Source organism: Rosa rugosa, chromosome 3 (genome assembly GCF_958449725.1).
Source record: "Rosa rugosa chromosome 3, drRosRugo1.1, whole genome shotgun sequence".
Classification (NCBI taxonomy): domain Eukaryota; kingdom Viridiplantae; phylum Streptophyta; class Magnoliopsida; order Rosales; family Rosaceae; genus Rosa; species Rosa rugosa.
In genome coordinates this window covers 57,713,163-57,766,596 of record NC_084822.1, presented here as the reverse complement: position 1 = coordinate 57,766,596, position 53,434 = coordinate 57,713,163, and the positions used below count along the sequence as shown (strand labels likewise).

Below are 53,434 nucleotides of genomic sequence, written 5' to 3'. Positions count from 1 at the left end.
AAGTAATGTATGCAACCCATTAAACGTCATGATTCAGTAAAGTTAAACAAGATTCGATCGTAAGCTTCTTATAAAATCAAAGAACAAGATCTTTAAAACCACGCCGATCGAGTCGCCGACCACATGGCTTGTTGTTATAGTATATCATATAACAGAGTCACTATATATTGTTGACATGCACTAGCTAAGCTATATGTATCATTGTGATCATTCTGATGTCAAGTCAAGCGAAGATGCATAGATATCTGGCTAGCTAGTCGGCAAGTAATGAGTACCAACCAAATGAACAATGACGATAAGTGGTGGGGGTAGGAAGGAAAATATACCCATTATGGAAGTGGGCATGTACTTTTGTGTGGTCTAGGACTTTCCCTTTTTGGAGTGGGAAATGAGGGAGGTGCTTACATACATGTTGCTTGGAAGTTTTAGAAAATAGTATTGATTTTCTTCTTTTTGTCTACCATATTATAGCGCTCAATTTATCAATGACCAATTATAATTTACAACCTTTAATTATAGACTAATTAATTATCACAATTCAAACTCAATACAACACCAATTGGACAAAACGATATTTGAAAAATACGGTCGATTAGAATGGGTTTATATCTCCATTCATATTTTGTTCAAAATTAGCACATAATGCGCTTATAAGGCACCATTTGACCAATTCTTAACACACATATTTTTCTTCTTCTTGTACAATTTTTTAGATGTGTCGCTAAATGTTAAAATAAGGTATATTAATTAGTTGCTTTTTTTCTTTTCTTTCTAATAAGAAAAAACTACAACAATAAAATGGATTCAATTCCTTGTAAGGCGACCTGACATCCCGTGCCAAACAAGTAAAAATTAAAAACTGAGAGAGCAAATGGAGGAAGACCATGTTGCCAAATTTAATTGTCTCCAAGGGAGTGACCCCATCCGACGTAAGTTTGCTTATTGAAAGATATGATGAAAAGAACATGAAGAAAATGAATCTTTGAGCTTCAGACTATTTTGTATATATAACTATTTTAATCCATCAAAGGATATCAAAAAAGTTGTAGATGCAATCAATTATAAGTTTGGAATCTCCTTCAATTTGAATATGCTAAATACCAATATTATTAGCTTGAATATGACTTTCTCTTAGAGCCGATGCTTGGACAAGAGGAACCATTATTCTTCCCATCTTTCTAGACCCGGCAAGGACATGACAGCCTTCTTCATCTCTAATAACAAAATCCAAGGCTACTTTTCTTTGATTGTAGAAGATAATAACAAATCAATCCTTTACTCTCTTTTTTATCAAAAAATGAAATGTTAATCTTTTAGAAATTGTATATCTGTTCATAAAAAAAAATAAAAAAAAAAACCACATCACTACCAGGCATGGGGAGGCAGCACTTTGAATAATTTGCATTGGCAATCATGATTGATATGCATCTGCTCTGCTGCAATGGTCCAGGGGGACGACCATGGATTATACTTTTCCGCGTAAGTGGGTGACCTTAATCCTAATCCCTAATGGCAGGCGAAGAGCTACCACAACTAGCCAAGCCTTGGAAACTTGCAAGTCGGAAAGCATTTGGATCTTCTCGATCTTCACCTGCACTGCACGCCCACTTTCGGCAAAACCCTAGCTACCTATTATCGTCCTGGTCCTGGTCCTGGTCCTGCTCTCTCTCTCTCTCTCTCTCTCTCTGAAACGTGGCATTCTAGGGTTGGCTCCTTGTTTGGCTCCAGGGGCCACGAAACCCTAATTAAGTTTCTTCTGGGCAACTAATTAAGCTAGGGTTTTCTGGATTAACTAATGGCTTTATTAAAGTAAAGAGGTCCCAAATTTGAATTGTATATATCGATTTTGATTGTAGGGTTAGGGTTTCAAGAGAATATGTATGGTCCAATGCTACGTGTCAACATTGTGTGGCTGGGGTGGTTTTTCAACCAACAGATGCCAACCTTTTGGCATGGTGTTCCAAGATTGTATACATCAATTCTCTTTTTCTTTGTGGTTTTTTTCGATGATTTCTTTTTCTCTGTGGTTGTAAACTTTGAACCGACGGTCCTTTATTCTCACCCGACCATTTCTCATCCATTATGAGACACTACGCATCTGACAAATAGTGATAATACCGGAGTGATGAATTCCTTGAGGCATTTTCAAAGGTAGATACGTACGTATTGCAGGGATTCAAAATTCAATTTTTTTTTTTTCACCGCTCAAGTCTTGAATACCTTCAATTCTTCAACGAATCAGAGCCGGCCTGAGGGTTGCCAATTGAGACAGCAGCCTCAGGCCACTGGCTGCCGTTAGGCTTCGGGAGATTGGAATTTCAATATATATATATATATATATATATATATATATATATATATATATATATATATATATATATAAATGCAAATAGCGTAGTGGTAGTCTGATTGTTATTGAACCAATTCAAATTCTAGTGAGGCCATCTTTAGACTTGTGTCTTACTTTTTTTTTTTTTTTTTTTTTTTTTTTTTTTTTTTACTTTTTGCATGTTTTAAGGTCTAGAATTTTTTTTTCTTTTATAAATCTACAAATAGTAACATAAACTATATATATTTTTTGTTGTTTTTATTTTTATAATCATTAAATTTAACAAAGAACCACTGCAAGTGGCCTAGTGGTTCTTGCCTAGCTGGGTGTGCTTCCCAACCTAGGTTCGAACCCCGAAGCTGTCAAAGTGGCCAGACACTGTACTGCAATGCACAGTTGGAGCATTTCACATGCGTTGAAGGGGTTTATCTTGGTCCTAGGAAGCATTTGGGTTCCCCTTGACAAAGTCAAAAAAAAAAAAAAAAAACAAAGAAAAAGTTTGGGTAGTTTTACTTGAACCTCCAAATTTAATATTTGGGCCTCCATATTTTTAATAGGGTAAAAACCTCAAATAGTACCTAAACTATTGTGAAATGTACTTTTTGGTACCTATAATTTTTTTTTACCCCAAATGGTACATGAACTATTGCACATTACCAAATATGGTACCTCCGTTAACTTAAACGTTAAATCACTGATATGGCATGTATTTGGAGGGGCAAAATGGTCTGTGTAGCCACATAAACTCTTCCCTCCAAAAAAAAAAAAAAATCCTTCCCCTCCAAAAGGGAAAATTTCAAGAACAGTACATGAAGTATCGCCTGTTCTAATCTTTCGTGAATCAAGTTTTGTTAAAATCAAAACGGTACATGACTTTTAAATCTCGGCCCAATTTTAGTGTATGCCGTCAACAATATCGTTAACTTTTTGTAATTATTCTTTTATTGAAGGGTAATATGGTATTTTTACAGTTTCCTCTCTTTCTCTCTCGATCTCGATCTCGACACTCTGACTCTGGCTCTCTCTCTCCCTCTCTCTCCCACAAACTCAACCCCTCTCTCCCCTTTGCTGGCTCCCAAGAGACATTATCTCTCCTCTTCTCTTACAATTTCAACCCCAAAGTCAGAGTTGGATCACCTCACAATCTGAATTTTGGGGGCCTTGTTCTGATCTGAAAAGAGTTTTTTTTTTCTTTCCCTTTGTATGAAATCTGAGAGTTGACAATGGAAGTGGGGAGGAGGATATCGGCGAGTCATCAGCCGTGCTCCAGCCAGCGAGTGGTGGCGAGGAAGAAGGGCCGCCGGAGATGGATTCGTCAATAGGGTTAAGAAGCTTTAGGTACCGGCGAACGAAGGGGTGAGGGCGGGTTTGGAGTCAGAGAAGGATCAGGTCTGTGCGACGACGATGCTGAGCATGGGCAGCGATGATAGGGTTGATTAGACGGGGGATGAGGTGGAGGCGGCAGCTGGGAGACTTTATCCAGGCACTATTGGGTGAGTTTGGTTAAAATTTCTATGGTTTTAGAGTTCATTGAGTTTTGGTGTTGATTGAATTGGATTGTATGAGCATGATTTTAGGGGTTTGATTCAGCTTCTAGTTGCTAATTGTGTGGAAATTGGGGTTTGATTATGGATTGTAGATGATCAGGGGAGCGAATTGTAGTGTTAATTGAGTTTGACTGTTGTTGTTGGAGAGTTGATTGATCGGAATTTGCTCGATGCTACCATAGACCCAACCCTTTCTCTTCCTCCATACCGCAACCAGAGACTTGGAAAGTGTGGTGGTCGACTGTGGTGGTCAACTGCGGTTAGTACGAGAAAGGCTGGGTTTTGGATCGAAGGAGAGATTGAGGGAGAGAGGCAGATCAGATTTCGGTGAGAGAGAGAGAGAGAGAGCTGGGTGTCCAGCTTTGTTTTTTTTTTTTTTTCAATCATCTTTGATTACCAGTTTAGGTCTTGCTTTTTCCCAGTTGGTTACTTTGGTTTTTGGTTTGATTACAAGTTTGGGTCTTGCTTTTGTCCCATTTGGTTACAATATGGCAGTTTTCCCACTATTCATAGTCCTGCTATTGAAGTTTAGGTCAATAGTTGTTGTTGAACATTGGTTTTTTAGAGGGAAAACTCTTCACTTTTTACTGTTTAGGAGGTTAGTGAATTAGAAGGAAATGTGATGATGTGGCGCCCTCAAATGGAGGGAAAGTAGGGTGTGACTGATTTGCCCCTGTAAATATGACGGAAAGCACACTAATTAACGGAACCCGTAACGGCATGTACCTAAATTGGGTAGAAATTTGAACTTGATGTACCGTTTTGATTTTAACAAAACTTGATTCACGAAAGGTTAGAACGGGTGATACTTCATGTACTATTCTTGAAATTTCCCCCCTCCAAAATGACAAATTTTCCCTCCCAATTCTCACTTCTTAATTTCCCTTCTCACAACTTCCCACCAAAATGCACAAGGCCATCAATTGGGGTTAAATAGAACAAATTTCTATTTTTTTTGAAACATCATTGTTAGAAATTTACTATTTTGCCCATAACTTATTTGCAAAAAAAAAAAATCTAAATACATGCCACGTCAGCGATTTAATGACAAATTTAACAGAGGTACCGTATTTGATAACGGTGTAATAGTCCAAGTACCATTTGTGGTAAAAAAAAATTCGTAGGTACAAAAAAATACCTTTCGCAATAGTCCAGGTACCATATGAGGTTTTTACCCTTTTTAATATACTTTGTCAACTCATATGAAAAGACAAATAAGGACAAAGAGAGAAAAAGAAAAAAGAAAAAAAAAGAACAAATACACTTCTTACCTCCCCATTAATATAAAATTCAAAATTTTGTATGGACAATTTTTTTTTTGATACTAAAGGACTATAATTAAAGATGGAAGCCTCTAGGGCATCCGTAATTTACACTGTCAAATAGTAAGGCTCTTGAGGCCCCCGGAGGAACCCAATTGGTCCAAGTGGAGTGCATTACATCATGATGCCCTAAATTCGCAATAGCATCTGCTACAAAGTTTGCTTCCCTAAAAATGTGTTTGAAGCTCACCAAACTAAAGCAAGCAGTGATATCATGGATATCCTGGATAATTTTTAGCAGCCTCCAGGGGGGTTGAATGCGTTTGTTGACTACGTCAATGATCAATTTGGAGTCTCCTTCAACTTCAATTGTTGTGTACCCTTGGTCATGCGCGCAGAGGAGTGCATCTCTTAGAGCAACGACCTCAACTACAAGTACAGTAGTGGATCTAGCATTTTTAGTGGCAGCAACCAGGGGATTGCCTTGGTTGTCCCGGATTACGAAACCCCCAGCCGCAGAGGTTCTGGTCACATATCCATCAAAATTTAGCTTAACACAAGAAGCAGGGGCGGACCTGTTATCAGGCCCGACGGGGTCCGGAACCCCCCCTTGCCTTTTTCACTTAGCTCTTAATTATGCTTGAGCTTTATAATGAAAACAACAAAAATTTGAGTTTGCTGAGGAAAATTTGCTACTGGACCCCCCCCCCCAGCTCTTTAACAACTCAGGTGAGTACTGATATACTACATAATTTATTATTGGTTTAGTTTTAATTATTGGCTTATGAATTATATACTACATAATTTATTAAATTATTGTTATAGTTGTATTTATTTACAAACAAAATTTTTATAATAAATTATTTCCGATAATTTATACTTCTATCTGGACCCCCCCCCCCCCCCCCAAGGTTTAAATCCTGGTTCCGCCCCTGACACTTAATAGTGGTGGGTTGGGTTTGAGTTAAGTCTCTCCCTGCTTGCCTGTTAGGATTAGTTATGCTATGGAGAACAGCAGCAGAAGCCGCCACCACAGATCGTGGGTTTGTTTGGACATTTTTGAAGATTGTGTCATTCCTTGCTTTCCACATTTGCCAGCAAATTGTAATTAATTTCTCAAAGAGTTTACTATCAAAGGAATCAGATAACAAAAGTTCATGAAAGACTTTCAAATATCCATCATTCCAATTTAGGGAGGGAGACAAACCTGCTAGTCTCCAAACTTCAGTAGCAAAGCTGCAATAACCAAATAGATGATCTGCAGTTTCATTGTCAGTATTACACAAAGGACAAGAGTTATCCTATATTGCACCAAACTTGATCAGTCTGTCTCTTGTTTTTAGTCTGCCTCTAAGGAGAAGCCATGCAAACATTTTTATTTTAGGTGGAACATTAAGCTTCCACATATTTGTTAAAAGGGTTATTTGGCTGTGCTTTTCCTTGTTATTGAGCTGAAGCCAAGTAGTTGATTTAATGGTGAAGAGCCCGTTTGAGGAAGGTCCCCAAACGAATTCATCATCTTGTTCAGAAGCAGGGATAGGAACTCCTATTATTGGTTTCACAATATGCTAATCCAGTAGTTGAGAGAGATTACCTCTGTTCCAAGCTTTATTGCTCATGTAGTCCTCCGGACGATTAACTATCATTCAAGTAGTCACTTCTGCCATTCCTACATATGTTATGCAAATAGAAAAGTTACCTGCGAGTGTGTGTAACCAATTGGACAAAATTAATAGAAATTTTCTTTGGGGGGACACCACTGCTCATGCGAAAGTCCATTTGGTTAATTGGAATCATGTGTGTCGGCCAAAGAGATGTGGTGGTCTTGGAATTAAAAAATCTGCCCACATGAATCAAGCTTTGCTAGCGAAGGTCAGTTGGAGAATCACTAATAGAGATGAAGGTTTATGGGCTGAGATGATGAGGAAAAAATATCTTGGGGGAAGTTCTAATTTCTCCAGTTACAATGAAGCCCCTAGCTATGCATCTAGTACCTGGAAATGTATTATTTGTGGAGCTGAAACTCTTCAAAAGGGTCTGAAATGCCGTTTAGGGGATGGTAGGAATGTGAAGTTTTGGACGGACAAATGGATTGGAACAAATCCTTACTGGAATTGGGGCTTGTGAATGTTGATAATATTGATCCTTCAGAGTTTGTGGCAAATTACTTAATTGAGGGTCAGTGGAACATGGATAAATTTTATGGTAGTCTTCCTAATGAAGCAAAAAATCATCAATATTCCTCTAGGGGTTGAGAGTGGTATGCATGATGCTTGTATTTGGGGTTTGTCTTCTAATGGAAACTTCTCTGTTAAGTCTGCTTACAGCCTTTGTTGTCGCCCAGATGATCACACTGAGTACGTCAAAATGGAATTTCATTTGGAAGATTAACATTTCTCCAAGGATTAAAAATTTCCTTTGGCTCCTCACTCAAGGTAAGATCCTTACCAATGAGCAAAGAAAAAGAAGGAAGTTATGTGACAATGCCACTTGCTCGCTATGCTCTCATTCTTTAGAGTCTCTGCATCATGTCTTCCTTGGTTATCTTAAAGCTAAACTGATCTGGAACATCATCTCTATTCCTCAGTGCATAAGAGGTTAATTTGATTATAACTTTGATGATTGGCTGTTGTCAAATTTGCGTTCGAAGTATGAGTTTTGCAATTCCATGCAGTGGCAAGGTATTTTTGCTTGTACTTGTTGGTTCATATGGAAGTGGCGGTGTAATGCAATCCTTGATCCTCACTTCAGATCTGCCTTCAATCCAAGGTTAGTAATTCAACGGTTTCTTGAAGACTGGTGTAGCACTAATAAAGTCCCCAGTTCTCGACATTTACATGATCAAGTTATCTTAAAATGGTCTCCTCCTCCTTGTGATGTCCTAAAGCTAAATATTGATGGATCTAGATTATCTCAAAATGGTTGTATTGCAGCTGGGGGGCTAATTAGAAATAGTGATGGAGACTGGGTGTGTGGTTTTTCTGCCAATCTTGGTGTAGGAGAAATTTTTGTAGCTGAACTATGGGCTTTGTGTATTGGTTTGAAAATGGCTTTAGGACGCAATGCTACCCATATTATGGTTGAGTCTGATTCTGCCATTGTGGTTAATCTGGTTAAATGGGAGTGGGATGATACCCATCCTCTCCATGGCATCATCTCAATTTGCAAAGCTCTTTGGTTGAGGAGTTGGAATTGCACCTTAATGCATATCTACCGAGAATGTAACATGTCTGCAGATAGTCTAGCACAGCTTGGACATACTTTGAATTTGGGACACCACTTCTTTGAGGAACCGCTTGATTGTATCAAGCGAAGGCTCCAAGAAGATAAAGAGGGTCTTCTGAGATCGAGACTTGTTCTTGCTTAGTTTGGTTTTCGGGCTTCTAGCCCTCCTTGTAACCAAAAATAAAAAAATAAAAAAAAATAAAAAGAACAAATACACTTCTTACCTCCCCATTAATATAAATGGTTAATTACATATAAGTGCATTTTGAATATTTTTTTAGCCATAAGGCCACCAATTAATTTTTTTCCCTCATAAGGCCACTAGATTAAAAAAGGTGTTATATTTTGGATATAAAAAAACCAACATATTTACATAAATGCCACTGGAGTAAAAAGTCAACAATCATTCTCTCTCTCCTCTCAAGCGAGGTCTCCGGTCAACTCTGGCAGGTCTCCGGCCGACCTCCGGCCAACTCCGGTGAGTCTCCGGCCAACTTCCCACGAACTCCGGCGACCACAAAAGCTACTGTCACTAACACCAAAAGCTACTGTGGCAAACAACAAAAGCTACTCTGATGAGATTTCCGGCAACCTCCGGTGAGGCCACAAAAGCTACTATCACTAGCAATAAAAACTACTGTCACTAGCAACAAAAGCTACGCTGCTGAGATTTCCGGCGATGTCACAAAAGGTACTATCACCAATCACAAAAGCTACTATCACAAACAAAAGCTACACTAGTGAGATTTTCAACGAGGTCACAAAAACTACTGTCACCAGCAACAAAAGCTACTGTCACCAGTAACAAAAGCTACTGTCACCAGTAACAAAAACTATTGTCACTAAGAAAAGCTACGCTCTCCAAAATCAAAAGCTACTATCCCTACCAACAAAAGTTACTGTTACTAACACCCAAAGTTACTCTCACCAGCAACAAACACTACTGTCACCAACACCAGAAAACTACTCTCACTAGTAACAAAAGTTACTCTAACCATCATCAAAAGTTACTCTCAACAACGCCAAAAGCAATAAACAAGCAGGACAAAAACTACTCCTAGATATTGAGAAAACTATTCTCAGAGACCAACAAAGCTATGGAAATGTAAATGATACAGCTAAAATAAAAAAGCTACTGCAATCGGCAAAAATAAAAAAAATTCAATGATATAAAAAATATGCAGGGTCCAATAATGATATAATTATGTAAAAAACTACTTTCGTAGTTGTAAAACGCCGCTACCATAGTTGTGAAAATCTATTACAATAGTTGTAGAAAGCTACTGTCAATGTGGTAATGCTAGTGTCATATTTCAAATGGCCACCATTGATGTTTCTTCTTGTCAAGTTGTACCACTCTACGCTAACCTTAGGCATTATTTTGCCACCTTCAGCACTAGACTTCATTGCAACATTTCTTGGTTGGCCGAATGATCTCTTGGTCAATGGAGCCTTCACTACCCAAATTGACATGATTTTCGTAATCTAGCACTGCAAATGCAAAGGGAAAGAATTCAGGAACAAAGATACAACAAAATATTAATATTTGAAATGCAAACTAAAATCAGCAGCGTGCAGTTGCACTGTAAATGTGGTACTCTTTATTAACTGGATAATCAAAAACAAGTCATCTAAAAAGCTACTGATAAAGGTACGTAAACCTACTATGACACATGTACAAAGCTACTTGACCAGTAATAAAAAGCTACTGACAAAGAAATTTATTGCACAAAATCATATGTTGATTGTCCATGTTTGTCCATGTTGATAGTGCAACACAAATCTCAACCAAGAAATGCTAGAAAACTAAGTTTCATACAAAATTCTGATACAATGCTAGCATTACACTAACATACATGCAATAACATATAAGATAAGACAACAATCAATCAATAACAAAATGGCAATAGCCAGAATGTCAATCTTTTTGTTTCCTCTGAGCCTAACAGGGAATGCATTGTAAGCTGCAAGACCTCAAAATGCATTTTTCATTTTTGATTTGATTCTAAGAACCCACAGCAGTGAATACTACTCATCGATCATAAACAAAAGTTCGATCCAAATATACTACGAACAATTACTTCACAGTTTTCACTAGGCAATTAAAATCGAGGATTTCAAAACAATTTGCAGCTACAAATTCAAATTCAAACGAAATGGACAATGTGAATTACTTGGGAGACGACGGAGCCGAGGCGAATCCGAGACTTGGAGACAACAAAGCCGAGGCAAGGGAGCACAAGAACCCTAGGAACGTCGATGGCAGAACACCGAGAAATGCCGACAGCGCTCGGATCTACACCGAGAATGAGATCCGGAAGCACACCAACACCAAATTCAGAGGATGGTGACGTCGGCCTTGTTAGTGACGGCGACCGGAGCTTGCTCGCAGACCTTGAACATCTACATGCACTGGTGGAGCGACACGAGCTTGTTGGCACCGTGGATCTTCGAGTCACAGGTCAGACACAGGTTGGCCGAGTCGGTGAGGCAAAAGAAGGCCACCGGCAACATCTTACCGGTTCGTAGGGCTTGGGGGAGAGGCTCGGCAAGAAATCTCAACGCCGAAGTACTAGCACGAGGTTGAGTTCACAGAGAAACCACAGGCGAGTAGAAAATCGGAGAGATCTGAGTTGGACTCCAGTGAGGTAGCTCCGATCGAAGCTTCTTCGTTGTCGTCGTCGTCTTCAGGCGTGGCGGCGCCGTTTTGAGGTTTTGCAAGCTTGGACAGATTGGAATCTCACCAGATCGGAGGTGGTGGTCGCCGGAATCAGAAGGGGGGAGCGTCGTGCCGGTGGTCGTCAGAATCGGAGGCGGAGACCAAAGGCGTGAAAATTTGTGGTCGAGGAGAGAGAGACTGTGATCGGGGAGAGAGAGAGAGAGAGAGGGGGGTAAGGGCGTAGACTAATGGAATTAATTGGGTTTCTTAAGTGGGAGGGTAAAATTGTCAGGAATGAATTAATTTGTAGAAGCAAGTGGCCCTATGTGTACAAAAACAATTAAGTGGCCTTATCACTAATTAAAGTTTCAAAAGATCACTTGTGTGTAATTTTCTATAATATAAAATTCAAAATTTTGTTTGGACAATCGAATTAATACAAAATTTAATTAAATTGTTAGTTGATGTTTTTTTTTTAAATTTTTTTTATATCAGATAAACAACTCAAATGCTACAACTAGTCTTTCGTGAGTCGAACTCACAACCTCCCACTTACGAAGAGGAGACTATGCCACTAGACCAAATGGTACTGGGTAATTGTTAATTGATGTTGATGCGGGATTTTCCTATATTATCCATATAATTTTATAATTTACCTAAAACAATTAAGTAAAAGTAATTAATTTCTATATATGGCTCCCTTATTTAATACAAAAGTAATCTGATTTGGAATTTCTTTAAACTAAATTCATTGAATATTTTGGTGTAATTATTACTAATTAAGATCCAATGTCCCTTTTTTTAGTAAAGCCACGAGGGCGAAATAATGTATTCATCACAAGCCAGAATATGCCGTTACATACCATTCCGTTGTCATTTATAGACAAACAAGAAGCTAGTGGTACGTACATATAGTCGTACTGATTGTACAATTAAATACGTAGAGGTAGCGGATACCCTCTTTCGGTACTACTCCAGAGGCGCTAGAAGTACATAGAGTGTTCCTAATACAAGGAACTTTATTGTAATTATACAAACTAAAAACATAGAGATGGGCTGAGAGCAAAACCCTAGCCCATCAAATTTTTGTCCCAATGAGCTCCAAAAGCAGACCCACCTAAAGCCCAACAGGCCAAGATTGGCCCAGACCAAACTTCCATCTCCAAACCCGTGCTCAGCCGCCACCGTGCCCACACTCACTCTGGCAGGATTCCCGCCGTCACGACGCAAACACCGCCACGGAACCCCACCACGACCCAGCGCACCACGATCCTACGCCGCCGCCGAAGTCGAAACCGCCACGACTCAATGCTCCACGGTCCAACGCAGCCACCGAATACGAAACCGCCACGCCCAGCGCCCTCAATATCTTCAACGTCGTCGATCTGCATCGAGACCCACCATAACTGCACCCATCCCAGAGATTTTCGTCGACCTGCAGCCAAAAACCACCTGCAAAAACTTTCGAGCAACACCCACACCCGAGCCTCTAGAACGCTAGCATCAAATCTCGTCCGGTAGCAGATCACGCGTCATTGGTGAGGCCAAAAGGCCCGTTCGAATGCCATAGCCGCCGCTGGATGAGAGCAAGCTCTTAGTTGAAGCCGCCGCCGCCGCCCCTTAGGGTTTCTAAGATAGAGAGATGATAACTCTCTAGCTTAGTATTGTTTGAAATTTATATGAATGTTAATGTCAACTCCTTTTAATTAGATTTAATCAATATTTATTGTTTAATTGAGAACCAGAGTCTTTTTTAAAAGACATTCTACTCTCTCTCTCGGGGTCCTAAAGGTCGGCGGAGGCTTCAACTAAGAGATCGCTCTCGTCCGGCAGCGGCTATGGCATTTAAGCTTTTGGCCTCACCAATGTCGTGTGGTTTGCTGGCGGATGGGGCTTGATGCTAACATTTCGAAAGCTCTGGTGTGGGTGTTGCTTGCGTGTTTGGAGATGGAGGCTTAGTCTCGAACAAACCAAGCATGTTGGGCTTTGAGTAAGCCTGCTATTGGAGCTTCTTTGGACTAAATTTTTTTTTTTGGGCTAGGATTTTTGCTCTAGGCCCATCCGTATGTTTTTAGTTTTGTCTAATTACTATAATTTTCTTGTATTAAGAATCTAGGCACTTGTGTGCACTCTAGTTATCTCTAGCGCCTCCGGTGTAGTACCAAAATATATTTTTTAGTACCTTTATTTTTTTTTACCCCAAATGGTACCGCAAATACATATTGATCACAAATTTAAGATAAAATACATGAGGTACCATTTGGGGTAAAAAAAAATTTGTAACAAAAAAATACATTTTGCAATAGTTCGGGTACCATTTGGAGTTTTTATCAAAAGAAGTGCATGCCAAGTGACTTTAACGAAAAAGTTAATGTATGTACTATATTTGGTAATGACGCAATACTTCATGTACCATTTGGCATAAAAAATAGGTACCAAAAAATACCTTTCATAATAGTTCAGGAACAATTTGGAGTTTTTACTCAAAAAAAAAAACAATAAATTGTTGAATATACAAATTTAATTGTTTAAGGGTGTTTGGGTAAAATTAAGGTGTACACCGTGTACTTAGCTTTTTATGTATTCAAAATAGTGAATTAGAGGTTTAGTAAGTAAGAGAGGTCCAAATATCAAATTAGAGGTCAAACTAGAACCACCAAAAGTTTTTTTATAGCTATTTGAAGAAAAAAAATTATAGTTTTTGTACTGAAACTTACAAATTTACTCACCTAACCTCCGATGGTTTTTACACCTCTTAACAAAATTTTAAATACTAAAAATACTCAACAAACCTCACTCAAGTTCCTTAAATTACTCAATCATATAATTTTCAAACAAACTATTATCTTTGAAATAAAAAATTTAGACATGGAAACAAATTAATTAATGTTTTGGGAGTTACAAATGGCGAACCCTAGCCTCTCCCTAACAGCGTTCTCTCTTGCGCTGATCCTAGTGCTGCTCCTATGCGGCGACGAACTCGACGGCTCCGGCCACTCAATTGTTGGACCTCTCGGTCTGCCCCTACCTCTTGACTCAAATCATGGTATTGTTGATCCTGCAATGGTTGGACCACTCCCTTGGGCTGGCTCCTTTCCTTCTCATCCTCTCCGGACATGGCGGGATTTCGTCGCCTCTTCCACACCTTGGTGGTGCCCAAATCTTAATCTGAGTCCAGGGAGACTGCACCGGTATCCCTAGGATAGTGGTGCCATTAAGTCATCGGATTTTGAAGGGTTCGATTCGAAGAATAGCATCACAGATGGTGACGCTGTGCTACTGGTATGGGATGACACAATCGAGGGTGTCACGAAGCTGAGCATGGCAGCGACGGGTTTATGTGGGCTCGGGAGTGCGGCTGGATCTGGGTGTCCAGATCATTTTGGGCTCAAATCCGAGCTCTGCTCTCGGTGACTCCGATGAGGAAGGCGGCGAGGTTGCCTTGGATTTTCTCCTGGTTAGGTTCCCGGTCGACGTCAATCCTGATGACGGCTAACTCGGGATGGCTCCTAGGGTTTGTCTTTGGTGGACCTTTTGGGCTGCTGGTTGGGCCTTGTGCATTGAAGATGGATGTTGGACCTGGATCATATGGGTCCAAAATGACTAGTGGGTTTTTATGCCCATGTTTTAGCTAGTTTTTGTTTAATTAGCCTATTACTATGCAGTACTAGTTCATAGTTGAATAGGCTTGCTTGGAATAAGTGAGCAAGACATGTCGAATGAGTAGACCTATCTTATGTACCACCGTGTTACCTTCACAACTCTCTGTCTGTCTATAGATGGCAGCGGGAGGGTATGTAATGGCTACTCTGGCCTGACCTTTTATTAATGAAAATCTCTATGATGATGTTTATTCAAAAAAAAATAATAATAATTAATCTTTAAATCATAATTTCTTCTTCATATGTCCATTCTTTAATTAGATAATATAAATCTCTTATCCAACAAAAAAAATCAAATAACACAAGGTGTGAGGTTTCAAAAATTAATTTATAATCAAGAAGAAAACGTTTTAAGATGAACTATTTAATGCTTCTTTTATTTTTTCCTCTTTTAGCTTTGCAAAAGCAGCAAAACAAGAGGTATTTGCGTTGTGCCGCCCGACGGGTATTTGCTGCTATTGCTCGGTTGTTTTTGCCGGGAGGTGTGTGGTTTGAGGTAGGGGCAAGATGGTGTCGGGGAGCAGGTTTCCTGTGGGCTATCTCTGAAGCGCCATGGTCGTGGTGTATGGTGGCAGTTCGTGGCGGCGCTGATTTTTCGCGGTGGAGATTTCGTGGTAAGATTGTTGGTGCTGGCATGGTTCGTGCGGCGCTGGACCGTGGAGGCGCGGGATTGAGGCGGTGCAGATCGGGGTGGGGCGAACTGTGGCGGCGCCAAGACGGGTCGGCTTGGACGGCACAAGTCATGGAGCCACATGGTCGGAGCGGCGCAAGTCGTGCCGGAATGGAAAGGGACGAGCTCAGCTTGTGCGTATGATCTGTGGGTGAAGAGATGGACATTGGGCCTGGGCCGGATCTATTTTGTTGGACTTAGACCTAGACCTCTTCTTTAGAACTTTGTTGGGCTTCTAATTAGTTAGAGTTTTTTTCTCTAAATAATTCTCTACTTTGTTAGGGAGCTATGCTTCTAGGTTTTTAGTGAGCGTCATCGAGTCTTGTTTACTCTGCCTATTGACTATGTCGTAGTTAATAGTTTATAGGCTCCCTGTATGAGCATGGAACCGTCAAATGATCGGACCTAATCTATGTATCACTGTGCTACTACCACAAACTCTTTATTTACCCATAGATGGTAGAGGGAGGATATGTAATGGTCCTTTTTGGCCTAAGTAGTAATATATACCGACATGATATTCTTAAAAAAAAAAAAAAAAACAGCAAAACAAGAGCGATCATTTTTTTCTCTAATATTTATTTTTTTCCTCTATTTTCTATACCCCGTGATTAATTATTTCAATTACTAAAATTTTAAAAGAAAACTTTAGGTTTTTAGCAGAGTGCGGCGACAAACTTCCTCTAGATTGCCAGGTGATCTAGCGACGGCGGGGTTTCTCGTCGTGAGTTAGGGTATCACAGAGTGTGTGGAGAGGCTGGTTTGGAGTTTTGATCAAGAGTGAAACCCGGGGTTGTCTTCGATCTTAATTGGTGATCGGATTGAATTGATATGTGGAGTTGATCTAGTGTGGGTTCTTGCATAGGAGTTAGCAGCGGGGTAGCATCGTTTCGGGGTTAGTTTGCGTCGGTCGTTGCTGCGTGAATAAGAAGGCGTCTTGTCGAGGTCGAGTGTATCGGCTGACCGGTTTTAATCTGGTTTTTCTGGTTTTGCCGAATGGGTCTTGTCGACGATGCATTGGAAGGGACGACCACTGGAAATGGCGGCTATGATACAGTGGTAGTTTACTTGGGCTCAGGTTTGGGCCAATTGGATTTGCTATCTGGGCTAACAGGGAGGGTGTTTTGTCATCCTCATCTATCACTTAGTGGGTTCTTTGTATGCGAAAAGCCTGGTTTAGAAGATTTAACTTATAAGAGCTTTCTGAGATGTTTCTAGTTTTTGCTTTTAATTACCAAAATTGAGTGCTAGCAGGTGCTAACTAGAAGATTGATTTTTCCTTGGTGAGAGAGGTTTTTTCTTGCTAGACTAGGGCTTAATTTAAATGCGAGCATCCCTTTTAGACTATAATGAGTTTAGCATAGGCTTAGATAGGTTTCTCTGATTTCTCACTGGATTCTTGTTTAAGCGTTTGTAAGACTCTGGCCAATGATGGCTACTGATTCTAATGATAACAATTTTATTTTCTTTTTTCTTTTCTAAAAAAAAAACTATTTCAATAGTTATTTATTTTTTTAATTGTTGGCTCATTTGTTTTTCAAATATAATAGGATTTTTGTTTGTTCACCTTGCATATGCATTCAACATGTATGACGATGAAAATTTGAATGTCACTTCTCAATCATACTTTCAAATTCTTATTAAAAAAGATTTAAATGTTTTAATGAGTATGTAGTGAAAATGAAAAATGAAAATATAATTTATTATTATTTAATTGGAAAGGCTAGAGAAAATTAATGTAGTTTAATTTTTTTTTTTTGGATAATTATTGTTCTTAATAGTTATGTTATGAGAGAATATATATGTCATTTAATAATTTATAATAGAGTGAGGTTAACTGAGCAGATTTAGAGGCCCTAATAAAAACACTCAAAAAATTATTTAAACCTCATGTAAGGCCACATTTTAATTGTTCGTCACATGCTTTTTAAATCTCATAACCTAGCCTGCAACGAATTCAATTGAGTAATATTTGATGAGTTGTACTTTATCGTGTGATATTGTTCTAGCTCGTACACTACTCGTTGCAACTTGTAATAAATTAGTAAAAGTAATGGAAAAGTTATTTTCAATCAATTCGTAAATGCTTATTAAGACATTAAAATATATAGCTTCTGCATATTTAAATTATTTAAAAAAAAAACTTGATATCATGTTTTTTTTTTTTTTTTTGAGGGGAACAGAATCATGTTCCATTAAAATAACGACGTCATTGCGTCAAGCTAGAGGGTTTCAGAGAAACCATTCATAAAGCAAGTACAAGCATAATATCGACTGTTAGAGCAGCCAAAACACTTCTACCTAAAAGGACTAAATGCCTAAAGGAACTGCAAGGAAAAAGAAACTCCCTAACGCTAATAGAGCGGAGCTCACTTATTCAAAAAGAAATAACAACCTACGCCTACACAATTTTCGATCAAAGTACTGCCTTGGAACTTTGACTCCTAAAGACCTCAATGGTGTACATCGCAACAACCAAAACAGGATCAGCTTCAATCAAAAATAGCATAGATCTACATCACTCCCCAAATGCCTACACCAAGCCCGATCCAAAAGGAATAGAGAGATAGTGGGTTAGCCCAGCTAGGCTACAATGCTGCAACCTAGGCAAGCAACAGCCCATTAGCCCATAGCCCAGCATCCACCCACATTCCCTCAGAACGAGATGCAGCGCCGGCCATCAAGGGAGCCTTTGCCGGTCACCAATCCGGCGGCCGTCCCCTATCCTCCACCATCTCCAAGATCAGAGGAAGAAACTCCTTGGACCCTAACCTAGAGAGCAAACAACGGTCATACCACCTTCTTCAGAGCCACCGCCTCAGAGCATACCGCCACCCTTGAGAAGTCCAATCGCTGCACGCCCACGATCGACGCATGAGCACCAGAGCCGCACCACTCAGATGAAAACCCGAATCGAACAACTGCCAGAAACCAGACCGCCGCCGCCGTATAGAACCCCTACAGCCAAACGCAAACCCACCAATCCGCGTCGCTGCTGTGCCTGCCTTCTCACACTGCCCTCACCTGGAGCCCGTCGATGCCTGGTCAGGGGAACGAGGGTTCACCTCCGCCACGAACACGAGACCCTAGGTTTCGTACTCCCAAGGTCACTCCGAGATGCTCTTAGCTAGTTAGGAGGGAAGTAATTAAATCTTAATCTTGTAATCACCATTACTCTCCAGCTAGATGACATCCTTTTTCACAGTACTCTCCGCTTCTCCAGATGACCAGGGTTTGCAGTGCAGTCGATTGATTTTGCCAGCTAATATTTAAGGCAACCATGTGAATCAGAACAAGTCGGCATGTGCATGATCACATGCAGGCGTGTTTTACGTGGCCTGCAACTTATAGCTTTACCATTAATAAGAATGAATCTGGCTGCATAAGCAAGCTAACATTGGTCGACTGTGGAGGCCGAAGCAGCATTCCATCTTAAAATTTGCAACACACAGTGATTGATTTGATCGTGACTTGATTTGAGCGATCCAAAATCCGGTAATATCGATCCTGTCGAATCGAAAGCTGCCGAATGATGCATATATTTATGTACATTTTCTTCTTAATTTATATAAATAACAAGAACTTTTCGTTGAAATCGTTCGTTTGAAAATCTCCCAGCTGATAGTAGAAATCGTCCATTCAAACCCATCGTCCATTATATATATAGGAGGAATTTGGATCCTCCGTACCTATCACCTGGCATAACCCAAAAATGAAAAAGAAAGAACTAATTACCCATATTCAGGTAATTACAATGGTGCCTCATTCTTTTGAAGACACTTACTTTAGACAAGTTCGTCAAAAAAAAAAACAAGTATGGTATCTGATGTTGAACTTGATCCTTGATAACACCATATACTAATAAATAGCGTTTTTATGTAGATATAATAATATTTAGATATGTAACTTTTTAAGTCAATCTGTTATTGTATTGTTAGAATTTTGTTTTGAATTTGTGATCCCACATTGGAAATAAGTCTCGTGTTACTGTGTTAGAGATATGTATTGTTGCAACTGCATGTTCTTTTGAATTCAAAATGAATAGTTGCAATCTTTATCTCCAATTGTTCTGTTCGAACTCTATATATAAACAGACAGTTCCTTGATCATCAGTTTTTTGACATCTCATTTTCTTATAAACTCGAGAGAAACACAAGTGAGAATTGTCAAATTTCAAGGCATATGTTCAACGCCTTGAAATTGAGACTTGTATCATGCAAGGCGGATGTTTAACAATCCTAATATTCTAACATTGTAAATTTTGATGAAATAATTCGATATAAATATATAGATAAAAGAGGAACAAACATAGGACTCTGTCCACAATCTTTTACTACATCAAAAGTACAAATGAAAAAAACAATCAACTAGATATTGAGGGGGATAATTAATGTTACAATCAAAGTCTCAAACACAGTGGTTGATCCACTTAAAATACTACTTTTTTTTTTTTCTTCTAAAAAAGGATCAAAGGATTTCACTTAAAATACTACTTGAGTTGTAGCCTAACCTAAAATTCTTTCAATAGTTTAGATATTATAAGTGCTAACTTTTCAAAGCGACTTCGGTTTAGTTGGCTATTTTGATTATAAGTGCTAAAATTCTTTCAATAGCTTTGCTATTTTGCTCATTCATAAGGTTTGACTTTGGTTCATAAAGGTAAATCTTGTTTGTTTTCTTTGTTGTATTTTTTTTTTTTTTTTAAGTTACAACATTTTCAATTAGTATTTCTTTAAATCTTCTTCTAAAATCTAAAATATAATTAAGCCAATTCTTGAGGGAATGGTTAAATTTTTAAACTACCATATATGCCCTCACATAATATAGACATTAATAAATAAATTATTTCTATATGAGGATAAGATAGTCAATTTATCCCATGAAAAAAGGAGAAACTTCCTCAAAATCAGGAGAGAAATTGTTGTAATTTTTTTTAATTTAAAAAAATAAAAATAAAAGTCAATTGACATGTGCGGAGCACATGTTAAGGGGCTAGTCTTCTTCTAAAATCTAGTCTCAAAATTCTTAGAAGCATTATTGAAATCAACTATTTACATCAGCGATTTTTTTGTTTTTTCTCTTTTGAACTATGATCCTTTTTTAGCAACTCAGACAAGGATGAGGAAATCATCCCTTCTGCAGGGCAATATAAAAGAATAAAATGTAAAGCCTTTTAATCACTTCAGCCCAATCCAGTTCCAAAATTGTCCACTAATACTCGGAGTTCATGACCAGTAACGTGAACATGGACATCAAAATTGGCCCAGTAATACTTACATGGGCTTTGTAGCACTAGCCCGCTAAAAGTACTCTGGCCCAGTTGAAGTGATCTTTCTGGTAAACCTCGTTTTTTGGGATTGCATCGCCTAAACAAGTTATGTGACGGCATCGGCCATAGATTGCAAAAGGATGATTTTGAATTTGTGGCACAATGCCTATAATGATTTGACCAAAATTATCGAGAATTCAAATACATAAAGAAATCAAGAAGATATTGGATATCGATAAAAATGCAATTAGGAGTTTTTGTTTGTAATTTTCTTTTCCTTCTAAAAAAAGAAACATAAATGTTGCATAAAAGTTGTAAAACATCGTGAATAGAGTCTTTATATATGGTGAGAAATTATGGACAACTCAGTTAAAAAGAGTTTTTTTTTATTTTTTTTATTTTTTTATTTTTATTTTTATAAAAAAAACTCCACCCCATTCCCACCCTTGATGGGGCTCGAACTCATGACCTCTTACATATGAGATTAAAGCCTTACCACCCCACCAAACACACACACCCAGTTAAAAAGAGTTCAATTCCATCTATTGTAATAATAATGAAAAACAAAGATAAAATCACACAAATTAATTGTCAATATCGTTAGAACATTCTTGAAATCTAAATGAGCTATGGATTATGGGATTCAAAAGTAAGCATCATGTGCTAAGCTATTCATTATCCACATGGAACCAGCATCATCCCAAAAAAGAAAAATTAGGCTTTTAAAAAGAGGAATTCATCTAAAGCACGAGCAACAACATCGCAATCACTAAACTATTGAATTTTAACTTTGAGTCAAGATAGAGAGTATGTTAAAAATGTTCTTACTCCTCTATTTGATTTAATAAAATTAATACGTGAAGCGCTTTAACAAATCAAAAGGTAAATAGTTATAGATAGCCAAAATTAAACACCAAACATAACTAGATTGCTTATCAAAAACACACCCTCGTTGCTATACATGTTTCTCATAATATAAGCCTCAAAGTACTTGAAGTGAAACCAGTAGAGTAGGATTAAAAAGACCGTCCAAAGTCCAAACCAACAGCGAACGGCGTCGTAATGCGCAGAACCCGAGAATAACAAGGGCAAGACGGGAAGTACAAAACAGTGATAGGCCTTGACCAGCAACTCTACACGGCGTCGTAGAGCCCAAATTGGAGAAGTTACAAGACGAAACCGCAGGGGCAAAATGGGAAGCACAAAACATTGGTAGCCCTCACATATAAACCTAATCCTCACAAGCCTCTGTTTTCTCTCTCTCTCTCTAGACTTATTGCTGCTGCTGCTGCTGCGTTGCTCAACTCCTCCAACCAAATCACACAGAGATCCGAGGAGTTTGGGAAAACCCTAACTCTCAACTCAGTCACCGACTCTCACTTCTCCGAGCTCTCAACTACCTCTTTCAGGTGCCTCTCTTCTCTCTCGATCTCGTTTCTCTTTCAATCTGTTTAGTTCTCCTTGAATGCTTTAAGCTCCGATTCTTGATTTTTCCGATTTCGTGGATTGCGGTTTGTGCTTAATTGATAGATCGATTGCTTTCTGGATTAGTTTAAAGCCTTGATTCTGTTTATATCTGTTTAATCTGTGCGATAATTTTATGAGCTGTGTCATCTGGATTAGGATAGAGGATCTGCGGAAGCAAGAGGTTTGTTGTTAAAATTTGATTTGTTGAGATTTAGAATTTGTATTGAGGAAAGTTGCACCTTCAGTTTTTGATGCTGGGAGTATTGGATTTGTCAGTGTTGTTTGAGTTGAGTTATAATGATGTGTTGTGTTGTTGATATTGTCAGTCATGGCTGGCGCTGCACCGGAAGGATCTCAATTTGACGCTCGTCAATACGATGCGAAGATGAGCGAGCTGTAAGTTGTGTTTGCATCACTCTGTTTCTAGTTGTGACGTGTACTTTTTTCTTTGTTTCTATGAGTTGGCAATTTGCGTGTGGTTTGCGTATTTTGTGTTGCGAGTGATGGAAGATTGTTCTTGTTTTGTGTGGGAGCAGACTTGGATCTGATGGACAAGACTTCTTCACCTCGTATGATGAGGTTCATGACAGTTTTGATGTCATGGGACTGCAGGAGAACCTTCTCAGGGGCATCTATGCATATGGTAAATCAAATGATGCTACAAGTTTGTTTCTTTACTTTGCAAAATGATGCATGACTGTGGTGTTTGGTGAAACTTGTTGCGTGGAGTGCTTTAGGATGATGAGTTTACTACATCAGTTATCTGTCATAGCTCTATTTTGCATCAATCAATTATATTGGGATTTTTGGGCAACTTTGTTGGCTGTCTTTGCATTCTTTCTAAATGATGAAAGAGTAAGAGTTAGTGTGGTTTTTAAGACAGTGACTTGTAAGAATGTTTACACGCAAAGTGAATGGTGCACGCTTCATTTAAAGAAAATTATGGACATTTCCTTCCTCTGTTATATGTATGTAGATTCAGGGATGTTCATTTGATTGTATATTTATGTTGATTTGTAACTATACACTGAATCTAAGTCATCCATTCGTTCTTATTTCAAAGCTGATATATCGCTCCCATTTTTTTTTTTTAGGTTTTGAGAAGCCCTCTGCAATTCAGCAAAGGGGAATTGTTCCCTTCTGCAAGGGACTTGATGTGATTCAACAGGCACAATCTGGAACTGGAAAAACAGCCACTTTCTGCTCTGGAATTTTACAGCAGCTTGATTATGGCCTACTCGATTGTCAGGCACTAGTTCTTGCACCTACCCGTGAACTTGCTCAACAGATTGAGAAGGTTATGCGGGCTCTGGGTGACTATCTCGGTGTCAAAGTTCATGCTTGTGTTGGCGGGACCAGTGTTCGTGAAGATCAACGTGTCCTCTCTAGTGGAGTCCATGTTGTTGTTGGTACACCTGGTCGAGTATTTGACATGTTGCGGAGACAGTCTCTCCGTCCAGATTGCATTAGGATGTTTGTGTTAGATGAAGCTGATGAAATGCTCTCACGAGGTTTCAAGGATCAGGTACTTTAGTTTTTATCTGTGTTCTTTGTTTCTTAAGCATGCTGATACTCCTCACATAAATAAGTGAGCTTGTTGATGGTGATTAGTATGACCTGCATGTGGTATATTAATTTATATACTAAGTCCCGGAATGTTATCTAACCAAGTCAACTGATATTTTTCTAACAAGAGAATTGACTAAGTTTACTCCAGATATTTAAGTCTTTGTAATGCTTATGTCTGTGCGGTTCACTTTACATATACCTTTTTGTTGTGTGGTTTATTGTACTGACTGTTTCTGTTCATATTTTCAGATCTATGACATTTTCCAGCTGCTACCACCCAAAATTCAGGTGGGAGTTTTTTCTGCCACAATGCCACCAGAAGCCCTTGATATCACCAGGAAGTTCATGAACAAACCTGTGAGGATTTTGGTGAAACGTGATGAGCTCACTCTTGAGGGTATCAAGCAGTTCCATGTCAATGTTGACAAGGAGGAGTGGAAACTTGAGACGCTTTGCGATCTTTATGAGACCTTGGCAATCACCCAGAGTGTCATCTTTGTGAACACCAGGCGCAAAGTTGATTGGCTGACAGACAAGATGCGCAGCCGTGATCACACGGTCTCTGCCACCCATGGTGACATGGAGCAAAACACTAGGGACATCATCATGAGAGAGTTTAGGTCTGGTTCTTCTCGTGTGCTCATAACAACTGATCTGTTGGCCCGTGGTATTGATGTCCAGCAGGTCTCTCTTGTGATTAACTATGACCTTCCAACACAGCCGGAAAACTACCTCCATCGTATTGGTCGTAGTGGTAGGTTTGGGAGGAAGGGTGTTGCCATCAACTTTGTGACCAAGGATGATGAAAGGATGTTGTTCGACATCCAGAGGTTCTACAATGTTGTAATTGAGGAGCTGCCGGCTAATGTTGCTGATCTTCTTTAAGCAAGGTTTTGGTTTGGTGTGGTAATTGGCTTTGTAATTTGGAAAGCCATATTTATTTTCCTCCTTGTAGGTGTAAGGGCTGTTATTTAGCATGGATTACTTGAAACCGGGTTATGGGTCCTGTCCATTTGAGACGGGATTCCATCCCCATTTCGGGTGTGGATAAACCACTTAAAAATTTTGTTTAGTATTTGAGACAAGTTTGCAGCATTAACTGTTTTTGGATTGCCCGTATTGTTCTAAGACTGGTTATGAGGTAATATTATGTAGAAATTTCTCATTGTTTGTTTGAATATTGCATATTGTTTATCCTTCTCTAGGTATCTAGACTATGACTGCTTTGGTCTCTGGGTCTTCTCTTATACCTTTCAACATTGTTCAATTGCGTAAGATAGCTGCAATTTAAGAAAAAAGTAATAGAATTCCCTCAAAACAAACACAACCTGTCCATTTTTTCTCTTCCTTTAGTGAAGTTCTTACCCAGAACTCGTTCAACTTGACAAGAAATTTTGGAACTTGTATTTTTGAAATGAACTTGTATTTTTGAAATGGTTTTGCTCAAATAGACACTGTAAGGGCTCAAGGCGACAAAATTTTCTATTTCTTGGTGAATGGGGAGAGAGATGGGTAAAGAAATATAGAAAGAGAAACGTATCATAGACTAGACGAAATGATTCCCCGCCATACACGCCACTGGAATCATCTATTATAAAAGTCAGCTTTACCGCCTTATAAAAATGAGCAAGAAACAAAATCCACAAACCAAATACAACCCAAGCCAGAAGTAAACCACATTCCTTTGGGGTCCATTTCCAGTGGTGCTTGTTCTTTTCTTCTTCTTCTTCTGGGAAGGTGCTTCAATGGCTGACTATAACAGATCAAAGTCCTATGGTGGCAGTGGGACTATGCAGATGGATAACTACTATGGACCCCCAAGAGCACCACCCAGTTCTTATGAGATCAGGAGTTACAGTGTTTCCTATGCACAGGCCCAGATGGGGAATTATAATTACAACAACAGGGATTTGAAGAAGGGGAAGACTCATTCTAGGTCAAAGTCTTCTTCTTGGGCTCTGGCTGATCCTGAGTTGCAGAGGAAGAAGAGGGTTGCTAGCTACAAGATGTATTCTGTTGAAGGAAAGGTGAAGGGCTCCTTCAGAAACAGCTTCAGATGGCTTAAGGTTAAGTACAGAGAATTGATTAATGGGCTATCCTGATTTGGTTGTGGGTGATGTTTTAGTTTTTGTTCTAGTTTTATTTGCAAGTCTTGGAATTTGTGTTTTTAATGAGCTGTGAGATGATGTTATAGTTGTGATGATAAAGGTCATGATTTGGGTTGGTGAAATGGATTGAAATGTAAATTGGGTGAGCTGTTGGTACTATATCGCCTCCTCTTCTTTCAGGTTTTGAATGAAGTTATGTACTTTTATTATAGTTCCATGCTGGTTTTGTTCAAAATTACAAGTTTTAAGTTTTGCTGATAATGGTTTGTTTGTAAACATTGCCCAATTGGCGATTGCTATTCCACACACTCATTTAAGTTGTGGGGTTTGATTCTGTTTCTGTACCAATCAACATGGTTTTAGGTTATCTGTACCATTTTGAGCTTGATGTACTAGTTTCTTCCACGGTTTAGGCTTTAGTCCTTTGCCAAAACATCTAGTTTCATATCCAATAGCTTTTCAGCAGAATTTACTTGTAGACTTCTGCAATGAGGTGTGGTGTGGGAGTTTGGGACTTTGTTTACATTTCTTTTTTTGATCAATTACTGGTCCTCAATAGATTGAGATGAGTTTTCAACAAAAACTAGCTAACCAATGCATGGAGATGACAGACAGGGCAGCTTCATATTTGGCCGGAAGGGTACTACTTTGGATTTGAGTTTTGTAAAGTGAGGGCAGCATTTTGTTTTTAATTAAAGTGGCCTTTCAAGAATTTGGAAGGATTTTCTGAATTTCTGACCAACTTCTCCCCTTAAAGAGTCTATGCTATATTATTATTCACTCCCATGAAGCTTCTGGCAAGCCATGTGCATAGTGATTGTCTCAATCCATTGCATTACTTCATGTCTCTGTCTTTGAGCCAACTAATACTCCACTTAGAACACCTAGACTGAAAACGAAGTGGTATTATGGCGCGCGAAAACTCCATTGTTGGATGACTGAGGTTGTGAAGAACCTTGGTTTGTTACAATATGAAGAAGCTTCCATGCTCTTGGATCAAGAACAATACTCGGCTCCTTACATGTAAAGGCGACATTCTTCCTTGCAATCTAATTATAATCTGATAATTGACTCATAAAGAGTTGAAATCAAAACTCAAAAGCTTATTTAATGTTAAGCCCTAAAGGGAATAATCACAAACTCAAGTCAGATCGTATGAATCATAGAAAAAAATAAGAAAATGTATTATGGAATCCCCCATCCAATTTAAAGTTTATTCATTAAGCTGATATCAAATTGCTGATTCTAATGTCTTTCACTGTCTCACGACCCTGACAACTTATTGAATAAGAATTGTTTGACAAGGTTCTTTTAGATTAATGATTGGAGTTGACCTATTCTTTGCTTGGGGAGCAAGTAGTTTTTGGCTTTAATATACAGGAAGGCTTATACTAGGTATGCATTGCACACAGCCTACACAAATTCCCAGTCAAAGTGCTTCAATCTCTTGCTGTACTACCTGCATATCTGAGAAGTAGAGGTAAAAGTCATGGACTGTTTTGCGACATTTTTCCGGTTTATCATGTATTATCATATATAGTGTTGTTAGTGTATAACGTGCTATGCTTTAACCTTTGTATCAACACAGGCAATTCAAAAGATTATGGAGAAAGTGGATCCTAAATTAGAAGTCAAAATCAAAGAGGCTAAGAAGCTGATTGCAAAGATGGCTCAAGATAAACTTCAGTTCACTTATACATTAGAAGAAAAGATAGTAAGTCAAATGGTAATCTACATGTAGTATAATTCCATGTTCTATCTAGTATCAACTTCCATTGGTCGAATTAACGTCATGAATGATATTAAAATTTCTGTCAAACAGTTTGATGAGTTCTCTTTGGAGTCGTCGTTGCGATACCTGAATGCCCAGAAACACCGTCTCAAATATTTATTGATCAAGGAGATGAAGAAAATGGATCTATTGCAAATACTGGTAGACAAGATTCGTTGCACTGACAACACCTACCAAAAAAATTCAATTAAGGAATGCTTGTCAGCACAAGAAATGAATAATCATGTAAGAAATAATGATCAATTATATCGTGTATATGTGTGTGAAGTTGAGTGTACTAATAAGCCTTTGAAGCGGATACAGAAATTGCATTGCCAGATGGTACATGGAAGCAAGAGTTTGAGAAAGGAAAAGCAGCTTTTGGAAGATATGAAACTGAGCCAGCAGGAGGATAAGTTGGTTTCATTTTGGACTCAATTGGAAGAAGAACTTGGTGTTTATCATGCTGTAAGATTAAAAGTTTAATATTTCATTTGCTTAGAGTCAGCACAGATCAATTATCTTGTATATGTTTTTCTTATGTCCTTGGATTTGTTTTTTTCTTTTGGACTTTTGATATAGGATTGGCGCTTCGATCCAATGAAACAGATTTTGTTGTTGCATCACCAGATGCCAGTTTTGATCATTACAGGAGATGCAGTTAAAGACCGCATAATAGAATTCAGAGATCTTGAATGGAGAATACAAAGTTGTGGAGTTGTACTGCGAAATGAATATGAAGCCATTGCTATTAATAATGTGAATGGTAACTCTGCTGTGAAGGGAGAAACTCGGAGTCCTTTGGGTTAAAAAAAAAAGCCTTACAGGAGCAAGTTAAGGTAACATATAGACTCCTAACTTATCAAATACAAATCCATGAGTTAATCCTATATTAACTTTTTTCCCAGTAATTTCTGGTATATAACTACCTTGTTGATATTTCCTGTCATAATTCATTACTTGCAGGTTGCTGGTAAGAAAATAGATGAATTGAGAAAAACCCAATTGGCTCTTGGTCTTGGGAAAATAATTAGTCAAGTTGAGAGAGAATCAGAAGCCATGAAAAGGGGTATAGATTCGTGGAGGAAGAAATTTCCAGAGTTAAATCAGAGGAAAGATAAATTATATTTGCACTTTTTGAAACCCATAGATGAACAGCCATGTTCCATGAGGTACAAGTCACAACATTACATTATAACACAACTCATCACAGGACAATTTCATTACAATAATCCAACTAATTAACCCAGTAGTAATTACAGGTGTGCAATTACAGAGTTTGAGGTTTGTTAGGGTTGTTGGTTCAAGTTTTAGATCAAAGTTTCTCTTTGATTAATTAGTAGTACTAATGGTCATCAAACTCTTGCAACTTTATGAGTTTCTAACATCTTAGCTAGAATCTTCTTACTGTCACTGACATTAATAGCATTGTATTTTTATTTGAATCCAGGTTGGAAACTTTATCTATTACTACTGACTCAGTAGTTTATCTCATCTGATGTGACATCAAGAGGAACTCAACCAAATTGAATCCAGAAGTTCCTTTCACAAGTAAATAAAAGAGATGACAAGGTGCCTGTAATTGGCTACTTGGGACAAATCTCTACTTAAGCTCTTTCAGAACTCAAAACTAATAAGTTTTGTGGTAGCAGGCTTCAAATAATACCAGTTGCTAATTGCTATTGGACACGCTCAAATGAGGGGGTTTGATTCTGTTTCTGTATCACGGTTTTAGGTTGTATGTACCTTGTTAAGCTTGATGTACTACTTTTCTTTCCCATATTTAGCTTTTTGTTGTGTGTTTTTATTGGCACACTGTAATGTAAGAGGTGATCTTGATGCGCCTACCAATTGATGTTGGGAAAATCTTCACTTATTCACCATTTTCTTGTAATATCCTTACAATTTTTAGTGAAAAGCTCCCTGTTTTCGATTTTAGTTTTCTAGCCATTATGTACTTGAAGAGTTTGTTCTTAGTTCTTACAAATCTTGTATGAATCACTTATTGGTCCTGAATAGAATAGATTGAGATGATTTTAGAGTAGGACTAAACCATGACCTGCAGCAGCATTCACAGTGTCACTGTGATATTATATGGATCAACTTCTTCACCACAGAATTTTATGGTGTTTGATTTCAATGTCACCTTCTGCAAAAGAATAGTTACAAACTCGACTGGGATCATATGAATTACCAAGAAAACGAGTTAATGATTTTTCTATTTGGTACAATTAATTAAATCTTTTTCAAGAAATAAGAAGATGATAACATATTGTTAAGTTTATGTTCTTCAAATTGTAATCTTGCAGACGCCATGTGCCTGAAATTATCAAATTATTGAATAGGAATTGTTTGACAAGGCTTTGGATTAATGATTGGAGTTGACTTATTCTTTGCGTTGTATTATAAACCTCCAGTTATAGCACAGCCTACTCAAATTCGAAGTGAAAGTCCTTCAATCTCTTCGCTGTACTATGCAATCATCTGAGCACTTGAGGTAAGAGTCATGCATGAACTGTTTTATGACATTTTCCTCGCTTCTAGTGTTTCATTGTGTATAATGTGTTAGATAATACCTCTGTGTCATCACAGGCAAAGCAAGCACTAGGAGAAACTGGAAGCTAATATGGAAACCAGAATTAAACAGGCTCAGAAGCTGAGTGCAAAGTTAGATAGAGAGAGACTCCAGCTCACTGAAGCAATAGACCTAAAGATGGTAAGTTGAAGTTAAACGCTATATGTGTGTTAATGTATATATGTCCTAGCTGCTAGCAAGTGTCAACTTTCAATGATCAAATTAAATCTTCTGTCCAGTTTGAGCAGTGGTGTATTGAAAGACGGTTGAGATATCTCAAAAGCCAGAAAGAGGAGATCGAATCCTGTCTAAAATACAAGAGAAACAAAATGGATCTGCTGCAGCAATTTCTGGAGATCGAAGCTTCGTTTTTCGGACAATGCTTACCAAAAGAAACCAATCAAGTCATGCTTGTCAGAACAAGAGATGAATAAACATGTAAGTATCATATATTATATATACTCATGTGTGATCATGTAACATTCATCTATATGCTTATGAATGAATGGATGCAGAAATTGCATTTCCGGATGGTACATGGAAGCAAGAGTTTCGCCAAGGAAAAGCAGCTTTTAAAAGAGATCAAAGTGAGTCAGCAGGAGGATAGTTTTGGTTCATTTTGGAATCAATTGGAAGAACGTCTTCGTGATTCTGAAAATGTAAGATTTATACAGTACCAAATTAGTTAGAGCCAGTACAGATCAATTACCATGTACGTGTAATTATTAATTATTTTTCTTGTTCTTTGGATTTGGTCTTTGCTCTTGAAACAGACTCGCTGGTGGCATGACTGGCATCAATTGAAGCAGACCTGGTGGTTGCATCACCAGATGCCATTTTCGATCTATAAGAGAGATTCAGTTGAAGACCGTGAAGGAAATATCATATATAGAACTTGAACGGAGGATACAAAGATTGGATGTTGTACTGCAAAAGCATGGAGATGAAGCCATTACTAATAATACTGTCAGTGGAAAAGCTTGGACTTCCTTGGGAGTAAAGAAAGCATTACAGGAGCAAGTTAAGGTAAAATACCGATTCTAACTCATCAAAGAGAAATGAAATATTTGACATTAATTTTTTCTGGTTTCTGTTACATACTAACTTTCTGCTGGTATTTCAATTAATTCCAGCATGCTGTTAATGAAATAAATGAATTAAGGAAATCCCAGTTGGCTATTGGGACAAAAATTGGACAAGCTGAGGGAGAACTGTTGGTCATGAAAAAAGATACCAAACCGTTGAGGGAGAAGTTGCCAGAGATAAATCAGAGGAGAAGGGAAGCACGCCTATGCCTTTGGTCATGAAAAAAGATACCAAATTGTTGAGAGAGAAGTTGCCAGAGATAAATCAGAGGAGAAGGGAAGCACGCCTATGCCTTTCCAAACTCCGAAACAACAGTCAAAAATCGAAAAAAAAAAAAATGGCAAGAAGCTGTCTCTAGCTAATAAGCTATTTGGGCAATAAGATCCAACAGATCATTGTGCAGTATCCATACCACATTGTAGACTAAATCTTGGGGATGGTGAACTCAAACTTGGAGTTTATGTATCATTATGGAGAGAAAGTATCACTACACCAATAATTAGTTGGTACTAGGCGCCCATATTTTTCTCTAATGTAAAATGAAGTGGAAGAAATTTGATATTATGCGACTGCCACAAAGCAAGAGATTACCATGCATATTTAGGTCCCAACAAAACACAACTGCCATGCCAAAACTGCAAAACTGAGCTTCAAGTTGATGCTTTTTGTAGGCTTTCTATCCCATATTTTTACTTTCCAAGTGGTTTTGGGTTGGATGACCCGAGTTTCCCTTGGCCACGGAATGTTGACCGGGCATAGGGGAAAATGACCTGTCGTGAGGCTGGGCGATAGGGACCTCACGGGTCGGAGCTCTCGAGCCCGACTCTTCTAGACCACTTTAACGAAGTAGGCCAAGCCCTTGACACCAAACAGGGGTTTTAAGCCACCTGCTCACTAGCCAGACTCCCATAGTGGGATCTTCCGTCTGGTTTAGACTAGAGCACTTTTTGGGTGGGTGCCGTCCAAAATCGAATATTAGAGGTTCTAATTCTTATAAACATTATGCAAAGTTGTGCTTTTCCGATATGGAACAATTAATGCTCCATTAATCACTAATTATTTATTGCAACTTCTTGGTGAGAACTGAGAACTGAGAAGGGTTAGGAAAACTCAATTCTCTGTTGGGCCAAATTTTAAGCAAGTTGAGAGAACTGGTGGTTATTGAAAAGGATATGGATCAGAAGAAAGATGAAGCACACCAATTCATTCTCAAACTCAGGAAACTATAGTCATAAGCCATGAGAACTACTGATTAGCAACTATTATTTGCAAACTATGGTCTGTCATTCATCATACATGTACCAAATTAAAGAAATATGTCTAGAACTAATGACCATCAAGAGGGTGTCTGTAATTAGCTACTTGGGCTAAGTCTCTACTTAAGCTCTTTCAAAACCCAAGAAATATTAAGTTTTGAGGTAGCAAACCTAATTGATACCAATTGCTATTGTACCCAGTTCAATATATGGGGTCTGGTATTGTTTGTATACCATGATTGTAAGTTATCTCTACCATGTTCAGCTTGATGTACTATTTTTCTTTCCTATATTTTAGCCTTTTGTTCCAATGTAAGAGGTGATCTTAATGCTTATCAGTCTACTGCATTTGTGTTGGAAAATCTTCACCTTATTCATGATCGATCTTCACCTTATTCTACTGCTGTGTAATACTTTAAAAAATCGGGGAAATGATCATTTACCCAATTTCAGCTTACAAATTGCCCACTTGCTCCACCAACAGTTTAAAAACCCCATTTATCCAAAACACTCTAAGGGATTATTTCCTCTTTACCCAATTAATTCTTTTTTAATTCTTTTTATTTATTTTTGGGACTCTTTTGCCCTTTCCTTCTTTCTCACTTAGAGGGAGAAGTCATCCTCCACCTTGCCGGACTCCAGTGACCAGTGGCCGGCAGCCCACTCCGGTGACCGGAATCTGGCGACTGGTAACCGAAATCCGGCAACTGATGACCGGAATCCGGCGATCGGTCACCGGAATCCGGCTATTATTGCCCCCCAGTAATCATATTATTGCCCCCCAGTAACTATATTATTGCCCCTCAATACTCATATTATTGCCTCTAATTATCATATTATTTCAGTCCAGTGAATTGTATAAACTCCCAAAACCAAAATGAATACACTACAGGCTCAATTAATCATATTATTGCCCCCCAGTAATCATATTATTGCCCCCCAATACTCATATAATTGCCTCTCAATAATCATATTATTGCCTCCAATAATCATATTATTTCCGTCCAGTGAATTGTATAAACTCTCAAAACTAAAATGAATACATTACAGACACAATTGATCATATTATTGCTCCCCAGTAATCATATTATTGCCCCCCAATACTCATAGTATTGCCTCCCAATACTCTTACTTTTATACGTTATCAGCCAATAGCCAAGAAAAAAAACTCTAGTTTACTAGTTTCCGTCAAAAAAAAAAAAAAACCCTAAGAAGGAAAAAAATTTCTTCTTTTTTACATTCATCCAAAAAAAAAAAAAAATTTGTTTTGGCCGCCGGCCTCACCGCACCCAGCCAAAAGAAATTGATCTCCACACCCAACATGTTCGGTGCCTTATGCTTCAAGCCCGTACACAGCCTGGTGATCTCCACCAGTCCCTTCGATCTATAACAAAACGTCTCTGTATCGTCCCTTCGATCTTCATCTGGTTCACAGCCTGGTGATCTCCACCAGTCCCTTCGATCTATAACAAAACGACTATGTATCGTCCCTTTGATCTTCAACTGGTTCTTGAGCCGGAGAAAGTCCTTCGGGTCCATTTTCAGGTGGAGGTCTTCGATTTCCGCGAGAAGCTTCCAGAAGTAACAGTCGGCGGCGACCTTTTTGAATTCGCTGGTCTCGACGTAGCAGTTCATGCGCTTGGGCTCGATGGACTGGCCGGCAGTGATGGCCGAGAAGCCCTCAGGGGAGCTGTTGCCAGACCGACGACGGTGGTTTGGGTTGGCAGATTTGAGAGAGAGAGAGATGGATTAGATCTGGATATGAGAGAGAGAGTCACAGAGTCGAGATAGAGAGAGTCTGAGGTGTTTGTTAAAATGAGGGTAACATTGTCATTCATGATTAAATTGGGTAAAAGGGATTAAAAAACTGTTGGTGGAGCAAGTGGGCAATGTTGATGTTGAAATTGGGTAAGTGGTCACGACCCCTAAAAAATATATGTCCAATTGGGTCTACTAACGGTGACCAATCGAGTGAGGTCAAGCATGCCAAAACATGTCGTATGCTTTTTCAAAACTCTGGGAGAATTAATTCTAGAACTTTTTTCAAAAAAAAAAAATTGTCCCAAGACCATGATTTTCTACCCAAAATTGTGGGACTATAACATACGGTTTTTTGGGCTAACATTCATCACCAAAACTTTCTCACTCTCAAATCATAAATTAAGGCAATTCTAAAACTGACGAAACTTAAAAATCATTGCCTGATTTTTTTTTTTTTTTTACAATTTTCCAAAGTCGAAAATTAGAAAAAGCGTACAAAAAAAAAAAAAAAGGGCTCGAGATTTTGTGGTTGATCACTTTGAACAACTCATGAAAATTATGTTTTACTGATGATGATATTATGGTATATAGGAGAGATCAAGAAAACAAATGATGTTAGCAAGGTTTGGAATGATTCGGCAACACGTTCAAATGTGTACGTCAAACCATGCCATTATTACTTTTTGTTCAAATTGTCTCATTTCATATTCTCACAATTGATAAATCATGATTTCTAATAAAGGAAATGATGGAAAATGTTACATTAGAGTATGAAATGATAAAAAGGTCACCTAGTTTCCCACTTGATAAAAAGGTCCATTATGAATTGTTAATAATATTAATTTAATCCTTATTAATAATGAAATGATGTTAAAACAGGTCAGTTTTTAATTTTTTTATTCCTATTCTGCCCTTAAAGCCAAATATACGTTTATAGCTTTATAGTCAAAAATATCAGAGCGCAAATCTTCTCTCCATTTTGATCAGAAATCCCAGAGCTTCGATTAGAAATCCAAAAGTTAGAAGACGAATCTCAAACTTCACCTGGCGTCATTGCCCAAACCCGATCGGTCACCTACATGCCCCGACCCAACGACGGAGCTCTGAGTGCCAAAACATAACCCCCGGCGATGGAATCGGACCGCTTGTAATGAACGCCGTCGAGCAGGTGATGGAGGTGATGCACGTGTCGGTCTATTTCGAGAAGTATCTCGATTCCTCTGATTCTTTTCTAATCGTGAAATCTCAATTTTGATTTTGATTTTAGTTTTCTGGTTTTGAAGTCTCTCGTCGCGAACGAGAGTTGCAGCACATTTTGCGTGTTCTGAACACCAATGTGGATGGAAATCAGAAGATCATGTTCGCTCTGACCTCCATGAAGGGTATCGGTCGCCGTTTAGCCAACATCGTCTGCAAGAAGGCCGATGTCGACATGAACAGGAGGTTCGTATTTTTTTTTTTAGGTCATTTGGTTTACAATAGCCATCGATCTGTTTAGTTCTAATGCGATTTATCAATAGCTAGTTCTTCGTTATCTCAGTAGGTCTACTGATACAATTTGATTTTGCTCAATTCTATTTGTGATAGAAGTATCAAAATGATCTCTGTGGAAGCAATTTCATTGCTGGAGTTGTGTATGCTTTGTATTGATCAAGCTTTTAGTTTTTGTAGTATTGGTTTTTAATTTCTTACTATTTCTAGGGTTCGGTTGAGGTTGAACTCTTTGATTTTCAATCACTGTTTGTATTTGAGCTGAGATTGATCTGGTGCTCCGTTATTGTGCTCTCTCTATTTGTGGAAACTTGTAGGTTGTAGTGGTGCTAAATGTTAGACTACAAAAAGAATGTTTTTGTGGTCTCTCTATTTAGGCGTTGATGTTGCTATTGAACGTCTTGGAACTTTCTTTTTGTTAATGTATCGTGCTGGGTAGTATCTATAATGAGGATGATTAGTTTCTTATAACTAGACAATTGTTTATTGCCTGTTGTCTTTACCAGGCTTTAACTTATGATATGAGTTTAAAAAATGTGAATTTGTGAGTGTATGATTCAGTGCAATGAAGCATTTGATAGTTTTAGCATTTTTGTTTTTTTGTGAGCACACGAGACTATGAGCTATCATGTTTAGGATGTCCTCTCTCCTTGTTCTGAAATTGTGAATTGTGCATTCTGAAGATGGTAGTGATTTATCTGTATATTAGGGACATGCTTGGATCAGTAGAGCTTCAAGAAGTTGCTATCTTGTTAGATTGTTAGCCAATTGTTCAGATTCATTTGTCATTTCATGGTAGTATAATGCACATATTTATTGTTTTTGCAAGATAAGTTGGTTCCAGTTATACCGGATCTCCCCATACTCGAAGAATATAAGTTGTTGATGAATTGCAATAAAAAGAAAGAAGATTTTACATTCTTCTGCTTTCTTGCTATTATTTTGCAGGCTCTTGAAAGTAGTCCTCAGGAGCAACACTCTGCTAGAGCTGCATTCTCCTCTAGAACAGTGCTCTCCTCAAGAACAGCAACAAATTGACTCGGGTCTCTTTTCTTCAGATTATGATGGGAGCTTTCTAGATGGTTTTTCAGATCTTGATAGCTCTGATGACGAGGTAGTTAATGTCTTGAATACTGCAGATGCCATTGGCCCTTTTTAATAAGAATCTCTATCCTCCACGCCACATGATATTATATTGTTTTGCAATATTGATGGGAACTTCCTCATCATTCTATAGGCCAGTACATCAATTTACATGGGATTATTGGTTCATGGCAATGCCACTTCACTTGCGTGTTATATGTGGACTTCACAGAAAATTAATCAACTATTTTTGCAGGTAACCATCGATCCTACATCTGAGGCGGAGACAAAACTTATGTCCTTGGTTAAAATGGGGTAAAATGAATTGGAGGCTTCAATGGCAATAGAAAGATGCGGTATAACTTTATTTCTTTGAGAATTCTCATGTATAGATTTTTCTCTATGCTTTAATTCTTTTTGACGATTGTCTTGGCATTCTGTAAACTGCTATTTACTTATTTACTTGCTTTAGGTATATGCTTATCTTTAGCTCCAAACGAAACTCCAGAAGTATAACTAGAACAACTTCGTTTAGGGTCTAAAAATCTAATTTCATCTTCAACACATCCAAAAAATATATTGGTTCCTTTCTGGGTAGTCAGGAATCAGGATCACAATCATGTAACTGGAACTGTATAGCAGGACAATCTTGTGGAATTAGGCTACAATGGTTTTGATAGCATAAAAAAGGCCAGTGATTTTGGGGCCACAAAACTCCTTCCTAATATTATATGTTGTTTAGTAGGAAATCCAACCAGGTTGACTAGTTTCTTTGACATGGACAATAAGCCACATTTTGCTAGTTCAGTCAATTGGTGATGCCATCCATCCTCAGTGTCTTTTTCAATTCTATATATGTTGCTACCTGTCTCTTTTACTTGCTCCTGTTTTTCTCATTCAAATATTGCAGATGGCCATCTTCCCCTTGAAGAGATGGTATTGTTTGTCCTTCTTGCTGATATTCAATTTCTGGACTAAGAATCAGTTTATCTACACATTCCATGTCTGGTAGATTTTGACTGCTGGTTCAACTTTTACAGCGTACGCATCTGCGGAGTGAGTGTCCTGAGAAGAATAAAAGGAAACTTTGTGAATCTTCATGGTTGAAAAGGAAAAGGATTATGGGACATGGAAACCAGATCTAGGGGAAGATGCTGGTACAATTCATCTCCCGAATCCAATTAATGGGTTTGGGACTCCAGCTGATCTCTGTCAAATCCACAGAAGTCTTCCAGAGGCAGCCACAAGACCTCCTTAATTTTACTATGAGAATGTGGCATTGATTCCTGAAGGAGTTTGAGGCACAATATCCCGCTTTTTGTATGACGTGAAGCCTGTGCAGACTGAGCTATGCATTTAGTGAGAACAAATCATGCTATGGTCTCATAAGAAAAAGCCCTCGGTGCCTTTTTCGTTTGGTCTCTTTTAAGCTATTTTTGGTTAAAATGACATTTTTTTTTCCCGGAGTTCTTAGCAACTTGATATCTGATGAGTAGATGAGCTTTCATTTTAACATCTGTAAAATTTAGTTACTGATCATTTTATGGAATTCATGCTTTTGCAGTGGCTAATTATATGATGAGTCACAAGTAAATAGTCAAGTCACTGTTAATCACATGTCACTAACTAAGTAACTGACCATGTTACTAACGAAGTAACTGTCAGTAGCGAAGTCACAAGTTGATAGCCAAGTCACTGTTAATCACATGTCACTGACCAAGTAACTGTCAGTAGCCAAGTCACAACTTAATAGCCAAGTCACTGTTAATCACATGTCACTAACTAAGTAACTGACCATGTCACATTATATGTCACTAACCAAGTAACTGTCAGTAGCCAAGTCACTGTTAATCACATGTCACTGACCAAGTAACTGTCACTAGCCAAGTCACAAGTTAATAGCCAAGTCATTGTTAATCACATGTCACTAACTAAGTAACTGACCATGTCACATTATATGTCACTAACCAAGTAACTGTCAGTAGCCAAGTCACAAGTTAATAGCCAAGTCACTGTTAATCACATGTCACTAACTAAGTAACTGACCATGTCACTGACCAAGTAACTGTCAGTAGCGAAGTCACAAGTTGATAGCCAAGTCACTGTTAATCACATATCACTAACTAAGTAACTGACCATGTCACTGACAATGTCACTAGCCAAGTCACTGTTAATCACATATCACTAACTAAGTAACTGACCATGTCACTGACAATGTCACTAGCCAAGTCACTGTTAATCACATGTCACTAACTAAGTAACTGACCATGTCACATTACATGTCACTGACAGTCACAAGTTAATAGCCAAGTCACTGTTTATCACATGTCACTAACTAAGTAACTGACCATGTCACTGACCAAGTAACTGTCAGTAGCCAAGTCACTGTTAATCACATGTCACTAACTAAGTAATTGACCATGTCACTAACCAAGTAACTGTCAGTAGCCAAGTCACAAGTTAATAGTCAAGCCACTGTTAATCACATGTCACTAAGTAACTGACCATGTCACTAACCAATTAACTATCAGTAGCCAAGTCACTGACAGTGACTTGAGGTTAATAATGATTTGGCAAGAAATCCTCTGTATGGGGACCAAGAATAAGAAATCATTGCCTTCAAACGAATGGTTCATAAACCTTAATGAGAATGACTATAGTGCATAGAGCACATGTAGCATAGACCATTATAAAACTTAGGTTCAAACACAGTGAATCATAAAAACTAAAACTAAAACAAAACAACAAATAATCTTTGACAAGACGATAATTGATTATAGTCTACTAACAGTGGATGCGTGCTTCATATCAGGCATGTATATATAACTATGATCTACTTTACAGAATTACAAAGCTAAAAAGCATATAAAATCGAACACGACCACAATGCATTTTCATATGCTAGGCTAACAACATAACAATAATTTTAGGAAGCAGAACACTGTGAGACGACTATGATTATAATGTGATGATGCCGTACACACCACCATGAGCTATTCATTCATTAACAATCAAAATCTGTAATACCAAAAAGCATCAAGGAAAAGAAGATTAAAGCAGCTGAAACATTAATCATCATCTTTATTATCATACGCCGCAAGCATAGCATTGCATCCCACAAGACTCATCACCAGCAAATTCTCATCGAAAACCTGTCTAGCATCAGACACAAGCCCGGACTTCCCATACGCATCTAACAAAGCAGTCCCCACAACCACATTCGCATCAAGCCCCGTAACAACAGCATGTGTGTGTATGATCCTACATTGCTCCAAAGCCGCAAGCTCCGCCGCGGCCCTCAATGCACCCGAAACAGTATACATACTCGACCCAACATCTCTACATTTCATGTCAGCAAAAGCCAAAAGCGCATCAATGGGCCTCGAGTTCTGCGCCAGCCCAACAATCACCGCCCCATAGCAGACCGCATCCTTGTGGGGAATTTCATCGAGCACCTTCTGGGCATAAACCGGCATCCCACATTTGGAGTAGAAGTGTATGAGGGCTGAACCCGAATACGGTTCGGCGGAGATACCGAGCTTGAGGGAGAGTGAGTGGAGGGAGAGACCGAAGGAGAGGGACGAGAGAGAAGCGCAGGTTTTGAAGAGGGTGGCGATTGTGCGCTGGTTGGGGAAGGTGGGGTGGCGGAGCATGGAGACGAAGTGGCGGAGGGTGGCGAGGGTGGTGGAGTGGGATGAGATCAGGGCCGTCCATGAGACGACGTTAGGTGATGGGATTTGGTCGGAAACCGAAATTGGCTTCTCTCGACGACTCTGCTCTATTTGGGCTCCACGCTTCTCTCCTCAAACGCCTCTGCATCACCTCCGGCTCGCCATCGGTGTTGTTCCAGCGAGATCGAAGCTTAGGTCCGACGACAAGGCCGTACCGCAGATGTCGAGACGGTCCAGACGAGCTTCGATTTAGGGTTTGAGAGGTCGGAGCCCTGAGCTAAGATTTTAAGAGGTAAAGGCGACGATGTGAGGGGGAAGAGCGCAGTGGCAATTTTTGTAATTAAATTGAACTATAGTGGTAGATTGTTAAGGAGTGACCTTAATTATCATGGGAACATTTGTGGTGTTTGAATTATAATAAAGCACTTCAAAATGACTTTTTTTATCATTATCCCTTTCTAATACCTGTTCCAAGTGACGAAACTAATAGTTTTGAAATGTTTTTATTTATTTATTATTATTATTTTTTTTTACAATTTTCCTATTTTTCTGTTTTTGAAAAATAAATAAAAACTATTGGAATTTTGAATCATGGTGTATCAGTATGACATTATGCTTAGTTTCTTTGCAGAAAGTTACAATTTTTTATCCAATAATGATTAAGTTATACCCCATTATAATTCATCGGCCTCAAATCATGCACATCAGACAATTCGTGCTCGGCTTTAATTGATCAATAGGAATCCTTTGACAAGGTACTGGTTTGATAATTTAGATAACAATTTAAAAGGTTATAGAATGATTGAGTTGACCTACACCTACTCTTTGCGTGGGGTGCAAGAGATTTTCTGGCTTAAATACATAAGAAGCCTTAAACTGCTGTATGTAATAGACATCTCTACTTAGAGTCCCAATCAAACAATTTAACTCACTTCAGGTAATTCATGAACTGTTTTATCATACCGATTTCATGGGTTATTGTTTTAGTCTATTTTCATGTGCTATGTTGGAAAGAGTTCAACTAAAATCTTGTATCCATTTACTAAAAACCAGAATTTGATATGTGCTGGATCATACACCGTACCACATACTATATTTGGAGTCAATGGAAGCCTTATTAAAACCCAGAATTGAAGAGGCCATGAAGCTGCTTACTGCAAAAAAGGGTAAAGATGAACGTTGGTTCACTGCTTCATTAGATCAAAAGATGGTATGTTGTTGAATTCTCTACATATTTTCTAGAATGTGCCAAGCTGCTAGCTGCTAGCTACTGACAATAACTTCCATGATCAAATTAACATTTCCTTTCAACAGTTATGTAGGCGCCATTTGCTATCTGTTATTGGGCTTAAAGAGGAACTCGTAGATTCTCTGATTCTTGAAAGGAAGAAAATGGATCTACTGCAACTACTTGTACATAAGCTTCGTTTCGCAGACAATGCTTACCAAAAGAAACCAATCAAGGCATGCTTGTCAGCTGATCAAGAGATGAGGAAACATGTACGAATCACCTATTGTATATATAGTTATATACAAATGTACAATGTATGCATGTCATGATAATGTAAGGATTGATGGATGCAGAACTTGCATTTCCGGATGGTACATGAAAGCAAGAGTTTGGCCAAGGAAAAGCAGCTTCTGAAAGAGATCAATGGGAGCCAGAAGCAAGATGGGGAAGAGGATAGTTTTGATTCATTTTTTAATCAGTGGGAAGAAGATCTTGCATTTGTTTGTGATAATGTAGGATTGAAAATTGAATTTGCTGCACAAGGTCAGTACCTACTGACCAGTTACCTTAGTTATAATTATATATGCTTCATTAGCTTATTCTTTGGATTTGGTTTGTTTGACTGTTGAAACAGACTGGGAACTATATAAGGTACCATAAGTGGTGGTGGCATATTGATCGGCATGAACAAATTTGGTGGTTGCAACACCAGATGCCATTTGTGATCAGTAAGGGAGATGCAAAAGATCGCGAAGGAGAAATCAGAGAGCTCCTATGCAGAATAGAAAGCTGTGGAGTTGTACTGCTAAAGAAAGCAAATAAAACACCAATTGCTAATAATATAACTGGAAATGCTAGTCCTACTCTTGTGAAGGGAAAGACTTGGACTTCTTTGGGTTCAAAAAAAGCCTTACAGGAGCAAATTAATTAAGGTAGCTCATGAAATTAGATACAAAAATTTGTAGCTTGATTAATTATGTTTTATTTTTTCCTTTTGGTTTCTGGTAATGTAACTATTTTTCTGTCATAATTGATTATTTGCAGCTCGCTGGTAAGAAAATAGAGGAATCAAGGAAAACCCTATTGGCTCTTGGGCCAAAACGTGGTCAAGCTCAGATATTCTTGCTGGGTGTGGAAAAAGATATAGAATTACTGAGGAAGAAATTGCCAGGACCGTTAGAAAAAGTAAAATGGACAAATCATCGGTTACCTAAAGTTTAACTGTCATGGAATTAGCAGAATGAATAATAAGAGGATATGAGATATTTCTAGCCCTGACATTATTATTAATTTGAAAATGTATGTCCAAAGCTTTATTTCATTATTGAAATCCATGTAATTTATTGTTGCAGTTGTTAATTATGGGAATGCTGTATTTTTGTCAAGTGTAGTGTATTCCTTGATTCTGCATTGTTGCTGTAACTTGACAGGATTTTGTTTACAAATTATTAAACAACTGTTACTGCATCTGGTTTAGTATGACTTCTTGCAAAAGTAACTGACGATTGTGGAGAATGTTAGAATTAAAATGGACATCATCAATTACCTAAAGTTTTGTAACAGTCATAAAATAAGCAGAATGAGTATTAAAAGTGAATATGAGATATTTGTAGCCCTAATATTATGATGACATTAATATGGAAATGTCTAATAATAAGGCATTTGTTGATACTAGATTAAGACAATTAAATGATATTAATAAGAAAATGAGAATGTTACAATTCAGCCTCCCTTTTATATGATGGAGGTTGAGTTATTCTTACGGTAAATAAGAGGTCCCTACTCCCTAGCCTGCACACACTCTTTAGTCTCTACGACTAAAATTCAGAATCATTCCTATTTGGTTTTATTTGAGTGTTGGGTAGAAGGCTTCCTATTGCATCGATTCTTCTCCGCTCAATGGCTTCTCAAGATTAGAATTCTAATCTACTTATGTTACAAGTTATGTACGATACTTGATCAGGATGTTATGAGGATTTTGGCTTCTTGCAATTAACTGATATCATTTACACACAATTCTAGAACTCTAATCTACTTATGTTATAAGCCTGCAATTAATTGATATCATTTACACACAATTCACAGTAAAACAAGTTGGAAATCAAACTCTCGTGAATTTTAAACAAAGTTGTCGAAGGTGGTTCAAGTGTCAAGTCAATCGATTACCTTTTGGTTTCTAGTTAGTACTGGTAAACTGATAAATCAAAGTTCTGAGAGTTATGGTACCTTTTAAGATCTTCTTATTATTAGTACTGACATTGACATTCTCTCTTTATTTGAATTCATGTCTTGTTAGTTGGTCACTCCTTATCACATCTGATATGTCAAGAGCAACTGTACCAAATAATAATATCAAGCCAGAAGTTCCTTCATTGACACAAAAAACCAAAATGAATAGATATATAATAAAAATCGATGGCAAGAAGGTGCAGTAATTAACTAGTTACTAGGCCAAGTCTCTAGTATGACCTCAATGCCATTTTGTTGTACCTGGCCATGTACTGCACTAAACTGTGGGCCTGTGGCTCTCTCTATATACCAATACAATGAAGATGACTTTGTGCCGACAATTATGCTTCCTAGTTTTAAAAAAGTTTTTGTTAAATTTGAAAAATATTTTTAGACTTTTTAAATTAACCTAAAAAATGTCACAAGTGTTGTTGAGCATATATACTAAAAGAATAAATAAACAGTGAAATGTTTAAAAAATAAGAAATGAAAACTTACTTTTTTTTGTGTTACACAAAAATAAAAAGTTGATGATACATCAATCTCCCTCTCACTCTTTGGAGGGCGCATTTTTAGATCAAATGCACCCTTTGAGTGAAATGAGTGCCAATTGCTAATTTTGTGTGAAAAGTTCAATGCAACAATTGCTATTGGCATGACTAATTTGTAGCGACCACCTGATACAACCAATTTGCTTACCAAGAATTAGCCTAACCAAGTCATGATCTCCACTAGCACATGGGGTCACAAACACCCCCAATTATTTTTTCACGAAATAAATTTAGCCGTTGGATTCGTATTCAGTTCAATTTTAATGGTTGAAATTAAAGACAATTCTTTTATATTCTCTTACTACTTGTTTTCACACTATTCTGGAAAGTTAAAACAAAATCCATTTTTTTCTTTAAAAAATTATCTAAAATACACACTTGCTTTCTTCTTTACCATGCGCCACACCAACTATAAATTCTATAAATACACAACCTATTCAAGGTCTAAATTTTATCACATGTTAACTTTAAATAGTGTATTAGCAATAGTTTGAGTGCTGGATTGATAAAGAGAATTGAAGGCAGTTGCCAATCTGAATGAAGAGTGAATTGATAAGGTTTTTTTTCAAAAAGAGAGTGAATTGATAAGGTTGGTAAATTGGCATTTGACATCAAAACATGGGTTTTGCTCTGGTTGGCGTTTGGCTAATCGCCAGACCAGTTTTGCTGTGATTGTGAATGTCCCATTTTAAAACTAAATAAAAAAGTCTCTGTCTTTTTCAACGTAAACCCAAAAACCAAAATGGTAGCGTAAGACAGCAGAAAACCGAAGCTTAATTTTACAGCAGTCTTTCCTTCTTTTTTCCAATTCATCAAGAATCAAGATTTGATTTTTATCTCTCGAGAAATCAACAGAGCGATGTGGGAGTCGATCCTTCTGACGTTGGCGGCGACCGCCGGAAACAACATCGGCAAAATTCTTCAGAAGAAGGGCACCGTCATTCTTCCTCCTCTCTCTTTGAAGCTCAAGGCACTGTTCTTCTCCTTCTACTCTTACCCATTTGCTTTTTCTTCATTTCCTTTATTGCATGTGTTCATCCTTTATGATTGGTATTGATTGCAAGTCCTTCACTTTTGTAAATGTGTTCAAATCTTGATGATCAAGACTTTGTCTTTTGGGTTTATGGAATTGAGTTCAGAATGAGTTGCCAATTGGGTTCCTGATTTCATTGGATGCAAATGTTGATGTTGCATGATGAAGATTTGAAAGGGTTACTAAATTGGGTCTGTGTTTTTTTTGTAGGTGATAAGGGCATATGCCTTGAACAGAGCTTGGCTGATAGGTTTTCTGATGGATATATTTGGAGCCTTGCTCATGTTGAGAGCACTGTCTCTTGCTCCTGTAAGTGTTTCAGCTACAAGCTCCATTTGTTTTTTCGTTGTTTACGTTCTCCTTGACATTCAGTTTATGCATTAATTCATATTCTTGGTCTAGTTGAGGTTTATAATATATGCTGAATTAACTTCTAATTGAAATGCATGTCAAGAGAGCTTGAATTTGAACTTGTATTGGTCAATCTCCTGAGTGGCTCCGGCTCAAAATCTGGTCGGGTCAAGCTAAGACGCTTATTTGTTTATTTGGTGTTTGATCTTGTCCAGTTTTATGTGTACTGTGAATCTTGATGGTGTACTTTCAGGTATCTGTCATCCAGCCGGTTTCTGGGTGTGGACTTGCTATCCTTTCGATATTTTCCCATTTTTATCTGAAGGAAATCATGAATGCTGTTGACTGGCTGGGGATTACTTTAGCAGGCATTGGCACTATAGGTAATGTAAGTTCTTTATGATTCTCTTTGTTGATTACAAATCTTGCGCTGTTCTGTTACTGAACTGTAAGGTATAATATATATATATATATATATATATATATATATATATATATATATATATATATATATATGAAAGTTATATCGCATAGAACTGATACCTTATCAGCTTTTGATTTGTGTGTTTTATTCAAAGTATTGTTTTGAGTTGTGTAAGATTTTATATTTGCAGGAGTTGGTGCTGGAGGTGAGGAGCAAAAGGCTTCTGCTATATCTATCTTCCATCTACCATGGTTGGCAATTGTGGTCGCCATCTTGTTTGTAGGTACCTTATCCCATGGATCATCTGTTACTTGCTAGGATTTATTTGTTAATGAAGGAAATATATCAATTTAATGCTGCTGGATCCGATTACAATTGGATATTTTACCTGATGATTCTGAGCCTGCAAGATCCTTTTTAAATAGGTACTCCTTAATGCTTGGCTACGAATCTACAGACGTCAACGAAAAGAACAGGAGTTGGTAAATTGATTTATGCTTTTCAGTTATTTACAGTGTTTGGGTAGGGGTTTTTCCACCCTGTCACTGACATCTGTTTGTGTTACAGATGGAATATGAAGTTGTAGAAGAGATTATATATGGCTTGGAATCTGGCATTTTGTTTGGGTATGAGTCCCTCCTGCACTAATTTTCTGTTATTTTGTTCCTTAAGATAAAGATTCACCTCGCACAATTCAAATTAGGAGGGAAAGTAAAACATATTATGCTTCTGTCTGCACACTAAGTTGAGATGTAATATTTTGCCCATGTCAACACGATGATAGCACCTTTTTGAGTTTGGCAGATTGAAGGAGTTAATGTTGTGTGCATGCTGATACGTGTCATTTCATGTGTATCGTTTATATGAGAAGAGGACTCTTGTGTAGTAGCACCAGATGTTACAACAAAGTTTTAGCCTCTCAGATTTGTTGGTGTCAAATTGGACTAGCTATATCTAATTCATAGTTTCACATGATTTAAAAAAAATTCTCCTGCCTGAACCAAATACTTTTGATGATTTTATTTGCTTTTTGGATTTTGAAAAAAAAATAAAATTACAGGATACAAAGAACATTTATTAGTAAACTCATGTAGGTTGCAAGTCATGTTTAAAATCATACATTTAATTGTTACACATCTAATTGCAGAATGGCATCTGTAATATCAAAGATGGGCTTTGTGTTCTTGGAGCAGGGTTTCCCCAGCATACTAGTTCCTATATGCTTGATAATCAGCATATGTTGTAGCGGTACAGGGTTTTACTACCAGGTATGTAAAACACTTGACTATACCGAGAGTTTCATCTTCATATTTACATGTGAATAGAAAGTGTCAGCCACATGAAAATGCACCTGTAGTTTCTTGTTATAATCACGACGATTTATTATATTTCTGGGATAAGAAATTCTTGTCGTTGTTGTTGATGAGTTATTTTGAACAGACTTGGGGTTTAAAGCATGGGAGGGCAATTGTAGTCTCTACATGTGCTGCTGTGGCATCAATTGTTACTGGTGTTGTTGCTGGTATGCTTGCTTTGGGTGAAAGATTGCCTTCAGCGCCAACAGCTCGTCTTACACTTATGCTTGGATGGTAAATTGAGACACTAACTTGTAGTTTATACATTGTTTTTAATAACAATAGCTTCATAATTTATTTAGTTTGGGCCTAAGGATGTTATTGAACCAAATAGGTTTTTCGATTCCATACTAAACTAAATAGTTGACACATGGTGTATCTGCCATTTTAGGCCTCACTTTAGGCATGGTTCATCTGTTATCATTTTAGTTTTTGGAAACCTGAGTTCTGTTTCACTTTGATGCAAAGTGGTAAAATTTTGTCCAATCTTATTGGATGTCATGGGGTAACAAGTATATGGTGCAAAGTTATCATATCAGATTATTCTAATTTTGTCATGCAGCCATAATTCGTGTGATTTATTATTCGTTTTCTCATTCTGAACTGGTCAGTATATTACATGGTTTGAAGTGCTGAAATGAGTAATATGAGTTTGATTTAGGATCCTAGCATCAAGATTGTTGATCCTAAACTATTTTTGCTGCAGGGTATTTATAATTGGTGGGGTGATTTTACTTGTGAGCTCAACACGGCTGGTGCGTCACCTTCCTCGGTCTTTACGACATGTTGATAAGAGCTTCAACGTTAGAAAATCTGGGTCTACCCGTGTTAGGGAGTCCAACCCTAGCACTGTTATCCAGGCATCAACTCTGCATCATTTGATGCCTACTTCTTCCAAAGAGAAGGCTTGATCTGATGACAGCAGGAAGATTCTTGTATATGCATAAAATTCCTTACACATTGATAGACATGAATGTAACTTGAAGCAGATCTTTTTGGTTGGGCAAAGCTGGTGTATAGTAGATAGAGTTCACTCACTATTCTTACGGAGGGCATGAAATTTTTGACATCATTCCTTTCCTGGAAAAATTTTCCACACCTCATTGTGAAAAAATTCATATCTGAAAATGTTTTATATCTTGCTCCTACTTACCTTTCATTATATGAATGATGGTTTCTCCTTCTTTAAAGTGTTGCAATGGATTCCTACAAAATTATAAAATTGTCAAGTATTGAAGAAGATAGGATTTATCTTTCCACCAGCAAAAGCAAGAGCAAATAGCTGATCCTCTGAAAGTAATATGCTGAATAATGAGACTGCTGATATTGCCCAAAAAAAAAATTGCCCAAAAAAAAATGAGAATGCTGATGAGGACCCTCATCCCAACCGCCCATCTTCTTTGAGAATTGAAAATGTGCAGGTGAACCTGTACTAAAGATTGCTTTCTGTATGTAGAAACACAGTTCTCACCTCATTTTCCTGTTTATCTTTAAACTCTGTTCACCTGTGCTTGCCTTCTCTACAAAACATACATTAGGTTTTTTAACCACTAAAACTTACCGTCCACCATGGACGAATTTGAACTATGCATAAGTTAATTAACTATAGGGGATCTCAAATCTCAATCATTCAAAATAAATGTAAAAAAAGGTAAGGAAATAAATTACAGATATTTCCTGAAGTGTAGGCAGCAGAATGGTTCTGAGGCGGGCAATGATGCCAAAAACAATGTCTGCAAGAATTTAGTGATCAAAAAGTTATGGAGGGACCATTAAAGACCCAAGTGAATAGTTTAGATACCTCTGCATTCACTTCATGGGATGGCTGGTTCACCCACCCCACCACCACCCCAGAGAACTAACATCCACTTTGAGGTTTGAGCTAAGCCACTACACCTTGAGGTCCACCATTGTTCTTGAGTCTAGAGCAGCCACTACTGAGACCCATTTTGCAAAACCCTGAACCAACCGGGATGGGGCAGCTTCTTGTGCTCTGTTAGAGCACGAGTGTCATGTCACCCACCACCACTACCCTCTTTGTGGTAAGAAATAACTAATCAGTAGCCACCTTCTGAAAAATGCATGTGGGTTGTAGTTTGGTGCCTCCATTCCCCAGCGGCCCAGCCAACAATATGAACCTAGGGTTTGATATGTTACTGTGCTTTTCACTTTAAGGACAAGTTACCAAAACAGTGGCAGTAGTTAACTGCTTTCCCTTCCTGCTTGTCAAAAAGGAAGCAGTCTAAATAAACACTACTAGAATCCAGAATGATTTTCATGTGGCCAAACACAAGGGGAGTCAAAGAAAGAGAGAGGAGGGGATAGGGGGCCAGAATGAATTAACCTTCTACCAAACATGTTTGTCAAGACCGCAGAACATCTTTGTGGGTCCTTGCAGGAATAACTAAATTCTACAACTGAACAAAACCCCTAGACATGTGTGAACTGAACTGAACTATATAGTCCCTTGCTTTACCTAAGACTCTACCCACCACTAAGAATAATAATCTCCACGGTTGCCTAAATTTTTCTTTTGTAGCTAATCAGAGCTCAGATAAATTACTTGAATCCGGGTTAACTCATTGGATAAGGTGGACTAGCCACTCTGGCGTCGATTTGTCATAAAAGAAGATGATCCTGAAACTTTATTCCTAGAGATACCCGTTTGGAGTTTCAGCGGAAGATAAGCTTAGACATTCAAGTCAAAGGAACTGGGATTAAAAAGGAAAATGTTGAAGAACAGTGGAAGGAAATGCAATCAGCTTTCTTTAGGACTCAGACAAAGAATATCAGCATCACTATTCCACTCTGATCAGCTGAACTTTGAAAAGAATACCAAGGGAATTATGATGCTCCCAAACTACTTGGGGAAGGAGTTAGGAGTCGACACACTAGTTGCTTCGAACAATATTTCTGTTTGAAGTTTCTGACTAGAAGAAGAAAATTTAGAAGATCTGTTGGAAACCTTTTAGCACAATGGGTACTAAGCGATTGTGATTAGGAGTTGCTCTTTAAGGTATCACTTATGGGATGCCTACGTTCAATATAGCTTCACCTATCTCACCTATATAAATAAAATAATGAAATATGACGATCAAATAGTGTTTCAGTTGACCTTAATTTAAAGACTGGATGAATTCACTTGAAATCAAATCACAAGGAATTAAAAAGTACACTGAAATGAAGGGTCTGGTCCCATACAAATAGATTCTTCCAACAACTCGAGTATTGATGAATCAAATCAGGAATCAATTTTGGTGAAAAACCTACATCAATAACTATTTCACCTTGGGTCCTCATGGCTTGAAGCTTGAGAAATAGCAAGTTGCGCCCTTTTCCAGCTTTCATGAGAAGCAATATGTTGATGGGAAGGAGTGTATTGCTGCCAAAGTAAACATATTGTGGATTTGCTTAAGGCTTTATCATTTAATGTCCAGAAAAATTTATTCACTGAAAAACAGGTAATCTTTTTATGAACATGAGGCAAGCAAGTTAGTTTAGTACTATACCTCCATCTGAACCATAAGTTCTTTAGCGTTTGGAGCAGAGACAATTATATCCCGAGCACCTGGCTTGATGAATCCTTCTTGAACACCATTGTCAAATAGTGAAAGCAAGGAGTTATAGTACCCATCTACATTCAGCAAACCAACCTGTGTAATATCAAGTTAGAAATCCCATTAATAGGAAGTTGATCATATATTTTTAGTGGTAAAAATTGGTACCGGCTTTTTGTGAATCCCAAGTTGGGCCCATGTTATCATCTCCAATGTCTCTTCCATCGTTCCATATCCTCCTATAACCAAAAGCAATAATACTGTGAGCACATCCAATTCACAAGCTTAAGAATTACTAACATGGCTACAGTATACTTAGAGTAATATCTGTGGTTCTAAAATTGTAGGGATAAGTTTTCAAGTAATTACCAGGAAGAGCAATAAAGGCATCAGATTCCTCAGCCATAGAAGCTTTCCGCTCATGCATGTCTCTAACTATTCTTACTTCTCCAACAGTTTCACCGGATATCTGTCAAAGTTGTCCATAAAAGTCTGCTAATAATCAACTGAACTCATCTTGGAAGGAGTACTAAAACTAGTACTTGAAAATTGCAAATTTCTCCCCAAACCCCCTAAAGCTACACTGGACAATTTTAAAGACGTGAAAACATCACTCAGCGCCTGACTTCAAGCACGTTTAAGGATGTTTAATCTTACAAGGTCTGCTTCTTAAGAGTAATTGTAAGCTGAAAAGAATCTGGATATTTGAAATATGAAAAGGGGCCTCAAATCAAGCAAGAACAGTTTAATTTACGACCCGTACCTCTCTAGGCATGAGAGCTTTTGGAATGACTCTGCATGTAAAGTGCAAACATAACATATGAGCAACAAATTATCACTCAGAGTCTCAGAGACACAAATTCAACGAATTACAGAGTAAATGTTTTATATGTAATACCCAAGAACATGGCAACCTCCATCAAATACAGTCTGGGATACCAAACCCATCAGCCCGACGTTCCCTCCACCATACACCAAATCTATCTTCCGTTTCACCTGAAATTCACACCAACAAAGCATCATCTTTTAAAGTGAAAATTAAGCTTAGAAGACGAAACCGCATAATATTCATGTTTATTGCAGTGCACACTGATTTCATGGATTTTCGATGGATGTGCATGAAGTAATATACTGTCAGAAGGAAGTCAATGTTCATGATCTTAAATCACAGCCCAGAATCTTCCAATGGCCAATTACCAAACAGAACAAAACCCGGTTCAGGACATTAAGACATTACATAACCATTCAACACCTCTAAATTTAGCACAAAAATCACCAAGAAGAGCGTGTTTGAAGCAATCCCAACCAAAACAACCCCATACCATTAACCAAAATACAGAAACCCCAGAAAACAACACATCTTTCTTTATGAATATGAATATCAATATGGATTTTTTTTTTCTTTTTTTTGAAAGGATCAATATGGATTCTTTAATATCAATACGAACTCATAATCATCCAAGCCAAGATTACATATTTAAACCACATATTGACCTGACAACAAAAAACACAAGCCGTTAATCATTAAGAAAACAAACAAACAAACAAACCAGTTCATTGCCCAACTCAAGAGCAGCATCACTGAAGACTTGTCTGTGGCCAGAGTTGCTTCCACAAAACACACAAATCCTCTTGAACTTGCTACTCTCTTCCATTCACACTTGCTACTTATACAACTCTTCGTGATCAATCCCAAACTCTTTGTGGATAAAGAGTTGAACAGAGGAACCAAGAAAAAGAATGGCTAATGCCTAATTGTTATCTTATTACATATGAAGATTCTATCTTACTTTAACAGCTAAATCCCAAAGCTTTTTACAGAGATAGAGAGAAGGAGGAAGTAAAAGATTAGTTCTTTAAAAGACCAACTGGGTCGATCCTACACCAAACCTAGGCAATCAAAATCGAGAAGGTGATCGATTTTTATATCCAGATAGAGAAGCAAGGAAAGCCCACATGAGCCCTATCTAATCCGACGGATTCTTTTGTCGGCTCTATCAAATTATAAGATTAAAAAAGAGTTATTCTTTAATTGAAAACAATATAATCTCTTTGTTTTTTTCTCTTTCAAATCAAATAAAATAGAGAGAATTCCACAAATAGTCACTTAACTATGATTCATTCGACACTTTGGTCACTCAAGTTTCAAATATATCACTTTAGTCACTTAACTATTACACTGTCAATCACTTTAGTCACCCAAGGGGCATTTTATCTCACTTTGATCACTTCTCCCAATCAT

General features: G+C 38.0%; 7 protein-coding genes and 1 long non-coding RNA gene across 12 annotated transcripts; 6 read left to right on the top strand and 2 right to left on the bottom strand.

Annotated features, from left to right (window-relative positions):
- The first annotated feature begins 21,870 nt into the window (after nucleotides 1–21,870).
- On the top strand, nucleotides 21,871–24,837 carry LOC133738129 (eukaryotic initiation factor 4A-9). The gene is made up of 5 exons (XM_062165581.1): nucleotides 21,871–22,032; nucleotides 22,417–22,486; nucleotides 22,627–22,733; nucleotides 23,185–23,615; nucleotides 23,909–24,837. The coding sequence occupies exons 2-5, from the start codon at nucleotides 22,419–22,421 to the stop codon at nucleotides 24,542–24,544; spliced, it is 1,242 nt and encodes a 413-aa protein (XP_062021565.1). The 5' UTR covers nucleotides 21,871–22,032; nucleotides 22,417–22,418; the 3' UTR covers nucleotides 24,545–24,837.
- A 451-nt stretch (nucleotides 24,838–25,288) lies between these two features.
- LOC133741472 (uncharacterized) lies at nucleotides 25,289–25,982 on the top strand. The gene has a single exon (XM_062169375.1). The coding sequence runs from the start codon at nucleotides 25,405–25,407 to the stop codon at nucleotides 25,759–25,761; it is 357 nt and encodes a 118-aa protein (XP_062025359.1). The 5' UTR covers nucleotides 25,289–25,404; the 3' UTR covers nucleotides 25,762–25,982.
- A 111-nt stretch (nucleotides 25,983–26,093) lies between these two features.
- LOC133741471 (uncharacterized) lies at nucleotides 26,094–29,476 on the top strand. 2 transcript variants are annotated; one of them, XM_062169374.1, is made up of 7 exons: nucleotides 26,094–27,247; nucleotides 27,356–27,481; nucleotides 27,590–27,784; nucleotides 27,863–28,006; nucleotides 28,121–28,377; nucleotides 28,505–28,710; nucleotides 28,989–29,476. In XM_062169374.1, exons 2-5 carry the CDS (start codon nucleotides 27,371–27,373, stop codon nucleotides 28,346–28,348), a joined length of 678 nt encoding a protein of 225 aa, XP_062025358.1. In that variant the 5' UTR covers nucleotides 26,094–27,247; nucleotides 27,356–27,370; the 3' UTR covers nucleotides 28,349–28,377; nucleotides 28,505–28,710; nucleotides 28,989–29,476. The 2 variants fall into 2 exon arrangements, with proteins under 2 accessions (XP_062025358.1, XP_062025357.1); XM_062169373.1 differs by having other exon boundaries at nucleotides 27,356–27,493.
- Nucleotides 29,477–30,145: 669 nt separating this feature from the next.
- On the top strand, nucleotides 30,146–30,940 carry LOC133735914 (uncharacterized). Its single transcript, XR_009859346.1, has 4 exons — nucleotides 30,146–30,254; nucleotides 30,353–30,551; nucleotides 30,629–30,772; nucleotides 30,887–30,940. It is a non-coding gene; the product is annotated as an uncharacterized LOC133735914 (long non-coding RNA).
- A 4,249-nt stretch (nucleotides 30,941–35,189) lies between these two features.
- LOC133740904 (uncharacterized) lies at nucleotides 35,190–38,143 on the top strand. Of its 3 annotated transcripts, none has more exons than XR_009861494.1 (5): nucleotides 35,190–35,384; nucleotides 35,500–35,659; nucleotides 36,656–36,821; nucleotides 37,047–37,146; nucleotides 37,831–38,143. XR_009861494.1 is itself a non-coding variant. In XM_062168843.1 (4 exons), exons 2-4 carry the CDS (start codon nucleotides 35,574–35,576, stop codon nucleotides 37,107–37,109), a joined length of 315 nt encoding a protein of 104 aa, XP_062024827.1. In that variant the 5' UTR covers nucleotides 35,190–35,393; nucleotides 35,500–35,573; the 3' UTR covers nucleotides 37,110–38,143. The 3 variants fall into 3 exon arrangements, 1 of the variants encoding a protein (XP_062024827.1); XR_009861493.1 differs by having other exon boundaries at nucleotides 35,190–35,393; XM_062168843.1 differs by having other exon boundaries at nucleotides 35,190–35,393; nucleotides 37,047–38,143.
- Nucleotides 38,144–39,858: 1,715 nt separating this feature from the next.
- Nucleotides 39,859–41,433, bottom strand: LOC133738008 (pentatricopeptide repeat-containing protein At5g55740, chloroplastic-like). Its single transcript, XM_062165449.1, has 2 exons — nucleotides 41,425–41,433; nucleotides 39,859–40,563 (listed from the first exon to the last, which is right to left on the bottom strand). The coding sequence occupies exons 1-2, from the start codon at nucleotides 41,431–41,433 to the stop codon at nucleotides 39,859–39,861; spliced, it is 714 nt and encodes a 237-aa protein (XP_062021433.1).
- Nucleotides 41,434–45,190: 3,757 nt separating this feature from the next.
- LOC133740674 (probable magnesium transporter NIPA9) lies at nucleotides 45,191–48,819 on the top strand. Of its 2 annotated transcripts, XM_062168609.1 has the most exons (9): nucleotides 45,191–45,442; nucleotides 45,716–45,814; nucleotides 46,110–46,239; nucleotides 46,471–46,559; nucleotides 46,706–46,762; nucleotides 46,848–46,906; nucleotides 47,428–47,548; nucleotides 47,721–47,869; nucleotides 48,342–48,819. In XM_062168609.1, the coding sequence occupies exons 1-9, from the start codon at nucleotides 45,332–45,334 to the stop codon at nucleotides 48,544–48,546; spliced, it is 1,020 nt and encodes a 339-aa protein (XP_062024593.1). In that variant the 5' UTR covers nucleotides 45,191–45,331; the 3' UTR covers nucleotides 48,547–48,819. The 2 variants fall into 2 exon arrangements, with proteins under 2 accessions (XP_062024593.1, XP_062024594.1); XM_062168610.1 differs by lacking the exon at nucleotides 45,191–45,442 and having other exon boundaries at nucleotides 45,714–45,814; nucleotides 45,960–46,239.
- Nucleotides 48,820–50,723: 1,904 nt separating this feature from the next.
- LOC133736778 (cytokinin riboside 5'-monophosphate phosphoribohydrolase LOG8) lies at nucleotides 50,724–53,173 on the bottom strand. The gene is made up of 7 exons (XM_062164376.1): nucleotides 52,743–53,173; nucleotides 52,091–52,188; nucleotides 51,956–51,986; nucleotides 51,562–51,661; nucleotides 51,361–51,431; nucleotides 51,145–51,288; nucleotides 50,724–51,017 (listed from the first exon to the last, which is right to left on the bottom strand). The coding sequence occupies exons 1-7, from the start codon at nucleotides 52,845–52,847 to the stop codon at nucleotides 50,919–50,921; spliced, it is 648 nt and encodes a 215-aa protein (XP_062020360.1). The 5' UTR covers nucleotides 52,848–53,173; the 3' UTR covers nucleotides 50,724–50,918.
- Nucleotides 53,174–53,434: the final 261 nt, after the last annotated feature.

Excerpts from the sequence above, each read along its gene's own strand:
- LOC133740674 (XM_062168609.1), top strand. The coding sequence starts at position 45,332 with ATGTGGGAGTCGATCCTTCTGACGTTGGCGGCGACCGCCGGAAACAAC. Across the intron at positions 45,443-45,715 it reads CTCTCTCTTTGAAGCTCAAG|GTGATAAGGGCATATGCCTT; the intron begins GCACTGTTCTTC and ends TTTTTTTTGTAG. Across the intron at positions 47,549-47,720 it reads GTACAGGGTTTTACTACCAG|ACTTGGGGTTTAAAGCATGG; the intron begins GTATGTAAAACA and ends TATTTTGAACAG.
- LOC133741471 (XM_062169373.1), top strand. The coding sequence starts at position 27,371 with ATGGAGAAAGTGGATCCTAAATTAGAAGTCAAAATCAAAGAGGCTAAG. Across the intron at positions 27,494-27,589 it reads AAAAGATAGTAAGTCAAATG|TTTGATGAGTTCTCTTTGGA; the intron begins GTAATCTACATG and ends TCTGTCAAACAG. Across the intron at positions 27,785-27,862 it reads CACAAGAAATGAATAATCAT|AAATTGCATTGCCAGATGGT; the intron begins GTAAGAAATAAT and ends AAGCGGATACAG.
- LOC133738129 (XM_062165581.1), top strand. The coding sequence starts at position 22,419 with ATGGCTGGCGCTGCACCGGAAGGATCTCAATTTGACGCTCGTCAATAC. Across the intron at positions 22,487-22,626 it reads GATGCGAAGATGAGCGAGCT|ACTTGGATCTGATGGACAAG; the intron begins GTAAGTTGTGTT and ends GTGTGGGAGCAG. Across the intron at positions 22,734-23,184 it reads CAGGGGCATCTATGCATATG|GTTTTGAGAAGCCCTCTGCA; the intron begins GTAAATCAAATG and ends TTTTTTTTTTAG.
- LOC133740904 (XM_062168843.1), top strand. The coding sequence starts at position 35,574 with ATGTTCGCTCTGACCTCCATGAAGGGTATCGGTCGCCGTTTAGCCAAC. Across the intron at positions 35,660-36,655 it reads GATGTCGACATGAACAGGAG|GCTCTTGAAAGTAGTCCTCA; the intron begins GTTCGTATTTTT and ends ATTATTTTGCAG. Across the intron at positions 36,822-37,046 it reads TTGATAGCTCTGATGACGAG|GTAACCATCGATCCTACATC; the intron begins GTAGTTAATGTC and ends CTATTTTTGCAG.
- LOC133736778 (XM_062164376.1), bottom strand. The coding sequence starts at position 52,847 with ATGGAAGAGAGTAGCAAGTTCAAGAGGATTTGTGTGTTTTGTGGAAGC. Across the intron at positions 51,662-51,955 it reads AAGCTCTCATGCCTAGAGAG|ATATCCGGTGAAACTGTTGG; the intron begins GTACGGGTCGTA and ends CAACTTTGACAG. Across the intron at positions 51,432-51,561 it reads TGCCTTTATTGCTCTTCCTG|GAGGATATGGAACGATGGAA; the intron begins GTAATTACTTGA and ends TTTTGGTTATAG.
- LOC133741472 (XM_062169375.1), top strand. The coding sequence starts at position 25,405 with ATGGCTGACTATAACAGATCAAAGTCCTATGGTGGCAGTGGGACTATG.